Source organism: Sorex araneus, chromosome 3, assembly GCF_027595985.1.
Source record: "Sorex araneus isolate mSorAra2 chromosome 3, mSorAra2.pri, whole genome shotgun sequence".
Taxonomy (NCBI): Eukaryota; Metazoa; Chordata; class Mammalia; order Eulipotyphla; family Soricidae; genus Sorex; species Sorex araneus.
Genome location: NC_073304.1, coordinates 234,494,456 through 234,564,688, shown reverse-complemented (window position 1 = coordinate 234,564,688; position 70,233 = coordinate 234,494,456). Strand labels below are relative to the sequence as shown.

General features: G+C 51.7%; 3 protein-coding genes across 3 annotated transcripts; 1 reads left to right on the top strand and 2 right to left on the bottom strand.

Moving 5' to 3' along the window:
* Window positions 1-11,790: 11,790 nt before the first annotated feature.
* On the bottom strand, window positions 11,791-14,191 carry LOC129403264 (CMRF35-like molecule 6). The gene is made up of 3 exons (XM_055129817.1): window positions 13,941-14,191; window positions 13,434-13,533; window positions 11,791-12,147 (listed from the first exon to the last, which is right to left on the bottom strand). The coding sequence occupies exons 1-3, from the start codon at window positions 14,125-14,127 to the stop codon at window positions 12,009-12,011; spliced, it is 426 nt and encodes a 141-aa protein (XP_054985792.1). The 5' UTR covers window positions 14,128-14,191; the 3' UTR covers window positions 11,791-12,008.
* Window positions 14,192-43,045: 28,854 nt separating this feature from the next.
* Window positions 43,046-49,369, bottom strand: LOC129403544 (protein CD300H-like). The gene is made up of 4 exons (XM_055132281.1): window positions 49,306-49,369; window positions 46,464-46,820; window positions 45,079-45,160; window positions 43,046-43,175 (listed from the first exon to the last, which is right to left on the bottom strand). Exons 1-4 carry the CDS (start codon window positions 49,367-49,369, stop codon window positions 43,046-43,048), a joined length of 633 nt encoding a protein of 210 aa, XP_054988256.1.
* Window positions 49,370-54,471: 5,102 nt separating this feature from the next.
* LOC129403628 (CMRF35-like molecule 5) lies at window positions 54,472-63,203 on the top strand. The gene is made up of 4 exons (XM_055133100.1): window positions 54,472-54,556; window positions 58,559-58,888; window positions 59,861-59,975; window positions 60,887-63,203. Exons 1-4 carry the CDS (start codon window positions 54,517-54,519, stop codon window positions 61,125-61,127), a joined length of 726 nt encoding a protein of 241 aa, XP_054989075.1. The 5' UTR covers window positions 54,472-54,516; the 3' UTR covers window positions 61,128-63,203.
* Window positions 63,204-70,233: the final 7,030 nt, after the last annotated feature.

Below are 70,233 nucleotides of genomic sequence, written 5' to 3'. Positions count from 1 at the left end.
TAGTTACATCCATTTGCCAAGTTTCATTTGTCTTTATACCTTGAGGATTAGCTCCCAAAGGCATATGAGGCATTTTGATTGCCTGACAAGTAGAACATTGCCAAATAATGTCTTTGGCTTGCCTCAAGTAAGGGCATATTTGGCTTTCAACGCACAAGCGTTTTGATAATGTAAGGCATGAGATTTCTCTGCACTTATTACTAAAGCAGCCAACTAATCAGCTAGATCATTGCCTTGAACTAACAGACCAGGAAGACCCATATGAGCTCCCATATGAAAAATGTATAAAGGATGTTTATGGTCTCTCAAAACTTGCTGCAATTTTTTAAATAAAGAAATAAGCTCAGGGGCTGGAATGATAGCACAGCGGGTAGGGTGTTTGCCTTGCACCTAGCCGACCTGTGTTCAATTCCCAGCATCCCATATGGTACCCTGAGCACCGCCAGGAGTAACTCCTGAGTGCAGAGCCAGGAGTAACCCCTGTGCATCACCAGGTGTGACCCCAAAAAGCAAAAAAAATAAGCCCAGAGTCACTCAAAGGCAAAGCAACAGTAAATATATGATTGACAGTCCAAGATGCATACTGAGAGTCTGTTACAATATTTATTGGTTCAGAATGATTTTGTAAAAAAGAAATAATTGAAAACAATTCACTCCTCTGAACTGATTTATATGGAGTATGTAAAACCTTGTCATTTTGCATATCAGTATAAACAGCCTTTCCTTCTTTACTAGCATCTGTGAAGAATGTAACAGCGGACTCAGTAGGTTCAGCTTTTATAATATTAGGCCAAATCCAATTAGTAAATTTAAGAAATTGAAATGTCTTTTGCTTTGGAAAGTTGTTATGAATTTTGCCCAGGTAATTAGTGCAAGCAATTTGGCAATCTTCATCAATTTCCCATAGTGCTTGAATTTGCTCACTAGTCAATGGTACAATAATTTCAGTCGGATCGCTCCCTATTAATTGTCTAAAGTTCATTTACTTCCTGAAAGACTTTTGTGAATGACATATTACGTTTTTCAGAGGTCTCAAGATAACTCCACGCCTTTAGACAGGTCTGATTAACAGCTTCTAAAATGTTTGCCTCCAAACGGACTTGTTCTTCTGCTAAAGCCCACTTGCCAGTGCCTAAAATCTGGTTCACAGTGTTATAACTTGTTTTGGTGTTTTAATTCTAGCAAATTTCTCAGCCTTTTCTCTCCACCAAGATTTAAATTGTACATATTGAGAATTTTCTAATATTGCCTCTGCAAGAGTTTGCCAATCAAGCGGAATTACAGTATTAGCTTCTGCAAAATTTTCAAGAAGGGCCAGCACATAGTTAAAAGTAACACCAGAGGTGGTCACAGCTTGCTTAAGCGAGGAAAGAAACTTAAAAGAAACAGGCTCATATTCCCCTGCCTGTCTTTTTCTTTGCACATCAGGATTACAAACTACTGGAAAAGCCATAAGCTGATCAGGCTGTTGACTTAATTTTGCCTTATATAAAGAAGCTTCAGATTTTTGCATCAGAGAATGCAACTCAGGAGTAAGCTTAAAATGGCAACAGAGATTCCTCTTCCCTATTATTATATAAGCGAGGGGAAGGAACTGCCAAAGGGTCAGGATCAGTGATACCCTGTACAACAGGCATTATCCTTCTTTCAGAAGGGCGGTGCATCTCAAGGTACTTCATTTGACTAATTAATTTATCTAATTTTTTATTAACTTTTCTCTATTCTTGGACGCTTACAACCTATTTTGAAACTGAATTCTCTGTGTCTTACTCGAAGCTGTCAGACTCAGACTGGGCAGGTGAATCATCAATTTGATATGAATCACCAGACAATACAGATGCTGTTGGCTTAGCACAAAATTTTGGCAATATCAAAGATTCTTCCCCACTCTTCTCCTCTAACACAGGAGTTTCTCTGTAAGATGCCTGAGAATTGATAAGTTAGTGGAGAGAGCCGTATGAGAAGACAAGAGAGAAGCCTCCTCATATTCAAAGTCAAACTTTGAAAAATTCAGGGCAGCAGCAATACAATTGTACGCACTCCATTCCTTTGCTGGGATCAAATCTCCATTTTTTTGTGCATAACACAATTCTCTCCCTGCTTTTGTCCATAAATCTAAATTGAATTTTTCTATGTTTTTTGACTTAAGCCAATGACAATATTTTTGTATCTTCTCAAGGAGGCATCTTATTATCTGTCCCCTTAAAGGCAGACCAGCTGCTTTTGTCAGAGGGTTCAAGTGTCAACGTAGGCATCCTGCTGAGACATTACAGAATTGCCCATTGCCCTTTTTTCTTTTTTTCTTCCTTTATTTATTCTTTATTTCTTTCTTTCTCCCTTTCTTTCTTTCTCCCTTTCTTTCTTTCTCCCTTTCTTTCTTTCTTTCTTTCTTTGTTTCCTTTCCTTTTCTTCTTTTTCCTTGCTTTCTATCTACATTTCTTTATTCCCTTTTTTTCTCTTTTTCTTCTTCCTTCCTTTTCCTTCTATTTCTTTACTTCCTTTCTTTCTATCTATATTTCTTCTTTCTCCTTTTCTTTCTATCTATATTTCTTTATTCCCTTTCTTTCTCTTTTTCTTCTTTCTTCCTTTCTATTTTTTACTTTCTTTCTTTCTTTCTTTCTTTATTTCCTTCTTTCTCTTTCTTCTCTTTCTATCTTTATTTCTTTCTCCCTTTCTCTTTTTCTTCATTTTTCTATCTATGTTTCTTTATCTCTTTCTTTCTCTTTTTCTTCTTTTTCCTTCCTTTCTTTCCTTCTATCTATATTTCTTTATCCCCTTTCTTTATCTCTCTCTTTCTCTATTTCTTCTATACTGGGCCTTTGTCTTCGAGCCCCACGTTGGGTGCCATATGTTGCAACATATGTTGCACAAGGTTTGGTTAGACAGTCTGAGGCATTTAACATATGTACGCGAAAGAAATACTTTTCTGGGAGGATCACAAACTGTCTCCGGAGTTGCGCTGTGGGGTGCAGGAGAGCAGCCTGTTCAGCCCCCTTTTATTAACTAGCTTGATGTTCTAACCAATGATATTCAGCCACATAGGCAGAATATGCAAATTAACTTAGTCAATGGAAACAGTATCAAAGTCAGTTACATAACTGGAAGCATAGTCAGTTAAAGTAACAGTAACAGAAAAACAATGTTTACATCCAAGCCTAGCTATGCATGAGATTATGAGATATTGTACATGAACAAAATCTATAACCCATTATTGTATGCACACATGTATGTACACTCTGATACTCTACATGAATGTGGTCGCACAACCAAACACAATAAGTACACATGTGGGTAGCATGATACCATATGCACATGTATAATTTGGTCCTGTATGCACATGTATATGTATAATCTGACAATAATCATGAATGTATAACCTGACACTGTCAGCACATGTATGTATAAATATGACCCTCAGAACTTGTAGGTATACTGTGACACTTCACACACTTGTATATAACACGACAATGTGCTCACATGTACACATAAACACAACATTGTGCATACACGTATAAGTGTGTTCTGACAGTACACATACACGAATTACTGTGTTATGACAAAGCATGACAATAACAAGGCAAGGGTCCCTGTCTTCAGAGAGGAGCTCAGTATGTATTTATTCTTGGGCCGTACATGTGGTGTGAGGTCTGGGCTGGGTCTACTGCACATACAGGGTAGGGGTCTAGCTCTAGTTCCAGTGGGGGGTGGAGGGGTTCTGCTCTAGTGTGTGTGCGGAGTTGGGTGGTCTGGCTCTAGTGCGTGTGCAGGATTAGGGGTTGGGGGTCAGGCTCTCGCTCTGCAGCTTCCTTTGGGTGGGTGAGTGACGCCCACCATAAAACCAGACATCAGGAAGGATTCTGGGGCGATTGCCTGGGCTTCCCCGCGGGTCCTCACACAGGCCTCCTGGTCGTCACACGGCGCTGTCCGCCTGTCGCGGGCCCCTCCGTGGCCAGCTCGCCCAGAGCACGGCCCCCATCATCCCCAGCAGTAGGAGCAAGGACCTGAGGGGACACGGGGACATGAGCGCCGTCCTCGGGGACACCCGGAGCTCTCCACTGGGCCCTCTGCGTTGCGGCCACACAGGCCCACGGAGAGGTCAGCGCTGAGTCTCCTGTCTCTGCTTGGTGGTTGCCCCAAGAGGGGGCCAGGAAGGGCGTGGTCATTGGGACGGATTGGGGTACCCAGGCACACTTCCAATTCGGTCTTGCATATTTGTGGGAATCGGCTGGGGGAACGACACACCCAGGGCCCTTTGCTTGTTGCTTGTCTCCTGCAGTGACCCTACATCCCAGCAAGCAAGAGGCCCCCCAAGTCAATGGTGACCACTTCTTTCAAGCCCAGATGCCTGGCAGGATTTGGGCGACAGTGCAGGGTCCGAGCCCAGGGCTCCTCTGTGCTGCCTGGCTCTGGGGGTGCTGAGGGCTTGTTCCGCAGGATCTCGCGATATCTGTCCCCTCAGGGGACTGTTTCTGAGCTATTTGAGAACCGGGTCCTGCAGGCACTGCCTAGACTTGCTGTCCCTGTCGTTCGCAACTGAGCGCTGTCCTATGCCTGTTGTCCCTAGGCCCGCGTCACCCATTCCCTGAACAGCTGCCCCGAAATCTCCCTCTGGTCACCGGGGTCTGTTCATGGTGTGGACCCCTGAGACCAGGCTGTCTGTCAGGACAGGGCAGGGGACCATGAGCTGTGCAGCTGGCCCACAGGGAGGGGGGTCAGATGGAGGGACACTCACCCTCTGCCGCTGGTCCCCGGGTCATTAGTGGGGGGCAGGTCTGGGGGTTCCTTCCGGGTGTGCTCTGCTGGTTCCAGGTGGGGTCCCGGGGTGCTGGAGGCAGCATGTGGGGCTATCAGGAAGGCTGAGAGAAGCATGGGTCACACCGGGTCACGACTTATGACACATCAATGCACAGCTCCCACAAGGTCCCGAAGGCCTCTGGGCGTGATCTGAACCCCACAGCATCCCATGGCCACATCAGAGAGGAACTAAGAGAAGGACCTTGTCCCATCTGCATGTTGGGGTACAATGCGGTTGCACCCTAGGTTACCTGCTTGTGTGAACTCCTGGCCCCTCTGATCTTGGGGTTAGGCTCACTGTGACCATGACCTTCTGATGCCCCTACAGTCTGGGGGGGTTAGTAACAGCAGCCCCTTTCAGACTGGACACCCTCTCTCTCTGCCAGGTGATGGCCATGGGGCCACTGCACTTCCTCCCTGGGTGAAGGGGAGGATGAGAAGGAAATATCTAGAAGGCCAGGGAGACGGGTAGGGGGTTGGGCACAAAGAAGGATCTAGAAAGTCAGAGAGCCGTGTAGGGGTTTGGATACTTGCTTGCACATGGCTGACGGGGTTTGACCCCTTGAGTTCCTCAAGAGGTGGTCGCTGAGCAGAATCAGAGCACCTCCTAAACAGCCCTGAGTGTCCAGCGTACCCCAATAAACAAAAGCTTCTGGAGACCCCCAGCTGGATTCAGGGCCCGGCCTGGCTCAGTGTGTCGCTGGACCCAGCGTCTCCGTGGCTGAGTCTGTGTTTTCTCGGGTCACCCTCAGCAACACAGGTCCATCAGGGCCCCGCACCCCCAGAAACCAGCCTGATGGTGCTCGGGCCCCCAGGGTCACCCCGCAATGCTGGGGGACACAGAGTGTCCCTGTCCATGAGCCCTCCCTGGCTTACCTTCCCCTGCTTTAAAAACCAGGCACAGAGCAGGTGAGAGACCCCCAGGGGAGAGAACCCAGGCAGAGGGGTTGAGTACAGACAGGGGCTGCCAGCAGGGCTCTGGGGGTCCCCTCGATGCAGCAGCAGCGGCTCAAAGACGTTCTAAGGACCCCCGCGCCCCTGTCCCCACCCTCTGCATTGTGCTGGGGAGTAACTGCTGGGGCCCAAGGGGAGGGGGCAGGGGGCTCCGACGTCCCACAGTCCCACAGCAGGGCTGGGCCCCTTGGGGGCAGCTGGGGTTCCTGCAGATCAAGGATGTGACCATGACAACGGGGGGGGGGTGGACAGAGACCTCACCTGACCCTGGGGGTGTTTGAGTCCTGGCTTCCTGGCCTGGAGGGAAGGCCCAGGAGGAGGCTGCAGTCTGCACCCCACGGTGGGCTGCCCCACTGCTGCGCCCCCTCCCGCCCTCAGCAAAGGATCAGACCAAACAAGTCAGGGTGTGGTGCAAAAGGCCTATTAAGGCCTGAGTTGGCAAGTGCTTGTGGGACAGACACACTGCCACCACATGTACACATGTGTACAACACATATGCACACATGAATGTACATGTGTGTGCACCCATGCATGGACACACACGCAGACATATGTCTTCTCCTGAAGGCTGTTCTGAGGGGCTGTACCTGGGGACACGGACACCACCACCCGGGCCTGGAGATTCCTATTGAATCTAGACCTCGAGACCCCACACGTACGTGCAAGCGTCGGCTTTTGTGAGGTTCTCCAACGGCACAGTGAAGGTGAGGTTCGCTGGCTCGTCCCTGATGGTCATGCGGCCCCTTCTTGCTTCTTGCTGTGTCGCTGACGTCTTCACAACCACATCCCTTGGTATCCGACATGGACATTCGCACCAGTATTTGATGCTTTTGTGTTCCTGCTCGTATGTGCACCGCACACTCAGGGAACCCCCAGTAGTGCCAGGGGCCCCTCAGGGACAAACAGCCTGGAAAGCACAGTTGTCTAAGGGCACCCAGGCATCACGGTGTCCCCCGTGGGCTCCCATCGCACACTGACTGCCCCCATCAGCCACACCCCCTGTGGCCTCTCTAGGCTCCGCTGCAGATTCTGACCCCAGCAGCCCCCTCCTCCAGACCCCAATCTCCTCTCCCACTGCCCTCCCCGTCTGCACCAACCAGGGGCAGGACCCAAAGCCCCCCCAAACACCATCTGCCCCCCAGCTCGGACACTGGCAACACATCCCATAGCATGTATCCCAGGAGAATAAACCCCACACAGAGGGTTCCAGAAAGTTCTCAAGGGCATTAATGCACGGGCAAAGTTTGGGGTTAATGAAATCGCTCTCACCCAGGCGTGCTCAGCCCCACCTGGTGCCCCTTGCAGCCCAGCGCAGGGACCCCATTTCCCAGGAAGCGTTTTCCTTCCCAACATGACCTGCATGGCCACCAGTCAGTGGAGGCAGGAGGGAGGCATTGTCAGGGCCCCTGGGTGCCCGTCCGTCCAGGGCTTGGGGACTGGGACAGGCAGAGGCAGGGGCGAGGCCGTCCTCAGGCCTGGGGACAGTGGGAGCAGCTCCCTCCACTCTCTGGTGTGATACAGGGGGAAGTGTGTTTGTGTGTGTGTGTGTGTGAGAGAGAGATAGAGAGAGAGAAAAAGAGAGAGAGAGAAAGAGAGAGAGAGAGAGAGAGAGTGGTATTTGTGAGTGGTGTGTATGTGTCTGTGTTAGTGGTGTGTATGTGCATGTGTGTGTGTGGTTGCTGTATGTGTGTGTGTGTGTGTGTGTGTGGCTTCAGGTCACCATTTCTAAGGTCCGACTCAGTGCTCCCTTCCCTGCCCCACTAGTCTAACTCGCCTCTTCACACTGGGCCGTTGTGTTCATGTGGTGACATGAGAGCAGTTCTGGAAGATTCTCTGCCACCCCATCCCCGCGGCTGCTGTGTCCCCCCCCCAGCCCTCACTGGGATATGGGTGAGGAGCAGTGCCCAGGGGAGCCACGAGGCCCGCACCCACGGCTCACTGGGTGGTGTGGAGGTGGCTGCAGCAGCAGGCTGTGTGGGGTCCTGCGGAGGTGGGGGACAGCTCCCGCGTCCCCACTTCTCTGGCGGGTCTCAAGTCCCCACCACTCCTTCCGGCTGTCTCAGCTGCCGGGCAGGAAGCCTCTAGAGAAGGTGGCGGCTCCTCTGGGTGTCCACAGCTAGGAGCCCCTCCCTATGTCATCACGTCACTTCCTTGTGTTGTGGTCAGATGTACATGCCCGAAGACAGACCATCCCAGACTCCCTGACATTTACTTTTAGTCGTATGGTCCCAGGGCAGCTGTGTCCCTCGGGGTTGGGGACACCCACACCAGTCCCCCGAGAGGCAGAGCAGTGAGGTCAGACAGAATTTAAGGAAAAGGGGGCTGGGAAGTGGGTCTGTGGGGGACAGGGACTCCCCACTCCAGGGGGTCGTGGCTGCTGGGACTCTAGATGCTCGTTACCCGGAACCTTTCCTCAGAGACCCCCACAGTGGGGCAGGACACCCGAGCTCTGAACTGCCCAGTTCCTACTGCAGCGTGGCCTGCTAGGAACAAGGAGGCAATTCTGGGGTCCCTGTGCTGTCCCCTGCCCTATCACTGGCCCATCCGGCCTTCCTGCTCCTGCTCCAGGTCCGACCTGGGACAGGAAGGCCGCATCAGACCCCCGCACCATCCGGCCTCTCTTCCCTGTGTGCACACTCCTTTCTGTATGTTTGTTTTAGGTTTGGGGGCCGTTCCTGACAGTGCTCAGGGCTGACTCCTGGCTCTGCTCTCAGGGGTCACTCCTGGTGAGCCACAGACTTCCAGGATCGAACCCAGGTTGGCTGCATGCAAGAAAGCGCCCTGCCTGCTGTATTACTGCTATGGCCCCTGCACGCTCTTGGGGCCTGTCTGTGGTGTGTCCCCTCCTCCAAGAGGCATCATCTGGAACCAGCCCCCTCGGCGTCTCCCTCCGCGTTTTCCACGTTGCGCTCTTGCCTTGCCCGCTCTCGCCATCCCCGCATGCGGCTGTCCTGGTGGGTGCACAGTGCTTAGCCCCCGAGAGCCTATTCTTCCATCTTCCTTTTCTTAATTTCCTTTATTTTATTTAGCTTCATACTCACCCCTGGCAGTGCTCAGGGCTGACTCCTGGCTCTGTGCTCAGGGATCACTCCTGTCAAGGCTGGGGGAACCCTGTGGTTTGCTGAGGATTGACCAGGGATTGATCGCATGTCCATCAAGTGAGTGACGCTACAGAAGGGGCCCCGTGTGTGGAGCAACTGCTAGGTGTGGGTCAACAAGCCCAGCTGAGGAGCCCTCCACCACCCACAGGGCCCGTCCCCATTTCTGTGTCATCTGCACAGTGTCTTCTCTTTTGCTGACCCAGTGAGAAAAGAATCTTCCTCTTTTCTAAACCCGTGCTGAACCCAGAAGGCTGGGCTGACGGCTGGGGGACGGGTTAGAACACCCGCAAAGGGCCGGATCATAGTACAATGGGGAAGGCACTGGCCTTGCACACAACCCACCCAGGTTCGATCCCCGGCACCCCATGTGGTCGCCTGAGTCTGGCCGGGAGTGAGTGTAGAGCACCACAGATTTGGTTTCTCCCCCAAAGCTTAGTACTGCAGCCACAGCCCAGAGCCGGCAGCTCAGACGCCCCGTGGGACTCACACCCACGGTTATTACCTGGAGGGTTCCCTCTGTGTGTGAGGGGTGCAGCTTTTCTTCGGGTGCCCTCTGTGAAGCAGACCTCACCCACCCTTCGAGCAGAAAGAATTCTCCCTGTGTCCTGAGTGCTTCCTGTCCCGTGTGCCCAGCGCCCCTGGTGCTCAGATTTGAAAGTGGGAACATCATCACCCCGCTGAGATTTTGGAGACTTGGGGTCTCCTGCTGACAGATTACCTGGAGCACCCTTTCCCCAGCTTGCCCAGGAATTAATGGAAAGCTCTTTTGCTTCCGCGCCCGCCATGGAGAAGTGTGGGAGGCCACGTCCATGGCAGTGGCTGGGGCAAGAGGGACGTCTCTCTGCAAGGGGGACGACGGTGGCAAGGAGGCCTCACAGGTCAGAGGTGAGATTCAGTTGGCGCTGCCTTAGGGTTCAGAGTTGCCCCGAGACCCAGGCAAGCCTGGCCCACTTTATTTTTAAATTTATATTTCATTTTATAAGGTGGTTCAACATATTTAGTTACATTTAGCACAGCGGGTAGGGTGTTTGCCTTGTCCGCGGCCAACCCAGTTTCGATTCATCCGTCCCTCTCAGAGATACTGGCAAGCTACGGAGAGCATCCCGCTGCAAGGCAGAACCTGGCAAGCTACCCATGGCATATTTGATATGCCAAAAACAATAACAACAAGTCTTACAATGGAGACATTACTGGTACCCTCTCAAACTAATTGATGAACAATGGGACTACAGTACTATATTACTGCAGTGGTACATTTAATATTCAAACACCATTCTCATCACCATTTTACATGCCCACCACCATTTTGGGATGTTTCCATCCAAAGCCCCAATCTCTGTTCCAAAGCACAACCAAAATAATATAATTTGTAATTTTTTTATGTCTTATACTGGAAAACTGCTGAAAATACTATAAAAAAGTATCCATAGACGAGACAGTCTCAAGATTGTTCTATTTTGGAGGAGCCATTAAGACAGTCTTTAGAATATCACTAACATGTTGTTAAACGTTGAGTGATGTGAGCTTTCATCTATCTGAAACTATGTATATATGCATATATATGTATGTACATATTTCCCCCTATGATTTGTTGCCTACTATTTGAACCCCATCAAATGTGGTCTGGTACTTATGGAGAATGAGTCAGGAGTGTCTTATGATGTGTGGCCGCGAATGCGGTTTCGTGGTCCAGGAATATGTTCACTCGTACATGAGGCCTGGCCCAAAGAGTGTGGGAAACGTCCTTAAGTGTGGCGGTGGTGGGTTCTGGAAGTTTTCGGCTACCAGTGATGGGTCCCTTGGAGCGGGGAGGGCTCTCACCCACCCTGCTCTGGAGGCCCCGAGTGAAACAGCCTGATGTGGAGTTCAATGGCATGGCTATGGTGGTGTCATGTTGCTGTCTTCCAGGAGAAAAAGCCTGTGATCTGGATGGTAGGCGGGGCCACATGGCTTTTGTATTGTGTTATTTTTGGGGGGGGCTCCACACCCGGTAGTGCTCAGGACCCAGTCCTGGCTCTGTGCTCAGGGATCACTCCTAGAGGGCTCAGTGATCATATGGGGTAACGGGTATTGAACCGGGTTGGCCGTGTGCAAGGCAAGGGCCCTCCCCACTGGCTATCACTTCAGCCCCACTGCTTGGAGTATTTGAAGCTCTGGGCATCTTCACAAAGTTCAAGGACCAGAGGGATAGGCATGTGTGATAGTCCACTTGTCCAGCACTTGACCAAACCGATCCCAACACTTTATAGGAGCCCCCCAAGTCCCTCCAGGAGGGACACCTGAGCGCAGTCAGCAGTAAGCCATGAGCAACGACGGGCGTGTGGCCCTAAGCAAACAATAGCACCCAGTGTGGGGAAAAGCTGGTTTCCATAAAGGGTTTTGGGAGCCTAAGTCCCGCCCCTGCCAACACCATGCCAGGAAGTGGGATTTCTCACAGGTCAAAGTTCATCCGTGATCCAAGCCTCGGTCTCAGACCCCTTCTCAGGCTCAATCCTTCCACAGCTCCCGCCGGGCAGAGTGAAACCCCCCGAGCTCAGCGACCCCCTGGGCGGGCATCTCCTCAGCCTTGTCTGGTTGATGATTCTCACAGCAGCTTCAGGTTTCCCAGATGTTCCAGCTGCGTGTCACCCGGGGCGTGTGGGTGTCCTGAAATGCCCCTGTGTGTAGAGGTCTGGGGGAGCTCGTTGCTTGGCCCCTGCTCACTTGAGAAGCTGCCTTGGGTCCATGTGCTCAGCCTGGGCCTCTCCCTCAGAAATTCACGGTTTAGGTGTGCAGGGCAGAGCTCTCTGATTCATCCCGGAAGCACCAGAGACTTTGGCTAAGATTTTATTTATTTATTTATTTATTTATTTATTTATTTATGCTATTTGGGTCTCATCTGGTGATGCTCAGGGGTTACTCCTGGCTCTGCACTCAGGAATCACTACTGGTGGTGCTTGGGGGACCATATAGGATGCCGGGAATCAAACCTGGGTAGCCGCGTGCAAGGCAAACGCCCTACCTATTGCTCCAGCCCTGACTAACGGGTTTTAAAGTTGTGTTCACGAGTCTCTGGAAAGCCCTGGAGAGTGCTGAGGGCTGCGGCCTGGACGTCCCCTCTGGTCCCAGCGAGCATTTGTCTGCATCTCTGGATTGGGTCGGTGGCACCACGTGGGACACCTAGGCCAGGCTGCCGGAGGCGGCTCCCTGAAGGCCCCTTGGGTGCCGTCTCACCCTGAGGACAGCCCCCAGCACGCCCAGCAGCAGGGGCACCTTCGGGAGGATGAGGAGCAGGAAGGGGGCGCAGCCAAGCAGGCACCTGGAGGGACACGGACAGGAAGTGAGTCTCTTGGGGGAGCATCTTCCAACTCTGCACAGCTTTGCTTTTCTGTGGGGGGAGAGTACTGGGAGGGGCTGCCAGCAGGGCTGTGGGGGTCCCCCTTGACGCACAGCAGCAGCGGCTCAAAAACACTCCAAGGGCACATGGAGCTTCTGGGACGAGGGCCCCCCTCCCCTTCCCCACCATCTGATTTGTGCGGGTGAGCATCTGCTGGGGCCCCAGGGGAGGCAGGGAGCTCCTATGTCCCACAGTCCCACCACAGGGCTGGGCTCCGCGGGGCCCTGGGGGTTCCTCCAGATCCAGGATGTGACCAGGACGCTGGGGGTGCGGAGACCTCACCTGGCCCTGGGGGTGCTCGATCCCAGGCTTCCCGACTGAGGGCCTGAGGGAGGCCCAGGAGGAGGCTGCGGCCTGCACCCCACTTAGTGCTTCCCCACTGCTGCGCCCCCTCCCGCCCTCAGCAAAGGGTCAGACCGAGAGCGAGTCAGGGTGCGGCAGGAAAGGCCTAGAATGGCCTGAGTGGATACGCGCTTATGGGACAGGCATGCTCCCACCAGGCAAATACATGTGTATGATAAACATGCATGTACATGTGTGTGCACCCATCAGGCACGCACATATGAACATATGTCTTTTCATGACCAATGTCTTGAGGGGCTTTACTGGGGACACAGACAGCACCATGGGGCTAGGAGATCCTTGCTGAATACAGGCCATGAGACCCCACACCGGTACGTGCCCATGTTGTCTTCTGTTGGTTCTCCAGGAGGGGAGATGGCTCTGAGGGTGGGCACAACCCCCAGCATTTCTTCCTGGTACCCTGGGTGGTGCCCTGAGCACTGCTGGCCCCCAGACCACAGGTGTAGCCCCCAATAAAACCAGCAGCAGCAGATGGGGAGATAGGAGGAAGGGGCTTAGACCAGAGCTGCAGAGACTGTGCGGGGGCCCTGGCCAGGGTCCGGCTGTGGCTGAGCTTCTGACTTTGGCTTTGCGGTTCTACAGGGGGCAGGGGCCACAGTCCCCGGAACTGGGGGCAAAGGAGACTGTTCCTGTGAGGCATTTAGTGTGCGGGGGTCTCACCACATGCTGCTGCTTCCCAGCACTCCAGAAACCTGCCTTTTCCCAGGCAGGCCAGTGAGCTGTGTCCCAGGTTAGAAGGTGACATTGCAGCTTCCAACCCGCATGCGCACAGCACTGCCCAGGGACAGGGGAGGAGGTGCCACCCCAGGTCACTCCCAGAGAAGTCCGTCTCCAAGATGTCTTACCCAGCCCTTGTTGCTGGAGTGGACCACACAGAGGTCCTTTCGGTTGTCCATGGCGAGGTCTGCGTCCTTGTGTTGGATTTTTCCTGGGTTGGCTTTGGTGCTGGTGCCGGGAAAGGAAAAGATAAACAGACTGAGTATGTCCCTACCCCCTGCCCTATATGGCGGCCCCCAGACTCTGCTGGGCCATGAAGCATTTCCACAGGGGACCCCGGCAATCCTGACTCCAGCCTGCCCAACACCTATTTCCACCCCAGCCTCCAGTCCAAGAGCTCTGTCTACGCCGCAGGCTCACACCCGCTTCTCAGGCACCATCTGAGCCCAGCGACCTCACCCTCACCCTGCCACTCCATCCAGCGTCTCCCGGCCCTGAAGCCCACATTGAGGATCGCAGGGCTGACCCCTAAGGGCTCCTCTCTCCACCCATGAGACCCTCTCAGTATCCTCCTACCTTTGCTCAAGTCTCGGATCTGAGCCCTGCCCCTGCCCCTCTTCCCTGAAACTCCTCACCTGGGTACAATGACACCACGACCCGGGCCAGGGGATTCCTCTTGAGTCCAGGCCGTGAGACCCCACAGCAGTATATGCCCGCGTCGGTTTCCGTGAGGTTCTCCAAGGTCACGGTGAAGGTGAGGTTTGCTGGCTCGTCCCTGATGATCACGCGGCCCCTTCTTGCTTCTCGCTGTGTCGCTGACATCTCCACAACCTTACTCAGTCGTTTCGCACATGGAAATTCGCACCAGAATTTGCTGTTGTTTTTGTCTTCCTGCTCGTATGTGCACCGCACGCTCACGGACCCCCCAATGGTGCCATGCACGGAGCCAGGGCCCCTCAGGGACACACAGCCTGGAAAGCACAGCCGGCTCAGGGCACCGGGCACCACTGGGTCCACCTACGGCCCCATTCTCACATCAACTGCCCCCATCAGCCACACCCCCTGTGGCCTCTCCGGGCTCCGGTGAAGATTCTGACCCCGGCAGCCCCCTCCTCCGGACTCCAATTTCTTCTTTCACTGCCCTTCCCGCCTGTGCAAACCAGGACCTGAAACTCCCCCCAAACACCCACCTGCCACCCAGCTCGGACACTGGATGTCCCCCAGGAGACTGAACCCCACAGAAAGGGTGTCAGAGAGTTCTCAAGGGTATTATTGTGGGGGCGAAGTTTGGGGTTAATGAAATCACCCTCACCTGGGTGTGCTCTGCCCCCACCCGGTGCCCCCTCCAGTCCAGCACAGGGACCCCAATTCCTAGGAAGCATCTTCCTTTCCATGGAGACCTGCACGGCCACCAGTCAGTGGAGGCAGGAGGGAGGCGTTGTCAGGGCCCCTGGGTGCCCGTCCGTCCAGGACTCGGGACTGGGACTGGCAGAGGCAGGGGCGAGGCCTTCCTCAGTTCTGGGGACAGCGGGGGCAGCTCCCTCCACTCTCTGGTGTCATACAGGGGGAGTGTGTCTGAGTGGTGTGTGTGTGTGTGTGTGTGTGCCTGGTAGTGTGTGAGTGGCGGGTGTGTGTGTCTGGTGTGTGTCTATGTGTGTAAGTTTCTTTCTTTTTTTTTTTTTAATTTTTTATTGAGTCACCATGTGGAAAGTTACAAAGTTTTCAGGTTTAAATCTCAGTTTATGTGTGTAAGTTTCTTGTGTGTGAGTTTGGTACGTGAGTGTATTTAAGTGGTATGTGTGTCTGGTGGTATGTATGTATGAGTGGTGTGTGTGTGTGTTGTGTGTGCGTTGTGGGTGTCTGTGTGGCTTCAGGTCACCATTTCTACATTTCTAAGGTCCGACTCTGAGCTTCCTTCCCCGCCAGTCCAACTCGCCTCTTCACAGTGGGCCCTTGTGTCTGGGTGGTGACATGAGAGCAGTTCTGGAAGCTTCTCTACCAACTCGTCCCCACGGCTTCGCGTCCCCCTGAGCACTCACCTGGGAGGTGGGCGAGGAGCAGCGTCCAGGGAAGCCACGGCAGTCGCACCCATGGGCTCATTGGGCAGGAGGGAGGTGGCCGCAGCGGCAGGCTGTGTGGGGTCCTGCAGAGGTGGGGGACAGCTCCCGTGTCCCCACTTCTCTGGCCGGTCTGAAGCCTCCACCACTCCTTCCGGCTGACTCAGCTGGCGGGCAGGAAGCTTCTAGAGAAGGTGGTGCCTCCCCTGGGTGCCCAGGGCTGGGAGCCCCTCCCTATGTCACCACGTCACTTCCTTGTGGTCAGTGTGGGACGTGGACCATCCCAGACACCCTGACTTCTACTTTTAGTCATATTGGTCCCACCCAGGGCAGCAGCGTCCCTTGTGCTTGCGGACACCCTCACCCGTCCCCAGAGAGGCAGAGCAGTGAGGTCAGACAGATCCAAGGAAAGGGGGCCTGGGAAGCAGGTCTGTGGGGGACAGGAACTCCCCACTCCAGGGGGCCAGACTGCTTGGGGTCTAATTCCACATGACCCAGAACCACTTCTCGGAGGCCCCCAGGGTGGGGCAGGACACCCGAGCTCTGAACTGCTCGGTTCCTGCGGCAGCGTGGCCTGCTGGGGACAAGAAGGCAATTCTGGGGTCCCTGTGCTGTCCCCCGCCCTGTCACGTGTTTGTCCCGTCTTCCTGCTCTGCCCCATGTCCTAACGCAGACAGGGGCACCCATCAGGGCCCTCGCACCTTCTGGCCTCTCCTCCCTGTGTGCACACTCCTTTTTATTCGTTTGTTTTAGGTTTTGAGCCTGTTCCTGACAGTGCTCGGGGCTGACTCCTGGCTCTGTGCTCAGCGGTCACTCCTGGCGGGCCAAAGGGTTGCAGGGATCGAACCAGCTTGGCTGCGTGCAAGCAAGCGCTCTGCCTGCTATATTAGTGCTCTGACCCCTGCACGCTCTTGGGGGCCTGTCTGTGGTGTGTCTCCTCCTCCCAAGGGCCCTCATCCGGAACCAGCCCCATTGGCGACTCCCTCTCCCTCTCCACGATGCTTCTTGCCTTGCCCGCTCGCGCTCCCTCCTCCCATGCAGGTGCTCTGGTGCGTGCTCAGTGGTCACCCCCTCACCCCCACCCCAGGGCCCGACTTACCTGCATCATCTGCTTTTTGTTTCATTTCCTTTATTTGATTTAGTTTTGTAGCCAGCCCTGGCAGTGCTCACGGATCACTCCTGTCGGGCTGGGGGAACACTGGATGCAGGGGATCCACCCGGGATTGATCGCGTGTTCAGCAAGTAAGAGGCTGAAACGTGGAGCATAAACCCCTAGAGAAACTGTCTCAGGCCAGTGGTCCATGTGTTCAGCCTGGTCCTCTCCATCTGGAATTCGAAGTCAGGGTGTGCTGGGGAGAGCGTTCTAGCACTCCCAGGGAGCACCAGAGACATTATCTAAGGGTTTTTTTCTTCTTCTTTTTTTGGGTCACATCTGGTGATGCTCAGGGGTTCCTCCAGTATCTTTCCAGAGAGCTTACCAAGAAGGTACTAGAATGATCCCGCAGATGTAATTGAAAGAGTTTCTTATAAGAATACAGTTTAATCAGTTTCTTTCCTTAAAGCACAACCTCAAACCCTCTACACATTCCTTAACATTCATTGTGTCCTGTAACTTTCTTCATCCCTATTCTAAGCCTACTTTGCTTTAAGAGGATTCCTTCTCTTTTTCCCACCGATGGTGTCTCCATCCATTATCTTTCTGACTTAAGAGTTACATCTGTGAGAGTTTAGCCGGATAAAGTATTCTTGGTGAGGCGTTCATTTCGTTCAGTTTTTTCACTATGTTCCACCATTGTCTTCGGGCTCGAAGAGTTTCCTCTGACAGGTCTGCTGCAAATCTGAGGGGTGCTCCTTTGTATGTGATTTCCTTCTTTGACCTTGCTGCTTGTAGAATTGTGTCTCTATCCACAGCATCCGCCATTCTGACTATGATATGCCTCGGAGTCTTTTTATTTGGGTCTCTTTTTGCTGGCACTCTTTGGACTCCTTGTATCTGGATGCCTGCCTTCTCCAGCTCTGGGAATTTCTTAGTAATGATGTCTTTGACTGTGTTTTTTTTCGTTGGGGTTACTTCCCTGTGGTTCTGGTACTCCAATGATTCTTATGTTCTTCCTCTTGAAGTCAATCCCAAGGACTCTGATTCGCTCTATAGCCATTTTGAGGTCTTTCACCATCATTTGTTGTTGTCTGTAAACTTTCTGCAGCTCATCCTCTAGGTCGCTGATTCTCTCTTCGGCTGTAGTCATTCTACGGTTGAGGGGATCTACTGAGATTTTTAATTCATCTACTGATTCCTTTATTTGCGTGACTTCCGTTCGTAGGTTCCGGTGATAGACCGGTTGGGGAAGAGAGCATGGAGAGGAGTTTACAGATAAACGCAGTGGAATAGAAGTGCCTCGGGAGCACTGTAATAAACCTAAGCTTCCTGTGTCAAGGGGAACAGGACATACTAATGTTGTCTTAAAATGTTGAGAGATTATTACCAGATAAACCTAAACTCTTTGTGGCAAGGGAGAAAGGACAAACAAATGATATCCTACAAGGAGACATCTTTAGAATTCTGATCTCTAGGAAATCACAGACATAAGAAGATTAAAACAGTCCTAGATTACCATGAAACAGTAAAGATTCCACACTTGTCTGAAAGTTAGGAATAGGTTATTACCCGATGACAAAGCTTTGCATGAAATAAAGTTATCAAAAATAGCATGCGAGATAGAAGAGACGGGGATAGGAGAAAGAAGACAAGGGAGACAGAGGAAGAAGGAGACAGAAGAAGAAGACAGAGGAAGAAGACAGAAGACACAGAGAGTCAGAGGCAGAGAGGCAGAGGCAGAGAGGCAGAGGCAGAGAGGCAGAGAGGCAGAGGCAGAGAGACAGGCGCAGAGAGACAGGCTCAGAGAGACAGACGCAGAGAGACAGACACAGAGAGACAGACACAGAGAGCACAGTGGCACACACATAAGCAGAGCACAAGGTGAAAGAAGTGAGAGTGAGCGGGGCTGAAAGGGAATTAGAGGAAGATCCAGAGAGAGATCGAGAACCGGAAGAGAAGCAGAGAGAGAGAACGAAATAAACTGATCAAGCAACCAGTTTGGCCTTCTTCCTTCCTTCGCCTGCCTCATCATCGCCATCAAATCCCCGGGGTGGGGGAAGCGGCTGGAGACTACCAAACTCGGGCAGCGGGAGAGAAAGAGCCCCGCTGGGCCCCCTCTTCTCTTTTTGTGTTTTTACACAGATACTTTCTGGAGAATATGGCTTATAGAATGAAGAATGATACCTGCACACAGATCCAGCAGTTTAGAAACAGAAAACTGTTACCCATTCCCACAAGAAAAGAAGTGGGGGCAGAAAAGGTGGATGTGGAGAAGTCCTGCATGGCATTGCCCTGAGGGGCCATCTAGAGAGATCGGTCACTAATACAGCCGTAGAAGCAGAAATCAGACAAAATTGGTACCAAGATCAAATGACGAAAAGATGAAGAAAATATATTCCTTCACTGCCAACATGGTCTCAGCGACCTTCTCTTTACACATAAGTGATGCTCAAGAACAAACATCTGCGTTATCTGAAATCCACAACTGAATTCATATTTGCTTGATACAGGCAATATCAATCTCATCTTTGCTTCTAAAAGCTTCGTGAAAGTCCTTCACTCAAAACACCCTTTTTATACTGAAAATGTTTTACTTCTGGAAGGAGTTGGGCTTTGGGTTATAAGGTTTTAATCCTAGAAGAGACTAAGAGGTGAATGCCCCATTTTTTTTCCTTCAAATTAATGTTCTTATATTTGTTAGATAAAATGCCTAGGAGTGGTGCTGCTTGAAAAAAAAATAGCATGCATTTTCATATACTGGACAGAGTAACAATATAGTTAGGAAAAGTTGACTATTTTCTCACATTTCCATGACATTCTCCATCTTCAGAAATTATTAAACCCAAAGACACTGTTCTTAGCCGCTTGGGTTTTTTGTCTTTTATGAAGGCACAATGCTCTGTCTTCAGGCTATCGGGCTGATATCTGAGATTAATCCATTTTATAACTCTTTGCTTAGTAGTTCTAGAAAGGTACCAAAAGTCTCAGCGGTCAAATCAAACATTGGTAGGATAAGTTTTGCAACCAATTTTATAACTCTAGAAACTCATGTTTTAAACAAAACGATTAATTTTTGAACCTGTTTTCATGTATCATAAATATTTGAACTCACAAGATTTTCTAGGTCAAATATTCTAATCTAATATAGATCCAAACATGTATATTGACGTAACTGCATAAGAACTTTGAGCCATAAATTGTTATGAAACTTGAGAAAACATTTTTGTTTTTGACTTAATTTCAATAGTTCTTGTATCTTAATTATTCAAAATCATGAGCTTTCTATACCAGATACTTTTTTTTGCTCTTTTGGGCCACACCAGCAATGCTCAGGGGTTACTCCTCGCTCTGCACTCAGGAATTACTCTTGGAGGTGCTCGGAGGACCATATGGGATGCTGGGAATCAAACCCGGGTCGGCCGCATGCAAGGCAAACGCCCTATCCTCTGTGCGATCGCTCCAGCCCAATACACCAAATACTTTTCACAATTCCACAAGAATACAAACATGCTTTCAGACACAGAAAGAGGCCCTTAGTTTTTAACAAACTTTGATATGAGCATAAGAAAACACTTGAATGGCAAATGTTTATAAAAACATGAGAAAACTTTATTTTGAGGTCTCCTATGCCCCCGTTATTGGTAAAGCAACCCTAAATTCTTCTTTTTAAAAAAATTTTTATTCTTTTATTGAATCACTATGGAAAAAAGTTACAAAACTTTCAGGTTTAAGTCTCAGTCATACAATGATCAAACCCCCATCCCTTCACCAGTGCACGTGTTCCACCACAACCAACCCCAGTATACCCCCCTCCCACCCCCCCCACCCCCCCACCCCCACCTCTGTCCCTCTCAGAGAGCCCAGCAAGCTACCGAGAGTATCCTGCCAACACGGCAGAGCCTAGCAAGCTACCCGTCGTGTATTCAATATGCCAACAACAGTAACAACAATTGACCTCATTCACCTGACACCGAAAGAGCCCCAATATGGCAGCATTAAGAAAGATGAGAAGAAGAGGCTGAAAAAATCTCGGGGATTAACTAGACTGCCAAAACGAAGAAAGACTAAAATGATTGTCTGTACTTTCACCGCACGTACGCTGGCATCAGAAGCATCCATCGAGGACCTGATGGTGCAAGCGCAGAAGATCAAGTACAACATCATTGGTCTGACCGAAATGAGAAGACATCAATCAAGAAAGATACAAAACTGAAACCTAAATCTTTCTGGGGGTACAATTATCTGGGTTTGCATCCCAAAGGTGAGCTGGGCAAGCCTCTGGAATCTCCGTCGCAAAGACTAGGCAGGGATAGCACCTGGAATCTTCATGACAAAGACCAGCCAGGCTTCTGTGAGAAAAGGAATACTGACTCCATAAACTGAAATTTATGAAATTATTTACTGAGGGCAGCTGAAAGGAAAAGATGTTCAGATTCACCCAAACCAGTCAGGACGCACGAGAAATCTCGCCATTTTCATGGGTCCCTCTGTTCCTGCCCGTGTGCGGTGCAGTCTACATGGGCTCATTCTGAGGGTAGGTCCAGCCCCAACACTCCTCCTCCTCTTCTCCAATTTCTCTTCCACTGACTCCTCCTCCTCCACTTACTCCTCCTTCATCTTCCCTCTGCCCAACCCCTGGGGGGAATGGGGAAAACAAGTCATGATCTCCCTGTGTTGGGCGAAGTTCCAGAACCTCCAGGTCACAGCCTGCTCTGCAGAGTCGCGCCACCGGAGGGCGTGAGATGCTGGACCGCGAGCGTCTTACTCTCTGGGTTGGCCTGCTGTGGGATCTCTGATACAGACATGGGGGTCCCAGGGGTCTCTGTATAGTTCTGGTTGCTGGAGGCTGAGAGTGAAAAGCTGAGCCCGAGGCCCAGTCTGTGACTGTCCCCAGCTCAACCGTGTCTCCCCTGGGGCCTGACCACAGAGGTAGGAAGAAGGTACCTAGGAAAAGGGCTGGTGGGTGTTTGGGACCACCACACCCCTAGGATGAGTTCCATAGGGTGAGCAGTGGGGAACCGAATCCCCCATCCTGCTCTCATCTGGGCCCTGGTGGTGTGAGCTCAATCATCTGTGAATGAGTCAAGGAATCCCACATGCCATGAAGATTGCAGTGACCCTCCCTGGCTCCAACCAGGCATATGAAGGTCATCACCGGCCAGGCGCAGGTCCCACCCCGCCCTTCTCGCCCACGCGGCTGTCTTGGTGGGTGCTCAGTGCTCGCCCCCCGAAAGGCTATGCTTCCGTCTTCCTTTTGTTTTATTTCCTTTATTTTATTTAGTTTCAGAGCCACCCCTGGCAGTGCTCAGGGCTGACTCCTGGCTCTGTGCTCAGAGATCACTCCTGTCTGGACTGGGGGAACTCTGTGAGTACAGGGGATCCACCCGGGATTGATCGCGTGTCCGGCAAGTGAGTGAGGCTGCAGAAGTGTCTGCGTGGAGCAACTGCATGGTGTGGGGCAACAAGCCCAGCTGAGGAACCCCCCCAACCCCGGCAGGGCCCGTCCCCACTTCTGTGTCATCTGCATAATCTCTTCTCTCTTACTGATCCAGTGAGAAAAGAATCTTCCTCTTTTCAAAACCCGTGCTGGACCCACGGGGCTGGGCTGACGGCTGGGGACAGGTAAGAACATCCTTAAAGAGGCCGGAGCCATAGTACGGTGAGGAAGGCACTGGCTTTGCACACAACCCACCCAGGTTCGATTCCCAGCATCCCATGTGGTCCCCTGAGTCCCATCAGGAGTGAGAGCAGAGCACCTCAGATTTGGCTTCTCCACACAGCTAGCACTGCAGCCATAGCCCAGAGCCCGCAGCTCAGACGCCCCGTGGGAATCACACCCACGGTCATTTCCTGGAGGGTTCCCTCTGTGTGTGTGAGGGGTGCAGCTATTCTGCGGGTGCCCTCTGTGAGGCAGACCCCACCTACTCTCTGAGCAGGAAGAATTCTCCCTGTGTCCTGAGTGCTTCCTGTCCCGTGTCCCCAGGCCCCCTGGTGATCAGACTTGAAAATTGGGAATGTCATCACCCCGCTGAGATTTTGGAGACTTGGGGGTCTCCTGCTGCCAGAGAGCCTGGAGCATCCTTTCCCCAGCTTGTCCAGGAATTAATGGAAAGTTATTTTGTTTCAGGGCATGCCATGGAGAAGTGTGAGAGGCCACGTCCACAGCAGTGGCTGGAGCAATAGGGACGTGTCTCCACAAGGGGGACGAGGGTGACGAGGACACCTCACAGGTCAGAGGTGAGACTCAGTTGCGCTGCCTTAGGGTTCAGAGTTGCTCCAAGACCCAGGCAGGCCGGGGACACTTTATTTTTATTTTTTTTCTTTTATAAGGTGGTTTAAAATATTTGGTTACATTTAGCACAGCGGGTAGGGGGTTTGCCTTGAACGCGGCCAACCTAGGTTTGACTCTTTGTCCCTCTCAGAGAGCCTGGCCAGCTACCCAGAGTATCCCAAGTGCACGGCAAAGCCTAGTAAGCTACCCATGGCATATTCGATATGCCAAAACAGTAACAACAAGCTACCCATGGCATATTCGATATGTCAAAACAGTAACAACAAGTCTCACATTGGAGACGTTACTGGTACCCTCTCAAGCTAACTGATGGACAAGGCGACGACAGTGCTATAGTACTACAGTGGTACATTTAATATTCAAATACCATTCTCATCACCATTTCACCTTCCCACCACCAAATTTGGGATGTTTTCCATCCAAAGTCCCCATCCCTGTTCCAAAGCACAAACAAAATAATCTATGTTGCATTGTCTGTTATGGAAACCGCTGAAAATCCTATAAAAAAGTATCCATAGACAAGATTTTGTGAAGATTGTTCCATTTTGGCAGGAGCCATTAAGACAGTCTTTAGAATATCCTAACGTGTTGTTAAAGGTTGAGTGATGTGAGCTTTTATATATATATGTATATATATATGTATGTGTGAAACTATGTATATATGCATATATATGTATGTACATACTTCCCTCTATGATTTGTTGCCTACTATTTGAACCTGATCAAATGTGGTCTGGTACTTATGGAGAATGGGTCGGGAGTGTCTTATGATGTGTCATGTGGCCGCGAATGCGGTTGCGTGTTCCAAGAATATGTTCAGTCGTACGTGAGGCTTGGCCCAAGTGTGGTAAATGGCATTGAGCGTGGTGGTGGTGGGTTCTGGAAGTTTTCGGCTGCCAGGGATGGGTCCCTTGGAGCGGGGAGGGCTCTCATCCATCCCGCTCTGGAGCATCCCATGAGAAACAGCCGACGAGGAGTCTGATGGCATGGCTATGGTGGGCGTCATGTTGCTCTCTTCTAGGAGAAAAAGCAACAGAGACTTTGCCTAAGGAATTTTCCTTTCCATTTGTGTCACATCTGGTGATGCTCAGAGGTTACTCCTGTCTCTGCACTCAGGAATCACTACTGGTGGTGCTTGGGGGACCACATGGGATGCTGAGAACCGAACCTGGGTCAGCCGCGTGCAAGGCAAATGCCCGACCTATCACTCCAGCCCCAACTAAAGGGTTTTTTTTGGTTTGTTTGTTTGTAAAACTTTCTTTTTTTAATCTTTTTAAAATTTTATTTATTTTTTAATAAGTTGATCACTGTGAGGGTACAGTTACAGGTTTATACATTTTTGTGCTCATGTTTCCCTCATACAAAGTTCGAGAACCCATTCCTTCACCAGTGCCCATTCTCCACCACAAATAAACCCAGTATCCCTCCCACCCTCCCCAATACCATCTCCCCCCACCCCACCCTGTCACTGGGCAGGATATTCCCTTTTGTTCTTTCTCTCTAATTAGGTGTTGTGGTTTGCAATAAAGATGTTGAGTGACCATTGTGTTCAGTCTCTAGTCTACATTCAACATGCATTACCCTTCCTCCGCATGGCTTCCAACCACATTTTACTTGGTGTTCCCTTCTTTATCTGAGTTGCCCTCTCCTCAGAATGTGAGGCCAGTTTCCAAGCCATGGAGTCAAACTCCTGGTACTTATATTCCTACACACAATCCTAAATGTATGATTATCTAATCTTTGATAAGGGAGCAAGAGATGTGAAGTGGAGCAAGGAAAGCCTCTTTAGCAAATGATGCTGGAACAACTGGACAACCACATGCAAAAGAATAGGCTTAGACCTCGACCCGACACCATGCACAAAAGTCAGATCAAAATGGATTAAAGACCTCAACTTCAGACCACAAACCATAAGATAGATAGAAGACAAGGTCGGCAAAACCCTCCACGATATTGAAGATAAAGGTATCTTCAAAGATTACATGCAACTGGCCAACCAAGTGGAAACAGAGATAAACAAATGGGACTACATTAAACTAAAAAGCTTCTGCACTGCAAAAGATACAGTGAGCAGAATACAAAGGCAATATACAGAATGGGAAAAGATAGTTACACAATACCCATCTGATAAGGGGTTGATATCAAGGGTATATAAAATACTGGTTGAACTCTACAAGAAGAAAACATCCAACCCCATCAGAAAATGGGGCGAAGAAAAGAACAGAAACTTTCCCAAGGAAGAGATACGAATGGCCAAAAGGCACATAAAAAGTGCTCTACATCACTAATCATCAGGGAGATGCAGATCAAAACAACCATGAGATACCACCTCACACCACAGAGACTGGCACACATCCAAAAGAACAAAAGCAACCGCTGTTGGAGAGGATGTGGGGAGAAAGGGACCCTTCTACACTACTGTTGGGAATGCAGACTGGTTCAGCCCTTTTAGAAAGCAATATGGACGATTCTCAAAAAAATTAGAAATTGAGCTCTCATTTGACCCAGCAATACCACTGCTGGGAATATATCCCAGAGAAGCAAAAAAGTATAGTTGAAATGACATCTGCACTTTTATGTTCATTGCAGCACTGTTTACAATAGCCAGAATCTGGAAAAAAACCCGAGTGCCCTAGAACAGATGACTAGTTGAAGAAACTTTGGTACATCTATACAATGGAATACTATGCAGGTGTTAGAAAAAATGAGGTCATGAACTTTGCATATAAGTGGATCAACGTGGAAAGTATCATGCTAAGTGAAATGAGTCAGAAAGAGAGAGACAGACATAGAAAGATGGCACTCATCTGTAGAATATAGAATAACAGAGTAGGAGACTAACACCCAAGAATAGTAGAAATAAGTACCAACTAAACGGTTTTAAAGTTGTGTTCACGAGTCTCTGGAAAGCCCTGGAGAGTGCTAAGGGCTGTGGCCCGGACGTCCCCTCTGGTCCCAGCGAGCATTTGTCTGCGTCTCTGGATAAGGTCAGTGGCACCATGTGGAACATCTAGGCCAGGCTGCTGGGGGCGGCTCCCTGAAGGCCCCTTGGGCACCGTCTCACCCAGAGGACAGCCCCCAGCACCCCCAGCAACAGGGGCACCTTCAGGAGGATGAGGAGCAGGAAGGGGGCGCAGCCGAGCAGGCACCTGGAGGGACACGGACAGGAAGTGAGTCTCCTGGGGGAGCATCTTCCAACTCTGCACAGCTTTGTTTTTTTGTCGGGGGAAAAGTATGGCAGGGGCTCCCAGCAGGGCTGTGGGGGTCCCCCTAGACGCACAGCAGCAGCGGCTCAAAACAACTCCAAGGGCACATGGAGCTTCTGGGATGAAGGCCGCCCTCCCCTTCCCCACCCTCTGATTTGTACCAGTGAGCATCTGCCGGGCCCCAGGGGAGGGGCAGGGGGCTCCTATGTTCCATAGTCCCACAGCAGGGCTGAGCTCCGCGGGGGCCCCGGGGTTCCTGCAGATCCAGGATGTGACCAGGACGCTGGGGTGCGGAGACCTCACCTGGCCCTGGGGGTGCTCGATCCCAGGCTTCCCGACTGAGGGCCTGAGGGAGGCCCAGGAGGAGGCTGCGGCCTGCACCCCACTTAGTGCTTCCCCACTGCTGCGCCCCCTCCCGCCCTCAGCAAAGGGTCAGACCGAGAGCGAGTCAGGGTGCTGCGGGAAAGGCCTAGAATGGCCTGAGTGGATACGTGCTTGTGGGACAGACATGCCCCCACCACACATATGCCTGTGTATGAAACACATGCATGTACATGTGTGCACCCATCATTCACACACATACAGACATATGTCATTTCCTGACGGCTGTTCTGAACAGATGTATCTGGGGACAGGGACACCCCCACGGGGCTAGGAGATCCTTGCTGAATACAGGCTACAAGACCCCACACCGGGACGTGCCCGTGTCGGCTTCTGTGAGGTTCTCCACGAGGGAGATGTCTCTGAGGGTAGGTACGACCCCCAGCTTTTATTCCTGGTACTCTTGGTGGTGCCCTGAGCACTGCTGGCCTCCAGACCACCAGGTGAAGCCCCCACTCAAAACCACAGCAGCAGATGGGGAGTCTAGGAGGAAGGGCTCAGACCAGTGCTGCAGAGACCATGCGGGGGCTCTGGCAAGGGTCCGGCTGTGGCCGAGCTTTTGTCCCTGGCTTTGCGGTTCTGCGGGGGACATGTGCCATGGTGCCCGGAGGTGGGTGCAGAGGAGACTGTTCCTGTGAGGCATTTAGTGTGCGGGGGTCTCGCCACATGCTGCTGCTTCCCAGCACCCCAGAAACCTGCCTTTGCCCAGGCAGGGCCAGTGAGCTGTGTCCCAGGTTAGAAGGTGACATTGCAGCTTCCAACCCGCATGCGCATGGCACTGTCCGGGGACAGGGGAGGAGGTGCCACCCCAGGTCACCCCCAGAGAAGGTCACCTGCAGGATGTCGTACCCAGTGCTCAGGGCCAGCTGGGTCCCACCCTGGCCATGGGCACTGTGAGGGATGCTCTCTGCGCCCAGCGTAGTGGACAGTGCGGAGGTCCTTTCAGTGGCCCGTGGCAAGGTCTGGGTCCTTGTGTCGGATGTACGCGGGGTTGACTTTGGCGCTGGTGACGGGAAAGGAAAAGATAAAAAGGCTGAGTGTGTCCCGGCCCCCTGCCCTGTACAGCTCACCCGGGAAGGGCACAGGATGGCGGCCCCCGGACTCTGCTGGGTCACAGAGCACTTCCAGAGGGGACCCTGAAATCCTGATTCCAGCCTGCCCAACACCCGTTTCCACCCCAGCCTCCTGCCCGAGAGCTCTGTCTACACCGCAGGCTCACACCCGTTTCTCAGGGCACCAGCTGAGCCCAGCGCCTTCAACCCCCAGCCTGCTCCCTCCACCCAGCGTCTCCCGGCCCTGAAGCCCAGCATGGAGGTCACAGGGCTGACCCCTGGGACTCCCCTTTCCACACACGTGAACCTCTCAGTTTTCCACCCCGTCCTTTGCTCAGGTCTTGAATCTGAGCCCTGCCCCTGCCCCTCTTCCATGAAACTCCTTACCTGGGGACACAGATAACTCCACTGGAGTTAAGACAATGAGATCTTTGTAGTAGCAGAGTGTAGACCAGTACAAGACTCCACACCAGTATATGCCCGCGTCGGCTTCCGTGAGGTTCTCCAAGGTCACGGTGAAGGTGAGGTTTGCTGGCTCATCCCTGATGGCCACGCGGACCCTTCTTGCTTCTCGCTGTGTCGCTGACGTCTCTACAACCTCATTCCATTGGTTCCAACATGGAGCTTCACACCAGTATTTGCTGTTGTTTTCGTATTCCTGCTCATACATGCACTGCATGCTCAGGGACCCCCCGACGGTGCCATCCACGAAGCTGGGGCCCCTCTGGGACACACAGCCTGGAAAGCACAGCCGGCTCAGGGCAGCTGGGCATCATGGGGTCCCCCTGCGGGACCTGTGTGTGTGTTTGAGTGCTGTGTGTATGTGTGTGAGTTTGGTGTATGTGTATCTGAGTGGTGTGTGTGTGTTTGTGGTTTGTGAGTGGTGTGTGTATGAATGGTGTGTTTGTGTGTCTGGTGTGTGTGTGAGTGGTGTGTATGCGTTTGGTGTATGTGTGTGTGTGGCTTCAGGTCGCCATTTCTAAGGTCCGACTCTGGGCTCCCGTCCCCGCCAGCACACTGGGCCCTTGTTTCTGGGTGGTGACAGGAGAGAAATTCTGGAAGCTTCTCTCCACCCTGTCCCACCGGCTGCTGTGTTCTCCGGAGCACTCACCTGGGACGTGGATGAGGAGCAGCGCCCAGGGCAGCCACGGGACCCGCTCCCACGGGCTCATGGGCGGCAGGGAGGTGGCCGCAGAGGCAGGCTGTGTGGGGTCCCGCCAAGGTGGGGGACAGCTCCTGCGTCCCCACTTCTCTGGCCGGTCTCAAGCCTCCACCACTCCCTCCGGCTGTCTCAGCTGTCGGGCAGGAAGCTTCCAGAGAAAGTGGTGGCTCCTCTGGGTGCCCACAGCTGGGAGGAGCCCCCCACCACGTCACTTCATTGTGGTCAGCTTGTACATGCCTGAAGACGGACCATCCCACACACCCCAAAAGACTTCCTCTTTTAGTCGTATGGACCCAGGAGAACTGCATCCCCTGGGCTTGGGGACACCCACACCCGTCCCCAGAGAGGCAGAGCAGTGAAGTCATAGTTCAAGGAAAGGGGGACTGAGTACGGGTCTATGGGAGACAGGGACTCCCCACTGCAGGGGGTTTTGGGCTGCTAGGGGTCCGGATCCACATAACCCGGAACCTTTCCTCGGAGACCCCCACAGGGTGGGGCGGGGCAGGACACCTGAGCTCTGAACTGCTTGCCTCCTACTGCGGCGTGGCCTGCTGGGGACAAGGAGGCAATTCTGGGGTCCCTGTGCTGTCCCCCACCCTGTCATGTTCCCATCCTTCCTTTCTACTCCTGCTCCAGGTCCTAACTGGGACAGAGGGGGTCCCATCAGGGCCCCTGCACCTGCTGGTTTCTCCTCCCTGGGTACACGCTGTTTTATCTTTGTTTGTTTTAGGTTTTGATGCCATTCCTGACAGTGCTCAGGGCTGACTCCTGGCTCTGTGCTCAGGGGTCATTCCTGGTGGGCCGCAGGCTTCCAGGAATCAAACCCAGGTTGACTGCGTGCAATCAAGTGCCCTGCCTGCTGTATTATTACTCTGCTCCCTTTGAAATTCTTTTGGGTCAACTGCCAGTCACCACCAGCCTTTACAGGTATCAAGTTCCAGCTCCATGCAGGACTTGGGGCACACTGCCAGACTGAATTCCTCACCCATACCCATTGGTGGATCTGGTCTGAACAAGGTGACATAAGACTGCCACCTGCGAGGTCCTTACATCACGATCCTGACCAGACCAACTGCTCTGAAGGTGGATTGAATCAAGACTTGGGTCCATGCTTCACAGGTAAAAGCTGCCTCCCCCTCTGGAGACAAAATGACGCTGACCAATGGCATATCCAGATGATGTCAGACAATCCCACTCCAGATAAGACCGAAGAAAGTGATTTAAAGGAACCATGGGAAGGGTGTGGGTCATTCTCTGTTTCTGTATGTTCATAGTGAAAGCTGTAGAGCGAGCTCCTTACCTGCCCGAGTTTTTGGCGCTGGGTGCCTTCTGTTACTGAGACAGGTAGAAGTAACCCTGATCTGTGCCAGTTATGACCCACACTGGGACGTGTGTTTTGTTCAGGAACTTACTGAGCCTGTAGTAACCAAATATGGAGTGGCCACCCAGTGATTATACCACAGGTTAGCTAGAAGAGCCGCTATGCTGGGGACCCTACAACACTTAGCTTGCTTGCATGTAACCCCTTGTGTGCTCCCCTCCTTCTTTGCCAATTCCAATATTCCTGAATTGTGTTTAGTAGTGACAGTACACTGTAGCACTGTCATCCCGTTGTTCATCAATTTGCTCAAGCAGGCACCAGTAACGTCTCCACTGTGAGACTTGTTACTGTTTTTGGCATAACAAATACGCCATGGTAGCTTGCCAGTTTTTACACTGAGGGCGGGGCTCAGGCTTACTCATTGCAGATTTCCAGTTTCCTCATTTTCCATGGCACAGATGATGTCCAATCCTTCCTTGAGCCAGCCTGCCTTTAGGGTCTCCCTCTGAGGTCTGTAGGGTACTTAAAACAGTAGCTATTAAATACCTGCTCCTGTCATTTAGACCAATCCCCTTACTCTTTCCCTGGAAGAGGGCTTTTGGGGTTCATAGCTGGTTTTCCTGTCTGCACCAGGGGTAGACCCTATTGCAGAGAGAAAAGGCGTTTGTCTGGGTTCATGCAAACAAACATAGTGCCTTAATTCTTCATGGCACTGAGGAGAGAAAAGCAAATATACCAACCTTACTCATTTCATTCCATGTTGAAAACCTTGATTTCCAGTTATCTAAGAGCACTGTAACATGAGTCTGGATACTAGGACAAGTCTGCCTATATTTAAAGAATTTCTTATAACAATATAGTTTGAGCATAGTTTTCTTTCTTAAAACACAACCTCAAACCTAAACACACATTTCTTCACATACTGAAGCCTTCTACACATTCCTTTATATTCATTCTGTCCTGTTCCTCAAGCCAGTTTCACTTTAGCAGGGTTCCTTTCCCTTTATCCACTCATGATATCTCCATCCATCATCCTTTTTACTTAAAATACACACATATTCCCTTCTTATAGTCATATCTCACAGGTTTCAACCTCCTTATTTTACTGCACTTAATATAGCTTGATCTACCAAGAAATTTGGAAAGAAGCTGCTAATCATTAACTTATTTACATGGCTAAACTATACTCTGCAGTACTCTTTCAAAAGCATTACCTCGGAATATATATATTCAGAAGGTTTACAATGCTCACCATTAAAGATCTTATACATATATCTACTCGGCAAAAGTTCACTTTACATTAGAAACTTTATCTTTAGAATTTCAATCTTTAGGGAAACAGATATAAAAAATTAAAACACTCACAGAAAACGGGATAGTTGTTTCATTTGGGCATCACGCGCAGGTGCTGGGGCAGCTCAGGACATTGCACCTCACTCATGCACTTCCGCATTTTCAGAAACCGCTAAAGCCAAATGGGCTGCCTGTGTTCGCTTGAACTTTAAAAGTGAAACTTTATCCTTTTTTTTTTTTAAATAAAAAGAAAGGTGGTCTGGAGCTTCAGCAGGAGAGCTCCACATCTCTAACCTCCATCAAGGCACAATTCTGTGGTTTCGGTAGCTCCTGAAATTTAGGCTACCAACAATCTCAGAAATCAAATCACTGGTAGGGTATGAATTTTGCAACTCATTCTATAACTTTAGAAACTCACATTTTAACACATTACTTTTTTTAAAAAAGAAATTGAAACATGTGAGAGCAGTTACAGAGTTTTCAATTTAAGTCTGTCATACAATGATGAAACACCTGACCCTTCACCAGTGCACATTTCCACCACACCAAAAGCCCCAGTCTACCCCCCCTCCCACACTCACCGGTAATTGTGTGGCAGACGATTTCCACGTCACTCTCTCTCAACTTTGATTACATTTAATATTTCAACGCCAAACCCACCATCATTATTTGGGATTTTACCCCAACACTCAGATCTGCCGAAAAGGCAACATTAGACAAATTTTTTCTATTGCTGATTATGAATTACATATGATGATGTGCGGCCCCTATTGCGGCTGCGCAATTTTGGAATTCTGAAGCTTTAATAATTAAATCTAGAGGGATTTCTGCCAAAAGTCTCTGTGTTCTGAGCTTTTATTCTGAGTCTCTGGGATCATGGCCAAAAAACAGCTCAATCAGCAGCCAGAGGGCTTTTTCGTGGGTGGCAACTTGGGGTCTCGTAGGGGCTAGGGGAAGGGCCAGCTTCGCCCCCATCCTATGAGGCCCCGCATTCCTCATCACTGCGGACCCCTGTCTGGCTGTTTCTAGGCCTCTGGAAGATGGTGGTTGCGACCAATCAACCAGGGGAAATAGGCCAAGGCACGAAATCCATTCCCACCTGGGGTGTTCTGATGCCAGATACCTAATGGGTATTCTGGACGCATTTCTGCCAAAAGCCGCATGTTTGATATTCAGTAATACAATGATCAATCACCCATCCCTCCACCAGTGCAAACTTTCCACCACCAATATCCCCATTATCCCCTCCTTTTCTATTTAAGTCCTTAACCTGCCTCTACGGCAGACAATTGTTCAGATACTTTCTCTATAGTTTTGGGCATTATATTTTGCTTGGATATTCCCACCACCATTCAAGCCTGCCTTCTAGGGGCAGATGCTAGGTCATCTATTTTCCATTGCTCACTTTGTATACCAGGAAACATTACTCGGCTACAGTGTTCTGAGAAATAGTCCTGGTCCCCAAATACCGGAGCCATGTTTGTAGAAGCTCATGGTTGCTGGGATTCCATCTGGAGAAGGCAGGGAGACTGCACCTGCTCCATATGGGGCACCCCGGTGATATCGACTCGGTTTGGAGCTGGACCATTCTCTGGTGTTGTGGTGCCCACTGGCCAGGATTCTTCACTGCTGAGTGCGGCAAGATGGCCTAACCCATTACTCTTTAAACTTATTTTCATGTACCACATTAATTTCAACTCACATTCTAATAATCCAGTGCAAATACAAATATACATCAACATACTAGCATGAAGAAAACCCTCAAACCATCAATTTTATGAGACATAGGAAAACCTTCTTTGACTTAATTTTAATATTCTTAATTATCTCAAATCATACGATTTTTACACCAGATACTTTAACAAAATTAACAATTTCAGGGGCTGGAGTAATAGCACAGCGGGTAGGGCGTTTGCCTTGCACGCGGCCGACCCGGGTTTGATTCCCAGCATCCCATATGGTCCCCTGAGCACCGCCAGGGGTGATTCCTGAGAGCAGAGCCAGGAGTAACCCCTGTGAATCGCCAGGTGTGACCCAAAAAGCAAAAAAAAATTAACAATTTCATAGTTCATACATGCTTTCAAACACAGAAAGAGGCCATTGGTACTCATCAAACTTTTAAATAGCAGCATGAGAAAACAGTTGGACTGTCAATGTTTATGAAAGCACAAGAAAACTTTGTTTTGATGTGGCTTATTTTTAAATCTCTGCACGGTCTCACAAAGTTCTTGTTTTTAACCAGGCAAGGGTCTTTCAACCAGTTCCTGCCAAACCAGGATGTAAGGGGTCTAGTCCGGTGTCTTCCAGGCCCTGGAAAGAAAACATTACCTTTAACTTTTCAAAATGGTCTCCAGATCAAAAGCAGTTTCTACTAGCCAGCTAAAGATAAAGACTGGCCATTCTTCAGAACAAAGAGTTATCAGTTTACCTCTCTTCACCTCTACCGAGAGGTTGCTGCCCCTGAAATCACTGAAATAGTCACAAGGAAAAGTGGAGTTCACTGATTCTGACCCATGATCAGATGGTGAATTAGGGGGCCATGTTAGGGCACGGATCGAGATCTCCCTTTACCGACAAAGAGACTCCAGAGACTGCAAACAGCCAGCAGGGTTTATTGTAAGACTGGCTAGCCAGGGTCCTGTATACGCACACAGCGACACGACACGCAGGTCCCGTGTGCGAGGCAAGGCCCCAAGCTTCTTCAAAGGAGATCTTATATAGGCCTTCACCGGCCGTTACAGCAGAGCCCGCGCATTTCATAGCCAACAGGTTTGTAATGATACATATTTTCCTAACCAATCCATTTAGAAGGACAGCACTCCTTAGCCTATAGTTTTAGAGATAAGCATTTGTGTCAATGTTCGGGAATGTCCTGGGCTTTAGGGCAGTCATGGGTCTAATGGCATGGGTTTTGTAGGAGGCATCTAAGAGGCATCTGGTTATCTGGTCTGACTTGCAACCTGGGGTGTCTGTATCCGAATTCCTTGCTCAGGGGCAGAAAAAACAAGTTATTCTGCAATGCGGGCTCCTGTAAAAAGAATCTTGAGGAAGCTAAACTAATTCCTACGGTCTGTTCTGGGCCAATTACTCACAGGCCAAAGACATAAAGACTTACTAGAAACAGGACAAACAACAACACAAAAGTACAACACTCAGACGACAGACACACAACTGCTGTCAAAAACTTCCTGACAATGCATGCTCCAGATTCAGATTCAGGTGCCTTGGAAGTCTCGGGGCATTTCAGGGGTAGTGGGGAAATCTCCCACACTACTGACCAGTGATCAGTCCTCCTAGATCCTCTGTTGGTCTTTCATATCGGTCCCTTCCATGCCGTTTTTTCACAGAAGAAAGGTCTGGCTCAGTCTGAAAATTTCACTTTACTTTCACTTTACTTTGATTACATTCAATATTTCAACAAAACACTCACTATTATTGTTTGGAGTTTCTCCCCCCTAAAGTCGGACCTGCTGAAAAGGAGGCATTTGATAATTTGTTTTCCATTGCTGAGAATGAAGAGATATGAGGTCGAGTGTCTGCACTAGCAACCGCAAGGTTTTGCATTTCTGTATTTTAGTATTTTAGTAACTAAGTCCAGAGAAATATCTGCCAGAAACTGCATCATTGCAAGCTTGTACCTCTCAGCTACTTTATATTCCACAGATGAGTGCAAGCTTTCTATGTCTGTCTCTTTCTTTCTGACTCATTTCACTCAACATACTTTCCGTGTTGATCCACTTACCTGCAAATTTCATGACTTCATGTTTTCTGACAGCTACATAGTATTCCATTGTGTGGATGTACCAGAGTTTCTTTAACCACTCATCTGTTTTGGGGCACTCTGGTTTTTTCCAGATTATGGGTATTGTAAATAGTGCTGTAATGAACATAGAAATGCAGATGTCATTTCTACTATACTTTTTTGCCTCTCTGGGATATATTCCCAGGAGTGGTATTGCTGGGTCAAATGGAAGCTCAATTTCTAATTTTTTGAGAATCGTCCATATTGTTTTCCAAAAGGGCTGAACCAGTCGGCATTCCCACCAGCAGTGAAGGAGAGCCCCTTTCTCCCCACATCCACGCCAACACCGGTTGCTTTTGTTTTTTTTTTGGGATGTGGGCCAGTCTCTGTGGTGTGAGATGATATCTCATTGTTGCTTTGATCTGCATTTCCCGGATGATTAGTGATGTTGAATATTTTCTCATGTGCCTCTCAGCCATTCGGATTTCTTCTTTGGGAAAGTTTCTGTTCATTTCATCACCCCATTTTTTGATCGGGTCTGCAGTTTTCTTCTTGTGGAGTTCAACCAGTGCATTGTATATCCTTGATATCAAGCCTTTATCGTATGGGTACTGTGTAAATATCCTTTCCCATTCTGTAGATTGTCTTTGTATTTTGGTCACTTTCTTTTGAGGTGCAGAAACTTCTTAGTTTGAGATAGTCCCATTAATTTATCTCTGTTTTCTCTTGCTTGGCCAGTGGCATAGACACCACTCTTTGATGCAAAATTTCCTCACCTTTTTCTGGTTCAAAACCATGAAAGTCTGATGTGCTGCTTGTAAGGTTCACTTGAACAAACTCCCTTTCTACCTGGGGGTTCAAATCTCATCCCCTTACACCAGAATTTAATCTGTAGGGACTCTGGGTGGGAGAAATGGTAACTGTATCAGGGCAGGGAATATCCAAGGCAGCGCTCCCTGCAGTGGTCGGTTGCGTGAATCTACTGACTGGAGCTCTGAAACTCCACACTGGGGAGAAGGGCTGCAGCTGGGAATGTCCTCTGATTTTACGGGGCCTGGGGCTGGCCCCACTGCAAGTTTCCCAAAATGGGGTCACCAGCCTCACCAAGATTGGAGGGACAATCTCTGGCCCGGTGGTTTTCCTTACAGCAACGTGGACAAGGTCTAGGTGCTGTTCTAACAGTGGCAGGGTTTGGAGCTGCCCTGCAGTCCTGGTGGAAGTGGCCTGATCTCCCACAATTAAAACATCTGCCCTTATCTTGCCTCTGTATGGCATAGGCTTCAACAGCATTAACATGTGCTTGATGTTTGATAGAACCAACATTCCTACATGCCTTCAGGTACCCCATTATATCCTCCTTCACCTTAATGGGGTGCAGAATGGCCTGACAATCCTCATTAGCACTTTCAAAGGTCAATTGTTTGGACAAAAGCTCCTGAGTTTCCTTACCCTTCGCCTGCTTTTCTATGGCTTCCATCAACCTCCCTATGAAGTCTGCATAAGGTTCTGAGGCTCCCTGAACAATCTTTGTGTAGCTTCCCTTAAATTCAGCATCTGCATCAATCTTCTCTTAGGCCCACAAGGCGGTGTCACGGGCATGAGCAAACACAGTACAAGGCAAGGTGACTTGCTTTTTAGGGTCGTGCCATTTACCTTCACCTATTAACATCTCATAAATCAATTTAATCCCTGAAATTTTTCGTCTAGCGTGGCATAAGCCTTGTAGTTTTGCCTTGGCCTCATCACTGAACCACATTTTCCACTGCATATACTGAGAAGGGCTTAAGCACGTCTTAGCAACCACGTGAAAATCTTGAGGTATCCAATGGGCCTTTTTGCTCCAGCCTGTAACATACTCCTTACAGTACGGAGATGTAGGTCTGTACAAGGCACAAGCCTTTTTAAAATTACTGAGTGAATCCATTCTTAACCCTTCATAAGACGGAGACTGATTTTCCTCCAGCTGGATGGGAAAAAAGAGACGGAGCTCATGGGATCTTGGTGGGATTGACCATTTGTGGTCGAGAGGTCTCAGCTGTAAGCTTCTATCAGGAGCATGTCCCGAGCGGCCTGGAGGCCGCTTGGCTGAAGAGCGGCGGCTGCTTTGAGAAGCCTCCTCTACCGAGCCTTTCTCAGACTCAGAATCTGAGGAAGTGGTAACTGGCTCATCATACCCATCACTTTCCTCCAATGCACTAGAAATGGAATCAGACAGAGGAGATGGTGGTCTCTGTGGCTTAACATCAGTAGGGAACGTTAATTCATCAGTGGCAGAGAGATGTTTGCTCTGAGAACATGTTTGCACTGGAAATGCCTAGAGCTGATTTTGGAGCTTGGGTATGGGAATAGCCAAGCATTGAGCATTGGGCTTCTTTCTAGGTTTGGGTATGGGAGGAGCCGAGGGTAAGGCTCTCTCAGTAGTAGGAACTTTCTTTACTTCATCCTTATATTTAATATCCTTCCTCTCTGTTTAATTCCTGAGGAAAGCCTCCCATAGTATATCTAACATCCTCCTCCTTGGAGGTACCTTCCAAAGCCTTGAGAATGGAGTTAACAATTTCCCAAATTATCCAGAATAGTTTGGGGATCTGAGCCCCTTCTTTAAATTCCCTGAAGACATTACCCTTAATTTTTTCCCAAACCTTAGCCTCCAAAGTACCCTTATCTGGAAACCAAGGATGAAATGTGTAGACAATTTTTAGGCAGGACCAGAGTTGGTCCCGAGTAACACGATGTCCAGTTCTCTGCAAAATACTTAATCAATTCAATAAAAAATTTGCTACGTTCAGTTTGGCGCGAAAGATTTTGAAAGGGCTTGGTGCGGCATTGTTTTTGTCCCATCTTAGCGGGGGAGTACGGTTAGTATTTTAATTCACCGCACCACAAAATCCTGTTTTCCCACTAAACTTTTCTAGAGTGGGGTTCTACCAAAACGCTATTCTTACCTTTAGTTGCACACCGGTTGAAGGCTTGAACCCACCCAGGCACACCAGTTGTATATTCACAAAAAGGGACACATGGCAGCAGTGCTCCATGTATCCTGCCACTGTGTTTGGTGGTCTCAGCTGCTTCCCCTACCCCAGGGAGGTCGATGGTGTTGGGCAGGCGAAGGAACGAAGACCAAGCTGGTTGCTGATTAGTTACCGTTTATTCAATCTTTCGTCTCTCTCATCTCTTGTACTCTTCCTTCCTAGCTCCTCATTCCTCCATCCCCGTTCCTCTCGCTCTCTGGGTTCTGCTCTTCTTCACTACTCTCTTCTCCCTACTTGTCTGTTGGATATCATTGGTTTGTCCTTTCTCCCTTGCCACAGAGTTTGGGTTTATCTGGTAATAATCTCTAAACAATTCTAGACTACATTGGTATGTCCTGCTCCCCTTGCCACTAAGAGCTTAGTATATCAGTCATGCCCATCAAAGTGCTCCCGAGTCACTCCCATTCCTTTGTTTATCTGTAACCACTTCTACCAGTTTATCTGCTCTTCCTCTAATCAAACTCTGTTAATTTGTAAGGTCAGACCTTGCTAGGACAAGTGTACTTGTATTGTAAGTTAATATTGTCTTTCTCCTCTCTTATGTCTTTTGAATAGTTTACTTTAAAACAATATCCTTTTTATATGGACAAATAAAGAAATTTATTAATATGCTTTGGTAATATGGGATTTAATTGGCTTCAAATATTATTCATTCCCGGGCATCTGCTTTCTTGACTTAAGCCTGAGCTGGCCTTACTTCCTAGCACCCTCAAAAGCAGGGTCCCAACGAGGGACGGGACGGACCTAGGGCAAGCGGTGAGTTGTGTGCTACCCTGGCATCGAGATGGGCCTGGCCAAAGCGCCTAATGCTTAACTATATGTTAAGAGCTTGGTCATGGACATGTCATGTCATGATCCAAAAGCAACGACAAGACTAGGACCCTGCTAGGGCTAGGAAAGACTAATCTGGCCTGAGCGCTGTAGTCTGAGATCGAGATGACCCCAGGAGAGCAATTCTATAAGCTTAATGCATCTCTTGCTATGTTCATACAAAATGATTTATAATATGAATACTTATACCTTAGTTGGACAAAGAGAGAAGAAACACACCCATGGGATTCTGCTCTTGGGCGGATGTCCTGCTGAAAGAGATTCTGTCCTAGTGAAAGCACCCCCTAAGGGATAGAACTTTACCCCCTATTGACTATAACCACACCTATCGTGTAAGCCTAGGCCCTGGAGGTGGAGGGATTTAATGAGGCTGATGAGGAGGCTGGGGGCAGGTTCCAGTGGAAGCAGGGAGAGTGAATGAAGTAGGATGGGAGAGGAAGAAGCAGAAGGAGAATCAGAGGAGAATGGAGATGGAAATGGAATAAACTGCGATTAAGACCAACCAGCCTGGCTCCGTTCCTTCCTTCACCGGCCTCGTCATCACCATCAACCTCCCCGGGGTGGGGAAGCGGCTGGAGACTACTGAACACGGGTGGCGGGAGAGATAGCACCATTGCTCTGTGCCCAGTGCCCGGCTCGGTGCGGTGAGGTGCTCGCCGCCACTTTTTTCTTTTTCTTTTTGTGTTTTACACACTTGTCCTTCTCCACTTTGCCCTCTAGGCCACACCGGGTCTGGTAGCAAAATCAACATAAGAAAGCCCTTCCTGAGGGCCCCCCAGGCTCACAGGAAAACACCACCTAGAGGTATTCCAAAGCCCTTCCTGACCACCTGCAGGCAAAATACCTCTTAAGGTGTTTTTCTCCTTTCCTCAGTCCAAGAACTCCATCAACATCTTAATACTAGTTATTTTGTATGGACACAGTAAGAGATACATTGAGGCTTGTAGGGCAGCTCTCCTGGCAACATCTTGCCACAGACTCAGACTGCAGCACTGAGGCCAGATGAAACATTCCTCACCCTAGCAGGGTCCAAATCTAGTTATTACTTTTTGGGTCATGACAGTATTTGTCCATGACTAAACTCTTAGCTTATAGTTAAGAATTAGGCACTTTGGCCAGGCCCATCTCGATGCCAGGGTAGCACACAACTCACCGCTTGCCCTGGGTCCGTCTCATCCCTTGTCGGAACCCTGATTTTGGGGGTGCTAGGAAGTAAGGGCAGCTGAGGCTTAGGTCGAGAGAACAGATGCCTAAGAGGAAAATATCATGTAGAGTCAAATGACTCCCAGGTTACAAAACATAGCATTTGCTACAAGTCTTCCTGTGCCCATACAAAAGGACTTGGCTCTGAATAAACTATGCAAAGGACTCAAGGAGAAGAGAAAAACAATATTTACAAGTCAACAGAACACAAAGAAAGAAGTTACAAATAAACACAGAGGAATGGGAACACTGTGATGGGAACAACCCACATAAACCTAAACTACCTGAGGCTATGTTATCCTACAGTTTATATCAGGTTCAGAGTTAAGAAGCAATTTATATACTGGTCTAGTTTTAGCATTGGCCCCATCAAATGGTGGTCAGCAATTAGGCAATGGTTAGCAATAGTTTCTAAGGAGGGTACAGTGACCGTTCATGACTTGCCAGACCAAACTGCCCAACTCTTGGCAAATTACTCAACTGGGAGTCTTCCAGAAACTTCAAGTTCTGCTTTTGGGAAACAGAAACTGAGGCCTAGCAGAGACTTAAGGTTAGCTGCAGTTTGTCATGGCATCAGTGTCACCCTCACAACAGCTGGGGGACGGGTAAAAACACTGCAAAGAGGCCGGGGCGATAGTACAAGTTCGGTGGGGAAGGCACTGGCCTTGCACACGACTGACCCAGGTTTGATCCCCGGCACCCCACGTGGTCCCCCAAGCCCATTCCAGGAGTGCGAGCAGAGCACCACAGACTTGGTCTGTTCCCCAAAGTGTAGTGCTGCCGCCACAGCCCAGAGCCGGGCAGCTCAGAAGCCCCGTGGGAGTCACACCCATGGTTATTTCCTGGAGGGTTCCCTCTGTGTGTGTGAGGGGTGCAGCTTTTCTGTGGGTGCCCTCCATAAAACAGGTTGCCCACCCACCCTCCGAGCAGGAAGAATTCTCCCTGTGGCCTGATTGCTTCCTGTCCCCTGTCCCAGCATCCCTGGTTCTCAGACTGGAAAGTGGGAATGTCATCACCCCGCTGAGATTTTGGAGATTTGGGGTCTCCTGCTGCCAGAGTGCCTGGAGCATCCTTTCCAGGCGTGTCCAGGAATCGATGGAAAGTTCTTTTGTTTCCGGGCATGGCCGTGAAGTGTGTGAGGGCCATGCCCACTGCAGTGACTGGGGCAGGACTCCGGAGCAGATGGGACGCGCCTCCTCAAGGGGACGAGGGTGGCGAGGAGGCCTCACAGGTCAAAGGTCAGAGGTGAGACTTAGCCGGTGCTGTCTTAGGGATCAGAGTTGCCCCAAGACCCAGGGAGGCCGGGACCACTTATTTTAATTTTTTTTTAATTTTATAAGGTGTTTCAAAATATTTGATTACTTTTAATATTCAAACACCATTTCCACCACCATTACACATTCCCACCACCAAATTTGGGATTTTGCAACCAAAGCCCCAATCCCTGTCTCAAAGCACAACTGAAATAATATATTTTGTATTGTCTGTTATGGAAAACCGCTGAAAAATGCTACAAAAAAGTATCCATAGAGGAGACAATGTGAAGATCGTTCTATTTTGGCAGGTGTCATTAAGACATTCTTTAGAATATCACTAAGATGTTGTTAAGGGTTGAGTGATTTGAGCTTTCACATATATATCTGAAACTATGTAGATATGCATACACACACACACACATATATATACATATATATATATTTCCCTGTATGATTTGTTGCCTACTATTTGAACCTCATCAAATGTGGTGTAGTACTTATGGAGAATGGATAGGGAGTGTCTTATGATGTGTTGCGTGGCTGAGAATGTGGCCGCGTGGTCCAGGAATACGTTCACTCATACATGAGGCTCAGCCCGAGAGTGTGGGAAACGGCCTTGAGCATGGCACGGCCATGACCATTGGGTTGTGGAGGGTTTTGGCTGCCAGGGCTGGACACCTTGGAGCGGGGAGGGCTCTCACTCACCCCGCTCTGGGGCACCCTGTGTGAAACAGCCTAGCGAGGGTTCCGATGGCACGGCTATGGTGGGCGTCATGTTGCTCTCTTCCAGGAGAAAAAGCCGTGTGATCTGGATGGTAGGCCGGGACCAATGGGATTTTGTTTTGTTTTGTTTTGGGGGGCCACACCTGGCAATGCTCAGGACTCACCCCTGGCTCTGTGCTCAGGGATCACTCCTAGAGGGTTCGGGACCATATGGGGTAGTGGGGGTCGAACCTGGGTTGGCTGTGTGCAAGGCAAATGCCCTCCCTGATGAACTATCACTCTGGTCCCACCACTGGGAACTTTTGAAGCTCTGGGCATCTTTACAAATGGAAAGGACCAAAGAATAGGCCAGGAGGATAGTCCACTTGCCCAGCACTTACCCAAACCAATCCCCAACATTTCATAGGACCCCCCCCCCCAGCCCGCCAGGAGGGATCCCTGAGCGCAGTCAGGAGTGAGCCCTGAGCACCGCTGGGCATGTGGCTCTAAACAAACAGTGTGGGGAGGAAGCTAGTTTCCAGAAAGGGTTTTAGTAGCCTAAGCCCCGCCCCTGCCAATGGGATTTCTTACAGGTCAAAGGTCATTTGCACTCAGTGAGCCCCTGGGCGGGCATCCCCCCAGCCTTGTCTGGGAGCTGCTTCTCACACCAGCTTCTGCTTTCCCAGATGTTCCAGCTGCGCGTCACCCAGGGTGTGGTGTGGGTATCCAGAAACTGCCCCTGAGCGCAGAGTCCCATGGGGAGCTCGCTGCTCGGCCCCCTGAACCCACGCCCGCCCAGTCCTCAGCAGGTTCTGATGCTTGGGGGCGCTGTGGGGTCACTGATGAGGACACCCCCAGCCGGGGCTGGCATGTGGAGGATGAAACCCCCAGAGAAGCTGTCTTGGGCTGCCCATCCGTACACTGGGCTTGGTCTTCGCCATCCACTGGAATTCAAAGTTGGGGTGTGCCTGGGAGAGCTCTCTGTCTCTTCCTGGAGACACCAGGCACAGAGACGCTGGCTGAGGGGTTTTAAAGTCTTGTTCATGAGTCTCTGGAAAGCCCTGGAGAGCGCTGAAGGTGCAGCCCGGGTGCTCCTCTGGTCCTCTGGATAGGGTCAGTGGCACCACACGGGACGCCTAGGCCTCAGGGCCCGGCTCCTCCAGAGGACAGCCCCCAGCACGCCCAGCAGCAGGGTCACCTTCAGGAGGATGAGGAGCAGGAAGGGGGCGGAGCAGAGCAGGGACCTGGAGGGACAAGGACAGGAAGTGAGTCTCCTGGGGGAGCATCTTCCAACTCTGCACGGCTTTGCTTTCTTGGGGGGGGTCACACAGGCAGTGCTGGGGGGGGCGCTGGCCCTGTGCTTGGGGGGACACACAGTACCGTGATGAGCACAGGCCTCCGTGCAAGGGAAGTGTGGTGCCTCTGACACCTCCTGGCCCAATAGCCTTCCCTGGAGCCAAGCCCCGGGATCTCACAATCCTGTCAAGATCTCAAAACTGGGGTCGCCCTGGGCAAGACTGCACCATAGGGTGGGCACCGGGCACAGAGTCCTGCTGGCATCTGGGGAATCGGCCGGGAAGGCCAGGCCATAGAGGTGTGGGGGAAGGAATGGTGAGGGGATGGGGAGCAGGGGTGTGGGGCAGGGGTGTATGAGGGGAGTTGGAGACAGGGGTGCATGGGGGATTTGGGGCAGGGGTGCGTGAGGGGGTGTGGGGCAGGGGTGCGTGAAGGAGTGTGGGGTAGGGGTGCGTGAGGGGTTGTGGGGGTATTGGGAGGGGTGTGTGAGGGGGTGTGAGGCAGGGGTGCGTGAAGGAGTGTGGGGTAGGGGTGCGTGAGGGGTTGTGAAGGTATTGGGAGGGGTGTGTGAGGGGGTGTGGGGCAGGGGTGCGTGAAGGAGTGAGGAGTAGGGGTGCAGAGCAGCCCAGGCACAGCATTCCAACCTCACGGCAAAGGCCTCCACCATCAGCACTCACAGGAACTGGCCTTGGCTGAGCCCCCTTAGAGCACAGACACCCCCACATGTCTCTGTCCACTTAGCATGAACCTTCATTCATTCCTCACTTGGGCACCCCCCCTGTGTAACCGGCCCATCCACCTCAGCCCCCAAGGAACGACTCTGGGCTCAGCTCCTGACCAGCCCCCCTCATGCCAGGGTGCCAGGACACTGCAGCTCCCCGCAGGACGAGGGTCACACGCCAGTCTCTTGGCACCTGGCCAGTATCCCCTGGTGCCCTGTCCTGTCCCTGCGCTAGGACTGTCCTTCAGGGAGTGTCTCGGGTTCCAGCTCCCTCTGCTCAGGTGGTACTTGTGAACCCCACATTTGCAGTGTGGACCCCAACCCTGCAGGGGGCCTGAGCTGTCCCTCGAGGGATCCCCCAAAGGCTGACTTGCTCCTGAACCCCCCAAAGCCCACTGCCCGGGCTCCACTACCAGCCCCCCGCTATTCCTGGGATTCCCGCTCTGTAAACAGACTGCTCTTTTGGGGGGCACACTCAGCAGGGCCACTCCTGGCAGTGCTGGGGGTCCTATGGGGTATCGTGGATCGAACCCTCCCCACTGTGCTATGGGTGCAGCCCTCAACCGGCTCCTCTTGGTTTTTCGTCTGGAGGTGAGTTTGGAGGAAACCTGGGCTCACGCAGCCCTAGTGTGCCCCCACTCCCACCCGGACTCCGTCCTCAATCCCACATCTCCTGCAGGCAGCATCACTGACAGATGTCACTGTCCCTGTTTATCATGTAACTGCCACCCGAGTTATTACCCTGAGTGCTGGCTGCCCCCTAACCCTGCTACTGGTCTATCACTATGGCCTCTCAACCCAGCCAGTGTCCTTCCTCCTCCTCCTCCTCCTCCTCCTCCACTTCCTTCTCCTCCTCTTTTTCCTCTTCCTCCTCCTTCTTCTCCTCCTTCTTCTCCTCCCTTCTCTCCTCCTCTCTTCCTCCTCCTCCTCCTCCTCCTCCTCCTCCTCCTCCTCCTCCTCCTCCACCTACTCTTCCTCCTTCACCTCTGCTCAACCCCTCGGAGGAATGGGGAAAACTCCAAGTCAGAATCGCCTTATCTTGGGTTAAGTTTGAGAGCCTCCAGGTCACAAGCAGCTCTGCACAGTCGCACCACCAGGGGCCGTGAGATGCTGGAATGCGAGCGTCTTACCCTCCTTGTTGGTCAGGCATGGGGGTCTCTGATGCAGACATGGGGGTTCCAGGGGTCTCTGTGCAGTTCTGGTTGCTGGAGGCTGAGGGTGAAAACCAAAGCCTGAGGTCCAGTCTGTGACTGCCCCAGCTCAATCAGGGCCTGACCAGGAAAAGGGCTGGCGGGTGTTTGGGATCAGCACATTCCCAGAGTGAGTCCTCTGGACTGACCAGCGGGGAGCAGCATCCACCCATCTCACTCTCATCTGTGTCCCAGTGGCGTGAGCACTTTGTGAATGAGCCCAAGGAATCCCACCTGGCCATCAAGATTGCAGTGACCCTCCCAAACTCCAACTAGGCATTTGAAGGTCAACCCAGGCCAGGCCCAGGTCCCAAGTGATCCCGCCCTCCTCATCCACCTAGTAGCCAGGCCACCTCCACGCCCAGGGCTGGAGGCAGCCACAGAGGGGACACTGCATCTGAGAAGTGGGTTTCTGCCTCTGTCTGGACGCCCTCAGGGAGGAGACCAGAGCGCCCTCACTTGGACCAGGGCAAAGGGGCTCTCTGGACATCACTAACGAGGGTTCCCCCCACCCCCGCCAACACACAACCCGAGTCTTGTTCTCATGATGAAACATCAGAGCAGAGGATGCTGCCAGGGTCCGCAAGGGGAAGCCACAGCTCGCGGGAGTCTGGGTCAGAGCAGGGTCTCGAAGATGGGAGGATCCTCAGAAAGAACTTTGAGGGGGGACCACTGCCCTCCCCCTGCATCTCAGGGCCTCTCCCCAGAACCCAGATCCCACAGATGCTGCCACGACTCAGGATGATGCTAGAATTGAGGCCCTCTCTTCCTCTCTCTCTCATGCACACACATATAAGGGTTCTATGCCCTTTCACACTCATGTACACGCTCACACTCACATTTGCACACTCACGTCACTTGTATACTCTCAGATCATGTACACACTCACATATACATGCTCATCTACACACTCATTTACACACTGATATCCACGTTCACAGTCTCACACTCATGTACACATCCATGTATAAGCTCACACACAAGTACACACCACTCACATACACACACACTCTTCTACACTCTCACACAAACACACTCATCTATACACTCATTTACATACATTGTGCTCTCACACAAATACATTCACACACACTCAACTACATCCTCACAGTCACACACATGCACACACTCCTGTACACACACATCTGCACACTCATTTACATGCTCACATACACACTCACACACTCATGCACCTACTTTGACTCACACTTTTGTTCCCACACACAGACACACTCACATTCTCTCTTTCCTTCCAGTCCCTGTCCCTGGAGCTGAGCCTTCTGGGACCCTGAGAACTGAGGGGGCTAAGGGTGGGAGGGTCTCACCTGGGGACACGAGCACCTGGACCTGCACGAAGGGCTGAAACTGGAAGAACCAGGGGTCTTCTTCCTGCAGCGTCGTCGCAACCCCACACCGGTACTTGCCCGTGTCGGCGACAGTGAGGTTCTCCAGGGTCACAGTGAAGCTGAGCTCCTCAGAGTGGTCCGTGATGGACACCCGTCCACTCCTCACCACGCCCCCAGCCCCCCGGGTCTCCACGGTCTCCTGCCAAAAAGGCAGGCAGGGCTGTCGGCACCAGTACTTGTTGAATGCCTTGAATGCCTCCTCGTACTGGTACTGCAGGCTCAGGGAGCCCCCCGCGGTGCCCGTCACCCTGCTGGGGCCGCTCAGGGACACACAGCCTGGAAGATATTATCAGTTGCATCTTAGCTCTGAAGAGCTCCAAGGGCTTGGGGTTAGGTCCTGTGCAGGCATAGAAGGCCCACTGAGGCAGGGGGTGGTGCCCAGAAAGCAGGGGGTGTATTTGGTTTGCTGACACAAGGGAGAAGTCGAAGGATATGTCTGGGTGGGATTCTAGGACTTTGGAGGGGGTGCTCAATCCTGTGTGCTCAACTAGGTAAGAATGGAGGGTGACAAGAAAGACTTTGAGGGTGCCAGGAAGGTTCTGTGGTCCTCTGAAGTATTGTTTCCGAGAGGCTATATCTGCCCCGTCAATACCCGAATACTGAATGAAACCAAATAAGATGGTTGCGTGGGTGGGTAAATGGAAGGAAGAGTGAGTGGATGGTGGATGGAAGGGTGAGTGGATGGGTGGGTGGGTAAATGCCTGAAGAGATGGGTGGATGGATGGGTGGATGGATGATGAGTGAATATATGAATTGATGGGTGGATGAGTTGGTAGGACATAGATTGTTGGGTAAGTGGACGGATGGGTAGGTGGGTGGATAGGGTGATAAAAGAACTTCTGGGTGGGTGAATGTGAGTATGATGTGTATAAGGAGGAAGGAAGGAAGGAAGGAAGGAAGGAAGGAAGGAAGGAAGGAAGGAAGGAAGGAAGGAAGGAAGGGAGGGAGGGAGGAAGGAAAGAAGGGAGGGAGGGAGGGAGGGACGGAAGGAATGAGAGTGAACTAGAACCAGGACAAACTCTGTGAAGCTCGTGCTGAGGTCAGGAGGAAGCTTCCGGCCTCTATTCCACTTCCCTTCCCAAATGATCTCTCTAGGGTCCCAGTTACAATCTCTGCTTGTGCAGGAGGAGCCTCTTGCTCCGGGACCTGAGTCGCTCAGAAGAGAGTTAGTCATGGGCATAGAAGGGTCCTCTAAGCGTCTTCCTGGACATGATTCAAGGACAGTCACACCTTTGATTTCCCGAAGCCAGTGCTCTCACCCGTCATCCTCAGGGACTCCCTGCTCCACACCTGTGACCTGTGACCCCGAGCAGCCACTGTCGGCAGCACCATGTCCTGGGCATCTCCTCAGCTCTGCAGCCCCCCAACCATCACAGGACCCTTTCTTCTCTAGCTCCCCAGGGGTACCAGCTCCAAGTGATCAGTCTTGGGCCCCACTGCCGGCTTCCTGCCAGGACAGTCATGCGGCCCTGGGTCCCATGATGTCCTCATCATTCCAATGAGCATTTTTGTCTGATCTGCGCTAAACAGGAAGAGTTAACTTTAGCCAAAGGGATACTGAGAAATCATTTTAACAAAATACCAAATGTCAGAAAAAGATTTCTGAATAAATGTGATTTAACTCTCTCTTATGTTTGTCTCTCTGTTGATTCTTCTGCCCACCCACCACGCATCGAACCTTTAATCCATTCTGTTGTTTGTCTATCCTTCCATCCATCCATCCATGCACTCATTCACTCACCCATCTATACTTCCTTCAGTTCATCCATCCATCCACCCATCCATTCATCCACCCACACACCCATCCATCCATCCACCCATCCATCATTCCATCCACCCACCCATCCATTCATCCATCCATCCACCCACACACCCGTCCACCCACCCATCCATCCATCCATCCATCAATGCATCCATCCATCCATCAATCTATGCATCATCCATCCATCCATCCACCATGCATCCACCCACCCATCCATCCATTCATCCACCCATCCATCCATATACACACCCACACACCCATTCATCCATCCATCCACCTATCCACCCACACACTCATCCATCCATCTATCCATCCATTGATCCATCCACCTACCCATCTATCCACCCATCCATATGTCCATCCATTCATCCCTACATCTTTCCTTATCTTCTTCTATCCATCCAATCACGCAATAAATTTTTCCTTACAAATTAGGGGTGGGGCTTGCTATTATTTTGTTCTAAAATTCAAACAAAGTCCCCGTTTGTCTCTAAATTTTATTATTATTTTAAGGGCTGGAAAGATTATACACAGGAAGTGCTCTTTCTTTGTGCTTGACTGACCCGAGTTCAATCCCCAACATCCCATATGGTCCCCTGAGCCCCATCAAGAGTGATCCCTGAATGAAGAGCCAGGAATAAGCCTTGAGCACTGTTGGGTGTGGCCCCAAATCAAAACAGAACAAGATAATGGTCAAGTTCTAAATCGTTCCTTGATGAGCCCCTAGAGAATTATTCTAGATGACCCTCTCTGTGCTCTTGGGTTAGTGTTCTCACTTTGAGCAGGACCAGCAGTGTGAATAAAGAGAATAAAGTGACCAGGTATGCACCGACGCACCCCTGCTAACAGCATCTCACCCGGATGCCTGTGTGGTTCCCAGGAGCAAATATGACCAGGGCGGGTTTGGCTGTGCGGCCTCACCCGCTTTCCCGTAGCTTCCTTTCACGCCTTGCCCAGCCCCTCTGCTGTGCCGCTGCCCCGTGGCCCAGCCCTACTCACCTGGGACGCAGACCAGCAGCAGCAGCAGCGAGGGGGGCCCCATGGCCTTGGCCCTGACTGCCATCTCCCCGGCCTGCTTTCACGGGTGACTGCCTCCCGCTCTGTCCCTCACTTCCTCAGAGCCCGAGGCCTGAGTCAGGAGGTGTGGGCTTCGGAAGGTGGTCGGGGCTTGGCACTTACAGTTCCCCTTTCGCCCCATGTGACTTGACACCGCTTCTGTTCTCACCATGGCACACAGCCTGCTGGTCCTTCTCGAAACTGAAACTCAAACCCAAAGGCCATGGGGTCAAGTTCCAGCTGGATTTCCCAGCAAGCTCTCCCTCCCCCCTCCTCCCCTCCCTCTCCTTCCCTCCCTCCCCCCTCTCCTGTCCCATTCCTTCCCATCTTCTCCCCTCCCCTCCACTCCCCTTCCTTTCCCTTCCCCTTCCTTCTGTTCCCTTCCCTTCTCCCTCCCCTCTCCTCCCTTCCCCTCCCCTCCCCTCCCTTCCCCTTCCCTCCTGCTCTCTTCCTTCCCCTTCCCTTCCCTGGGGCCAGTGTGGGGCTGACTCTATTTTCTCCGGACAAGACCGGCTGCTTGAACGTCTGTCCAGGATGAACCAATGTGCCCTGCTCCAGGGCGGATGAATGGTCCCTGGCGGGCGTCTTGGAGCAAGAGCCTGAGCTGGCCTCCTTAGTGCGGGGGTGTGATGGCTGTAAGTTACCCGCAGGAAACAGGCTTCATCTCTGGCCCTAAGAAGTCCAGTGACCAGTTCTGCCTTGGAGTGGCCAGCAATCCTGACGTCCCAGGTCCGGGTCTGGCCAACGTGGAACGAGAGCCCTGCAGGTGTCTCCTGTCCCCGTCACATGCTGCTTAGCCTCACCTCTCAGCTGGGGCCACCCGGGACCCCTGGGTTAGATACACAAGGGAAGATAGGGTGCGGCCATTGTGGGGACCAAGGCGGACCCAGGGCGGGAAAGCCTCAGCCCAGAACTTTGTTCCTTGGATGGTACGGGGCTAACATCCACATCATTTTGGTTTGGGTTGGGTTGGAGGTCACACTGGCTGTGCTCAGGCCTGACTCCTGGCTCTGTGCTCAGGGATCACCCTGGGCAGTGCTCGGAGGAGCATGTGAGGTGTTGGGGGTTTGAACCCGGGTCGGCTCCCTATCATGCTATGGCTCCTGCATGCTGTCATCCCTCTCGCTGGACTATTTTTGTGACTGTGACTCAGTTTCTCCTCATTTCCTCTTTGCTGTGCTGGGAGGACTCACAGTTTCTGGAGGGAGAGTGTGCACAGGCGTGGGCGCTTCTCTGTGTGTGGTTTCCGGACGCCGCGGAAACAACCAGAGCTGGCAGCCTTGGGCAGCCAGAATCTCGTGAGAAGCAGCGGGTTTGCTCCATCAGCTTCATTTCTTTAACTGGCACCCGGGGTTTCAGCCCAGGAAACGGCACCAAAGCTCCCTTAGCTGCTCTGTGCCTCTCGCTGCTTAGTCGTTGCGCCGTTGGGGCTGAAAACTATTTTATCTTCAATGACCTTCCCAGGTACTCGCTCCCCCCCAGATATAGTTTTGGAGGGGCTGTTAGAAGCTTCCGCTGGTCTCTTATCAGCTACATGCCCATCAGTGTGTCACGAGTGTTGGGGAACAGTTTTCCCCCAACGGACCCGGACATGTTGTGCACCAGGTCCGGACAGATGTGGGGCGAAGGATGATGGGCGCGCAGAGAAACCCCCTCCGGGAGCAGCCGATGGCTGTTCACTTTCTTGCCAAATACACACATATTTTACAGAGGGTCTCAGCTTACAGGAAGGCCCAATCACAGGAAGTTCAGCATCATGGGCCGATCACCTTTTCTTCTCCGCTTTGCCCTGGTCCAACCCCAGGCAAGGCTAGATGCTGAGGTTAGGATGACTTGCTAAGTGTACATGGCAGTGTCTGTGTCTTGGGCTCGTGTGACTAGGAGGTCAGGCGAAGCTCGGGGCCGAACACCTGGTGCTGGCTGATGCCCTGTTCTCGCCAACTTGGCCCAGATACTCCCTTCTAAGCTGCTTTGCAAGCTTGGTCTTATCTGCTCCGGCGCCTGCAGTCATGCTCCACACACGAGAATCTCATCCTCTCTGTCCCAGATTTCCCTGGTGGGGTGCTGTCAGTTGTCATTTTTTACATGCGTGCATGTGTGTGTATGCAGTGAGAGTGTGAACGCATGTGTATTTGCACAAGGCACCAGTGCACAGGCTGCAGGTGTATTGTATGAGGGTGAGCATGTGTTGTATGAGTGTGTTGCACACATGTGTGTGGTGAGAGTGTGGACACATCTGTGAGCCGCTATGCATGGCATACGTCTGTGTACCTGTGTGTCAGTGCATATGAGTTTGTGTGTGTGTATGTTGGTGTGTTAGTGGGTAAGGGTGAGTAAGTGCGAGTGTTATTGGTGTGTGAGAGAAAGTGTGTATGTGAGAGTGTGTGTGTGTGGGTATGAGTGTATTGGTGTGTATGAATCTATGTGGGCATGTGAGTGTGGGAATGCACATGTTGTTGTGTCGGTCTGTGAGCGTATGAATGTGTGTGTTGGTGTGTATTGGTGTATTTGAGTATGTATGGGTGTGTGAGTATGTGTGTGCAAGTGTGTGTATTGGTGTGTATGAGAGTATGTGTATGTTGGTGTATGAATATGTGTTGGTGTGTGTAAGGGTATTTTGTGTTGGTGCAGGAATATGTGTTGGTGTGTGGTATATTGATGTGTGTGATATGTGTGGGTGTGAATGGGTATGTTGTTGTGTGAGTATGCTTTTGTATGAGTGTGTATTGGTGTCATGTTGTTTTGTGAGTGAGTGTGAGAATATATGTGTGTTGGTGAATGAGTGTGTTGGTATGTTTGAGTGTGTTGGTGTGGTGTGTGTTAGTGGGTGTTGGTGTGTCAGTGTGTTTTTGTGTATGTGAGTGTGTGTTGGTGTGTGTGTTTGTGTATGTGTGTGTTTGTGTATGTGAGTGTTTGTTGGTATGTGTGAGTGTGTTGGGGTATGTGTGAGTGTGAGTGTGTGTTGGTGTGTGTGAGTGTGTTAGGGCATGTGTGAGTGTATGTGAGTGTGTTGGTGTGTGTGAGTGTGTTGGGGTATGTGTGAATGTATGTGAGTGTGTGTGAGTGTATGTGAGTATGTGTGAGTGTGTGTTGGTGTGTGTGTTGGTGTGTGTTGGTATATGTGAGTATGTTGGTGTGTGTGTGAGTGTGTTGGGGTGTGTGTAGTGTATGTGAGTGTGTGAGTGTGTGTTGGGGTGTGTGTTGGTGTATGTGTGAGTGTGTGTTGGTGCGTGTGTTGGTGTATGTGTGTGTGTGAGTGTGTGAGGGCACATGTAGGGAGGCAGGCTCTGGGGCAGGCCAGGTTCTTTCTCTTTTAACCTCCGAGTGGGAACACTACAATGGTCCTGGGCCACTCGGGCAGCCCCCTGGGGACAGGCTTGTCCTTTGGGGACTGTCCCCGGCCTGGAGGACCAGCTCGCCCCTCTAAGGGGCTGCTCAGACAGGGGGTGGCCTCCGCTCCACCCCAGGAGGGGCCCCTGTGCTGCTGTCCCGGCAGGCGTCAAATGCTGGGGTCCTCTGTGAGGGGGTGGGAGCACAGTCTGCCACGGTCGGGGTCCCACACTGAGTGCTCAGGGCTGTCGGGGCGGTGCCCGCTCTGTCCCAGCAGCCGCAGCTCTGTGGGTGCGTGAGGCACTTTCCCGCTGAGCCCGTGGAGCCTTCCTCCCCAGCCCCCCGCGCACAGCACTGCCTGCTTCTCCCGTTCCCAAGAAGAGTTTGTGAAGAAGAGGCACAATTAGCGGGCGTTCCTGCTGCTTCTCCTGAGGCTCTCAGGCTGCTCAACCTTCTCGCTCGGCTGCTAGAACAGCGTCTCGCCCCCCGGGTAGGCCCCCTGACTGCTTTGCCCACCGTCCCCCACGGAGAGTCTGGGGTCTTGCCTACTTGGCTCTGAAGCATGCGGGGCTGCTAGAAAGGATCAAGAGGACAGCCTGGATCTGCTGAGAGAAGGAGCCCGAGAGCTGGTGGGAGTGACGTCAGCGTCCCACCAGCCCCACGCGGTGATCGTCAGACCACTCCTGATGTCCACTTGGTCTCCTCAGCACGGAAGTTAATCCCCCTTCACCCGTTTCTCTCGGAGCCGCAGCCTCAGGCTGGAGCGAGGAGCTGCTCTCTGCAGGAAAGGAGAGCCAGCCCTGGGCTTACCCAGGGGTCCCGGGCCCTTGTCTTTCCTCACAGAAAGGAATTTCAGCAGATGAGCAGTGAAGAAAACAGATTTTATGGAGAGGGTTTGAGAAAGGGGAAGGAGAGAGAGCAAAGGGAGAGTGGGTAATGCGCTCAAGGGAGAAGAGGGCTTCTCCAAACGTGGAGCGAGCCCCAGGCCACAGCTCCAGAGGGGAGAAGTGGGCGACACACGTGCTCAGCCATGTGGCACAAGCAGCACATGGGCTCAGGCAGCATAAGTGAGCCCTGTCTTTGTTCAAGATGGCTTTCATAGGGTTTCTCCAACCTACCTAATGTGGGGCTTTCTAGCAAGGTAAGAGTCCGTTGCTAGGGTTATGGCCAAGGGGGTAGAGTTGGGGATAGTTGATGGTCCTCTTTGAAATTCCGTGCCTGGCCTTTGTTCCTGCTGGAGTTTCTCTCAGAGCAGCGTTCAGCCTTCTCTGGTCTGTTGCTGGCACCAGGTGAAGCCTTGTCAGGCCTGAGCTCCTGTGCTCACAAGGTGGGCCCTGACGGCCTTCGGTGGTTTTACTACATCCTAGGAACCCCACTGCCATGGGGACCCTTCCCTGCCTACTGGCCTGCCTGCAGCAGACAGGCTCCCCTTGGGGCAGGATCCTTCTCATGTTCGAAATGTTCTCACCTTCCGGCCAGCAGCTTCATCCTGGAGGAAGGCGTCAGGCAGAGATGGCAGAGCCACAAATAGAAGGGGCAGGGCCGAGGGGTGCTGGGCGCCCCAGCCCTAGGAACTGGATGCTAAGCTTTAGTTTGGTAAAGGACTTGAACTTCCGGTGGGGGCTCCCTTCTGGGTCTCCAGGCCTCCTTCCTCTTTTTGTGTGTTGCAGGATTGGGGAGTGGTTGCAGGAGGAAGTGAGAGAGAGGGGGAGAGGGAGAGGAGAGACAGACATAGGGAGAGAGATAGAGAGAGAGGGGAAGGAGGGACGGTGAGGGGCTCCGTCTGTCCACTGGCTGTGCTACACCCCGGCCCTGGGTGAGAGGATGCGGCCGCTCGCACTCCTCTTCCTCTGCAGCCTCTCAGGTGAGTCAGGCCTGTCCTGGGAGAAGGGGCCCTGCCCGGGTCCTGCTGGGCCCACCCCAGTTCACCAGGAGTCCGCAAGGCCTGAGCTGGAGTTTCAGCCACCGGTGCCCTGGGTGGGGTTGTCCATGGCAGGTGGGGACTGTCCCCAATGCAGTGGGCTCAGCAAGGGTCAACTGTGGGGATGGGGGTGGGCAGTAGAAGGACTTGCTCAGGGCAGAGCTCCTGACCCCTGCAGGTGGCCCCAGTGGGCAGTGAGGCCTCGGGTCGGGTGTGGGGGAGCAGTGGAGACAGCGCAGAGACCAGCAGTCACTCCTCCCACTGCTCTGTCCCCAGGGGTGGCAGGGACCCTGGAAGGAGGGAAAGAGGTGCAGGAAGGAAAGCGGGGAGTGTGCTGGACAGCTTAGGAACATGGTGTGGGCACTAGGCACTGGGAGAAAGAGAGGGCGGAAGGGCTGAGGGCTTGGGAACAGCTACGATGGGTCTGAGTGGTCCTGAGGGTGGGTCCCTCTGATGAGCTCAGGGACTTCTGGTTCTTCTCCGTATCTCCCCGTGGTGGTGGAGAGGGAGCCCGGGCTCAGCAGGCAGGTGGGCGCCAGCTCTTGAGCTGTCTCTAGGGTGTGGTCCTGACCCAGAAGTACTCGGGCATCAGTCCTTGACCTTCCCCCACCTCCAGGCAACCCTGTACATCTTCTCTGCTCTCTACTTAGAAACCTGTCTCCATGCAGGAAACTCCTAATTTTAATATTGCTTTAGCCTTCTCTCTTTATCAAGAGAAATGTTTTTTCTTCTCTCTTTTTGTTCTTGCATTTGGCTCACACTTGGCGATGCTCAGGGGTCCCTCTTGACACTCAGAAATTACTGCTGGCAATGCTGGGGGGAAGCGAGTCTGGGACGCCAGCGGGGTCAGGGGCGTGCGTGCACCGCAAGGGCCTCAAGTGCTGTCCATCTCTCCAGCTCTCTCCCTTTCTACCCTATTCATCCCACTTATTTTCCTCACTCTTTAACCTTTCCATTTTTTGCAATATTTTATACTTCATTTTCATAAAAGTAGTTCACAATAATTTATTACAAATAATATTCAAACCCCAATCCCACCGCCGAGCACCTTTCCACCACAATAAGAGGGAAGTATCTGAAGGTTGTTGTATTTTATCCTGGAGCCATTTAAGCCCAAATATAAGAGAATACAAGCAAGTATGTTAAAACCAAACAAATGTGTGCCACTTTAGGTACATCAGTGGGCTAGAGTATAAGAGATTGTGTGGCTGTAAATGCGGCCGCGTGCTCAAGGAAATGCTGCATGGTTCTCTTCTGGAGCTCTGTTTTATAGTCTCTGGATCTTGGCTGTTGAGATCACATGGCGCAGGGGGCAGTTTGTGGGTGTGACTGCCAAGCTGCTGGAAAACTGGGGAGCTGTGGAGAGGAGGCCCGGTCCTGATGCAAGCGGGCTTGGAGATCTCAGTCACGGGTTCCTGCATACCTGGGTTTTTCTGCCAGTTCCCTCTTGGGTAAGGCTCATACGAGCGCGAGGGGAGTGGCCCCTTTTTTTTTTATTGGCATATTCAGCTGTTGTTTGCTTTTTTATTTATTTTAATTAATCCATTTTAAAATTTTATTTTTATAGTTCTTCACATAATTTTTTGCATTCAATATTTCAACACCAATCGCCCCACCATTATACCTGCCACCCCATTATTTTGAATTTTCCCACCACCACCCAAGCCAGCTCCAAAGGCAGATACTAAATAATTTATTTCGTATTTTTGTTATGAATATTTCACTAAAAATGATCCAAAAAGGTTTCTTTAGTGTAAAATGTGTGAAAATTGTTGTATCTTACCTTGGAGTCATTAAGAGATATATGAGATATATAAGATGTATAAGAGATCACTAACATGTTGTTACAGGTTGAGACTTGTGTTGTGTTACAGGTTGAGATAGATAGATAGAAAGATAGATAGATAGATAGATAGATAGATAGATAGATAGATAGATAGATAGATAGATAGATAGATAGATAGATAGATAGATAGATAGATAAATATTGGTTGCCTTCTACTTCAAACTCCATCAAATGTGGTGTGCTACTCTTGGTATATTAATGGCATAAAGAATGAGATATCCAGGAATTCTAAAATTTTAAATAGGGGATAATGCTGGAGTTAAATTTTTGACTGGATGGTGATTTTGGGGTCCAGAGGCATCTCTGCAGTGTGTTGCTCTCTTCCAAGATTTATTTGTGAGTCTTTGGATCATGGCTGCTAATGAGATTACATGGCTCCAGAGACAGTTTGTGGGTGTGACTGCCAGGCTCCCAGAAGCGCAGGGAGATGGGGGCAGGATGCCCATACCCGACTCCATGTGAGCCTGAAGATTTCAGCCACACAGACAATACCTGGTTTTTTCAGCAGATTCATTCTCAAGGATGAGGCTCGTTCCAGGCCTGCGGAGAAGTGCTGTGAGCATGGTGGCGATTGGGTTCTGTTGGGGCAGGTTGAGGAACTCACCCATCCCCACAAGTGTTATATTTGTACCTTGTCAAATTTTATGAAACTCTTTTGCTAAATATTAAAAAGATGAATGCATCTGAAAATCTTTCACAGGAAATAAATATGACCTGAAATGATTTTGGTTTGATATCCCTGAAACATCCTGATATAATTGGATAATATAAAATATAAATAATAGAAAAGTATAAAGACTCTTTGTATTTAAATAAAATAAAAACAAGGTGGCTTAGGTATAGAGGGTTGAATGCATGATGTATTGGGTGTAATACTTGGCTCAGAGAAAAGAGAGGGACTGGAGTGAAGGTACAGTGGATAAGGCACTTGCCTTGCGTGGGTCCGACCAAGGTTCATTCACCCCATAGGATCCCCTGAGCCTACCATAAGTGATTCCTGAGTGCAGAGCTAGGAGTAACCCCTAAGCACCACTGTGAGTGTCCAAATAAAATGAGTGATAAAAAAAGAGGAAGGAAGGAAGGAAGGAAGGAAGGAAGGAAGGAAGGAAGGAAGGAAGGAAGGAAGGAAGGAAGGAAGGGAGGAAGGAAGGAAAAAAGAAAGTAATAAGGAAATAAGAAAAAAGGAAGGAAAGAAGGGAGGGAGGGATGGAGAGAGGAAGAGAAAAAGGCTTCCATCTGAGGTGATTCAAAGATTCTAGAATCAGCTTGTAACATCCTGATAGTTACCAAAATATACATTTAAAATATTAAAATTTTTGAATTTATTTTCTGTTGTGGTGCTAGGAATGGAATCCAGAACCTCACAAATACAAGGTGCTCTCCTACTGACCCCATCTGCAGTGCCAAAATATGCTTTAAAAGAGAAAATTTTTATGCTATGTGAAACATATCTCTTTTAAAAGTGAAAAAAAGCCAAAAAAATTTTTTGTTGTTTTTGGACCCACCCCACAGTGTCAGGGCTCAAGCTCAGGGGTCACTCCTGGCAAGAAATTAATAACTTAGATAATAAAAAATGACCCCCCATAATAATACTCTACAAAATAGATAACATTCTGAGTAATTGACTCAGAAGCAACAAAAATTTCTTCTTTTAAAAATTATTAATAAAATAGAATAAAATATTAATATTCATGGGTAAATGTTGACATAATCAAGGAATTTTCCCTAGCGAAGAATTTGTTGTTTTGTTTTGTTCTGTTTGGGGGCCACACCAGGTGATGCTTAGGGAAACTACTGGCCCTGCCCTCAGGAATCACCACTGGCAGTGCTGGGGTTTGAGCCCAGTCCCGCAGGGCTGCTAAGGGACAGGCTGAAGCGTCCATGTGCAGCGGGTCTGCGCCGCCGGGCAGGGGCCATCACTGCTCAGGGTCCCGGTCTTGAGTCTCTGAGGCCTGAATGGGGTCCTGGGGGTTCCAGGGAGACAGAGGGGGGACAGGGGAGGTGGGTTTCCCTGGGTGGGGAGGGATGGGGTGAGTCCCCATGCCCGGTGGTGGCGCTGCCCAGGCTGGGAGGTGACAGGCTCATGCGTTTGTCTCCAGGCTCTACTGCTCTCAGGGGACCCAGAGAAGTTGTCGGTCAAGCTGGAAGCTCCTTGAATGTGACCTGTCAGTATGAGGCCCAGTATAAGAGTTCCCGGAAGTGGTGGTGCCGAGAGGCAGACCTCGGTGCCTGTCAGAACAGTGTAGAAATCTCTAAAGAAAAGCTGGTGGTGAGGAAGGACCGGGTGACCATCAGGGAAGACCGCAGTGGGGGCAGGTTCACAGTGACCATGGAGCAGCTCAGGGATGATGATGACGACACGTACTGGTGCGGGATTGACAGACCAGGACCTGACTTGAGGTTCCCAGTCACTGTGACCATCAGCCCAGGTAGGTGACCGTGTCTGTGTCACGAGTCCCCCAGGCCCTGCTCTGGTTTCTCCTAGGTTCTTGTCCTCATCGGTCATTCTAAGGGACTGTCCTGGGGCTGAGTCCTGGCCATGTGGGCACTGGAGTGGGGGGCTTGACTTTGATGCTCAGGGGCTCCCCCAACCCCGGGTGCCCCGGCCTTCTCTGGGTTCAGCTCTCTCTGCCCAGCTCAGGGCTGGCTGGCCCCAGAGCCGGGGAATCTCAGAAGGACACAGGGACACAGGGACCCTCCTCCAGTGATGGGGCCCAGGGCCTGCCAGTGCTGCTGAGACCTCGGTTCCGGGTTCCTTGCCTGGGACTTCGGTGATTCCCTCTTGGAGCCCTGCACTGGGGCTACAGGGGGGCGTCCCACAGAGTCAGGGGGCTGGAATTCCTGGGGTCTGCAGGAGGAATTGCGGGTACTGAGTTGGGGGCTGATGAGTGTCAGTCAGCACAAGCTGTCTCGTCCCAGGGCCTCCCAGGGTGCGGACCCCTGTGTGGGCAGCAGAACCCCACGATCTGGGGTAGCCAGGGACCTGGGGTAGGGGCTGGAGCAAAGGGGGCTTCCTGGGGTGTCTGGGCTCTGACCCTACGCTTAGCCTTCCCTGCAGCAGACAATAGTGTCCTCGAGGAAGGCCCTGACCAGCATGGGGACCCCGGTTGAGTCTCAGGGGATGAGGCACAGCCTGGGGCTGAGGAGTCTGGGAAGTGTCAGCCAGAGGCAGCAGCAGTAGGAGGGCGGGACACTCGAGGGGTCCGCCTAGCCCGGCCGGAGCCCCCTGTGCACCTCGAAGTTTCTAGTCCTGAGTCCAGCAAACCTGTCTGCTGAAGGGTCAACAGGTGGGGGTGAGGCTGGTCACCCCTTCCAGCCTCAGGCCTGAGCCCACAGCTCCTGGGGCCACGGGCTGGGTAGAGACCAAGCCTGTCTGTGCCAGCTGGTCTGTCTGTCCACAGCAAACACAGGACCTACCAGCATGGCTACTTTCTCCAGGAATGTCCCCCCAGGACTCGACTCCCCTGAAGAGAACGCAGACTCCCCCAACAAGACCCATCACCCCAGTAAGGCCCGGTAAGCCCCTCAGATGCTTCAGCTCACACACCCGACTGCCCATTGGAGCCGCTTTGCAGCCGGAACAGGTCAGAGTTTATCCCTCCTGAGCCTCCCACAGAGGCTGGGCGGACCCCCACTTCCTGTTGCTCAGTGTCTCGGGGCCCACAGACACCCCCTGTGTGTTCGTGGGTGTCTGGATGCTGTGATCGCACCTTTCCTGAGATCTGTGTCCCGCCCAGCTCTGGAGGGAGCATGAGACAGACTGGGGACCACCAGAGATGCACCTGGAGAGGGGCCGGTTACTCAGGATCCTGGGGTCACTGGGACAGACCTGGTCCCCAACAGGAAGACTGTGGAGATTCGAGTGTCCTGGTCACATGGCCTGGTAGTCAGCTGCCAGCTGTCCAGTTTCTAGTATTCTGTCCTTGGCCGACTCTACTGCCCCCCATTCCCAAGACTGGGCATAGAGTCCAGGCTTGGTGCCCCCAGCCTCTGCCACTCTGAGGCTGCTAGAAGCAGGGAGGCCCGGTCCGTCCTGCTCAGACTCTGGACATGGTGACTCCATGAGGAGACCCCAGTCCCCCTCAGAATTCTCAGGTTCCCTTTCCACATGTTCTTGTTCTGAGGTTTCCTTCTTCCAATCGCTCAGAAAAGGTGAGCTGAGACCTGTTTCCTCTTCCGGGTCAGCCCTGGAGGCTCCATGAGGGTCTCTGGCCACGAGGGGAGCATCTGGCCAGACACGGGATTCTGGGACTCAGAGGTCATCAGTGCTCCCACCCTGATGGGCTCCTTGACTGAGCGGGGTCCGGGTGGCTGAGGCCCAGGGGCTGTCCTGGGGGAAACTCAGGTGCCCTCACACAGGTGATGGGGTCAGGGGCTTGGGAGAGGGGCCTGGGAGGTGCCTCATTTTGTGTCACTGTCTCCCCTAGGGCCCTGCTCAGCAGCGTCCACTTTCTGCTCCTGGTCTTCCTGAAGGTGCCCCTGTTTCTGGTCATGATGGGGGCTGTTGTCTGGGCAAGCTGGCCTCAGAGGGGCCCTAGGAAACGGACAGAGAACCGCCAATCACAGAGCATTGAGGGGCCGCAGAAATTGGGGTGCCAGGAAGAACCGGGGTCACCATCCTGCAGTGCCCAGTCCCCACTTCCTGAAACACTGCCCATACACAGCTGAACGTTTCCAGGTCCTGCTTGAGGGGGGACGCTGTGGCCAGAGATGGGGTGAAGGAGCAGGAGGCCCCCACGCAGGATGTAGTGAAGAGAACGTCTGGCCTCTTCTCCTGGAACAAGTCCACAGCTTCCAGCGGAAACAGCACCCTGGAGAACCTGCCTCTGTGGAAATGGTCAGGGGAGGGGTTTCAAATACTCACTGCAGGGAAAAAGGGTCCAGGAAGGGAGTCCCGGCTGTGACACTGGTTATGGGTGTGGGTGTTTTTGCCGGGAATATGCCCAACAGTCCCATTTCAGGGCAGCGGACTTCTGGATTCTGCTTTTCACTAATATCCTCCCTTATTTGTCCCTCTCCACCTCGCCCTCTGGGCCACAAGCAGTCTGGTAGCAAAATTAATATAAGAAAGCCCTTCCTGAGGGCCCCCCAGGTTCACAGAAAAACACCACCTAGAGGTATTCCAAAGTCCTTCCTGACTGTCAGCAGGCAAAATACCTCTTAAGGTATTTTTCTCTTTTCCTCAGTCCAAGAACTCCATCAACAGCTTAATACTAGTCATTTTGTATGGACATAGAAAGAGATACATCGAGGCTTGTAAGGCAGCTCTCCTAGCAACATCTTGCCACAGACTCAGACTACAGCACTCAGGCAAGATTAATCATTGCTAACCCTAGTAGGGCAGAGTGTCTCTTGCCCGCACCTGGCTGTCTTCCCCGGGAACCCTTGGAGGAGATGGGCTCCAGCTTCCCTCCCTGACCCAAGCAGAGCTCCCGGGGGCCGAAGACCTCCAGAGCCTAACCACAGCCATGCTCAAGGACCCTCTCCACATGTTCGGACGAGCCTCATGTATGAAGGAACCAGCAGAGGAACCCAGGAGTGTGGGACCCGGGGCTGAGACCCCCAAGGCTGCTCGGATCGGGACTGGGCCTGCCCCTCCCAGATTTCTCATTTCCCAGTAGATAGGCGTTTACACCCAGGGACTGTCCCCAGTGCCCTGTAATCTCATCCATAGCCACCATCCAGAGACTTAAGAGCAAGCTCCTGGAAGCGCGTGGCTGCAAAGCGGCCACACGATATCTTATAGCCTACTTCTCCCTCTGGGAGATCCTGACAAACTATTGGAGTTTCCTGCCCACATGAGAGAGCCTTGCAAGGTCCCCATGGTGTATTAATATGCCAAAACCAGTAACAAGCTGGGTCCCATTCCCCCGACCCTGTAAGAGCCTCCAGTAAGGCATTGTTGGGAGGACGAGCAGAAAGAGGCTTCTAAAATCTCAGGGCTTGGACGAATGGAGACGTTACTGAGACTGCTCAAGAAATTTGATGATCAGCCCTCTTCTCCTAAAGACTTTGATTCCAGAGACCAAACACATTTGAGCATCCAGCTCAGCTTCTTATAGCAATGCACTGGGACTGTGAACTGGGCTACAACTCCGTGCTGCCCGGGGGTGGATCTTTCCTCCCCACCCTGTCTTCCTGCATGGAAAATGGCGGCGGAAGCAACATCCACATGGCAGGAGCCATCTTCTTAGACTCCTAACCCAGAGGTATACGATTTTTACATTTGGAGCTTCTAGGGAATCATGGGAAGTGGGTGTAACCGGCATGCCCTCGGCCCAGATAAATTTGGAGCTGTGAGAGTGAAGCGGACACTCTGCGCCCAAAGACTTTGATTCCAGAGACTTCTTACAGCAATGCACTGGGACTGTGAGTTGGCCTATGCAATTTCTGGCAGAAGTTTCCTTGGATTTTATACAGAAATCCAAAATTATAGACTTAACATCTATAATTGTCAGCAATGTGAAACGATTCCTTTTTAACAGGTCTGACTTGGGGGGGAACTCCAAATACAACAAAAACAGTGAGTTTTTGTTGAAATATTGAAGGTTATTAAAGTAGCAGCCATTTCTTTGGACCATGAACTAAGCAACAACCCCATGCTGGCTGAGAAGAGGAAATATCCTTCTTTCCCGGTTGTTTCACATTTTCAGGGAGAAGCGTGGCGTGGCGTTCACCATACTATGAGGCGCAGGAAGGGGGATGATGGGGGAAAAAAAGGAAAAGGGAAAAAAAGAGTTATGTATTTGGGACTACATATCTCTTCATTCTCAGCAATGGAAAACTAATTATCAAATGCTTCCTTAGTAGTAGGGCTGTCATTCTTGGGGGGAAACTCCAACAACAACAGTGAGTTTTGTGTTGAAATATGGAACGTAATCAAGGTAAAGAGAAAATGAAGTGAAATTCATCAGTTATACAGTTGGGAGTGGGGGGCGGGGGTATACTGGGGTTTTTGGTGATGGAATATGGGCACTGGTGAAGGGATGGGTGTTTGAGTATTGTATAACTGAGACACAAACCTGAGAACTTTGTAACTTTCCACATGGTGATTCAATAAAAATTAAAAAAAAAAGAAATTTGACAATCAACGGGATGATGAACCATAGCAGGGTCCAAATCTAGTTATTACTTTTTGGATCATGACAGCATTTGTCCATGACCAAGCTCTTAACTTATAGTTAAGCAACAGGCACTTTGGCCAGGCCCATCTCGATGCCAAGGTAGCACAGAACTCACCGTTTGCCCTGGGTATGTCCCGTCCCTCGTCGGGGCCCTGATTTTGGGAGTAATAGGAAGTAAGGGCAGCTGAGGCTTAGCTTGAGAGAAAGATGCCCAGGAGGAAAACATCATGTAGAGTCAAATGACTCCCAGGTTACAAAAGCATAGCATTTGCTACAGTCTTCCTGTGCCCATGCAAAAGGACATGGCTCTGAATAAACTATGCAAAGGACGCAAGGAGAAGAGAAAAACAACATTTATAAGTCAACAGAACACAAAGAAAGGAGTTACAAATAAACACAGAGGAATGGGAGCACTGTAATGGGAACAACCCAAATAAACCTAAACTACCTGAGGCTATGTTATCCTACAACAAATCTTACAGCATTAAGAAAAATACACAATGAATTCACATCACACACATACATGCCTCACGCCACACTTGAACCTGAAATCATAGCACAAATATAATGTCGTGTCGTGTGACAATCACACAGACCTCATGGCACAGCAAAGTGCAAACTCAAGTGATCATGCCCAGGGACACAGTTCACTGACGAACACAGACACACCACACACACAATAGTACCTCAGACACTCTCCACACATGCGTCCCCCTCAGACACTCTCTTCACATGCATCCCCCTCAGACACTCTCCTCACATGCATCCCCCTCAGATACACGCTCCTCACACACATTCCCCTCAGACATATCCCCCGACCTCGCCTCACCTAGTCCAGATGCCCCAATCTTCAGGCCCTGAGACCCCGCTGTACTGGGCCCCCCGACACCAAAGCTTCCCTTGCAGGGGCCTGTGAGAGATTGGGGAGGTGTGGGGGGCTCCCCATGGTGGGAAGGAACCTCAGAGCAGGGGCGCCAGAAAGGGCAGGTGGGGTATGGAAGGGCGATTGCAAAAGGGGGTGAGGGAGCGTCTGAACCTAAAGCGCCTGTTTCCCAAACTGTGGTCCAGGACTGATTCCTGTGGAGACGCAGACCCGGCCCTCAGCATCTGCCCCTCAGCCCAGCTTCCCGGGGCTGGATGTGCCTTCCTGAGTGGGGGACCCGCCCCACACCTGTGTCAGCAGCACAAGGCATTGGGGAGGAGGTGACAGAGCACCTGGAGAGGTGACAGAGTGTGGGACAGAGGCATTGACCCGGGTTCTTTGCACCCTTCAGGAGCGAGACCTGGGGAAAGCGAGGCAGGAAGCCACAGGGAGACCTGAGGGGGGAGAGGCTGACCGGCCCAGTGACTGTGTGAGCCCCGGGGTGCCGGCACCCAGCAAACTCCTCCACCCACACAGCGGCCAGGGTGAGGGAGCGGCTGAGGGGCGCTGGGAGCCCTGGGCTGGAAGCGCTTCTACAAGAAGGCTGGGCCGGAGGCTGCTGGGTGAGGGGGTTCCGGAGGCCAGAGGGTGACCCTCCCCTCAGCCTCCTCAGCCTGTGAGCTGAGACCGCAGGAGTCACAGTCCAGGCTCAGGGCCCACCCCAGGGTTGGTGCCCAGCCAGGTCGGCCTGATGGCTCTGGGGACAGGCCAGCATGGATATGGGGCCCCACCCCCACCTGTGCACTGTGAGCCTGAGGGTTACACCTAAACTAAACCACACCGCACTCGGCACCTCTGACAGGCTAGGGGTGTGAGGAGAGCTTCACTTAGGGCTGTGGGTGGGGGGCTGGGCTGAGACCCTGAGCCACACTCCCCCCAAAGCCCACCTGCTCCTGCCTGGGGCCTCAGGGATCAGCTCTGGGGGCCCTACTCCAGGCCCCGCCTTCGCCCTGACAGGATCCCTTCCCTGCTTCCCGGGGACCCCATCATCCTGAGCCCTCGCCTTCCTTGCTGGGTCCCAATGGGCACGTCCAGATCCTGGGGGTCCCTCACCTGTCTCCCCCATCAGGGACTGCCGTGTTCCCGAGTGGGGCCTCACAAACTTGTGCTTGATGGGACCCGGCTGTGACTTGGCCCTTGCTCAACCCCCAGTCTTAGGAGGCCCCAATGGATGGTCCTGGAAGGCCCCGGGAGAGATGGGTCCCTCCCCAGGGTCACTCTACAGGGGGAAGAGACAGGTTGGGGCAGGGTCTGAGTCCTGGGCTGTGTCTGCAGGCAGGGAATATCCTGCCAGGAGCCGCCTCTCCGCTGGGTCTGGGTCATGGCCTTAAAGTGAAGCTGGGCCCTGCCCAGCCCTGACGGTACAACCAAACGGTGTGTCTAGAATGTACTGATAGCCCTGGCCTCTAGGATTCCTCCCCTGGACACGGTCCTGAGCAGCCTTGTGTGGACACGGCTCTGATATCCAGGAGGTTTCAGTCGTGTTCAGCCAGGGGGAGCCCCAAGAGACAGGGGAGCAGGAGGAGAGCCAGGGTGGGGGTGACTGTCCCCAGTGTGGGTGCCCTGAGGGCACAGCTCCTGCCACCAGCCTGCCCACAGCACCTTCTTTATCCTGAGTAATCATGGCCTTGGTTTACCTGCTAACTCAGGCTTTGCATGAAGGTTCTGGAAGCCTCAGTCCCTTTTCCCTTCCTCACAGCCCACTCCACTGTCCTGGCAGGTAGCCTTTGTCCCCAAGTCCCTGAAGGACCCCAGGGGCCCAGACCCATTTCCTGTCTGCACCTGGCAGAGTCCCTGGGCCCACGCGGCCTGGCTGGCAGCACTTATCCTGAAGCTGATGCCACAGAGGCCGAGAAGGAGCCGGGGAGGAACTTGCCCTTGTTGAACAGCACCAGCAGAGATGTCTTCTCCACACCCCTTTACCCACCAGGATGGTCTGCGCGGGAGCAGAGAGAGGGTGAGGGGTGCACGGGAGGGGGAACTGGGAGGGAGAGAGGGGTTCCAGCAGAGCACGCAGATGCGAGTGCACATACTCAGGCACATGATCCTACACCACACACACCTGAACACATTTACACATACCTGCACACACACACCTGCAAACATACCTGCACGCACACTTCTTTTTGCACACACACCTGCACACACCTGCACACACACCTACACATGTGAACATACCCGTTCACACACCTGTACACACACCTGCACACACACCTTCATGCACATGTACACATATGCCTGCACACACATATATATACACATGTACATACACCTGCTCACACACATCTGCACACAACTATCTACAAAATACACACCTGCACACTCACAGATTTGTACACACATACCTACACACAGCTAGACACATACCAGCAGGCAGAAACACATCTACATATACATGCACCTGCATCACACACCTGAGTATATACAACAGGATACACACATGCACCTCCACACATACATGCAGACACACACCTGCATTTGCACGCCTTGACGCACACACTCACCTGCACATACATAATGCATATGCCCACTCATGCGTACACATCACACAGGTGCAGACACATGTGCATGCATACACCAAATCCTTCGTTTTCTGTCATGGCCCTTATACAAAACAAAAACAGGGTGGGCGCTGGGGATAAGCTCCCTTGGACTGAGCTGAACATGTGAGGTGACCGTGAGCTCACCCTCTTTGGCTACACCCCCAGGTCCAGGCTGTTCTCATGTATCGGCAGTGGGAGCATATTCCAAGGACTTGCATCGTTCACACACACACACATATGCGTGAACACTAAGCAAACTCACACAACTGCACACACTAAACACGGGCTCACAGCCCTGCACTAAGACAAGCAACACACTCTGCACATGTGTGCACACAATCCCACACATGCCCACATACAACACATAGCACAAGACTTCATAGGCACACACCAGCACACACACTCACATACACGTAAACATGCACACTCACAGAACACTTACACACAGCACACTCTCACGCACACAGACACATACACACTCACATACACACTCACACATATTCGCACTCAAATATGAAAAAAAAAAACCCGCACCAGGGCATGAGAGCAGATGGTGCTCAGAGGATCCATCCAACCCCATCTTTCCCGGTGTAGGCAGAAGCCCCGGGGGGGACCCTGCCTGGGCAGAATCATATCAAATAGCGTCCCGTGGTATAAGGATTCCTGTGAGCATGCGGTTCCTGAAACAGGCCCCCGGCTCTGGGAAGGTCTAACCACCCCAGCCCTGCGGTCATTCTGTTTTTGGGCCAATCCTGGGCTGGGGCTAGAAGGGGATCTGAGCAGCGCGGATGAGGGCAGAACCCTATCTGGTGGAATAAGAGCAGAAGCGGACCCTGCACCCCCAGCCCTGCTTCTCTCTTCCCCAGCCCCTCCCCCATGTGAGAGGCCACTGACTCTGGGGACTGGACAGGGCCTCACTGTGACATGAGTCAAGTGCAGACGTGATGACCACATCCTGTGGGCGGCCCACGGCCACTCTGCGGGTCTCTACAACCCACCACAGACTGAGCTACTCTTGCTGAAGCCTGAAGGGTCATGACTCTCTGGGGTCTCTGTCTCCCAACAGAAAACAGGCTGTGGAGCTCATGCTTGGGACCAAACAGGAGAAAACCCCATTCCTAACATCCCGCTGTGCCCCACCAGAGTGGGGGGACAGTTACCGGGCATTGGAAGGGCAGCCGCCTCACCAGGAAGGACACGAACTAGTATTGGGGGATTCAGAACACAGAGCACGGGCTCACCCTGAAAAGGGACTGTTGGGCATGTTCCCAGCACAAGCACCCTCCCACGGACAGTGCCCTGGCCAGAGAAGGGACCCCCTTGTCTGCAGTAAGTATTTGACACCGGACCTCTTCCTTCACTCATGGGCAGGTACCCCGGCTTTTGCACTGTGACTGCCTGGACCCCAAACATTGACTCCCATGAGCCAGAGCGATAGTACAGCAGGTGGGGTACTTGCCTTGCAAGTGGTTGTCCCATAGTCCATCCCTAGTAAACCGTAAGCTTTACTTACTTGGTCCCCCAAGCTTCAGGAGTGATCCCGGGCTCAGAGCCAGGAATAAGCCTGAGCACTGCCAGGTGTGGCCAGAAGCACACAAAATACAAAAACCAAAACCAAACTTGGGCTCCCCTGGAACCCGGGTGTTGGGCACTGTGTCAGGGCCCACCATGCCGGGATCCCCGACCCCCAGCAGGAACTGAACAGAAATTAGGGCCTGCGAATCCCCCATCCCCAGGACGAGTCCCACGTTCTCACACCGAGATCCCTCAAGGCTCCATAGGGGCCATTTCTGAAAAGTGGGTCCTGCTCTGGCCTTGCTCCTTCCCCACCCCCGCCCCAGACACCTGCTCTGACACTTCAGGGGCGGGGAGCGTTTGAGGAGGAGGCACGAGTGAGCGAGCGAAGAGCGGAAGGAGGGAAGGTGAGGGGCTCTGTCTGTCCACAGGCTGTGTCCACACCGCGGCCCCGGGTGAGAGGATGTGGCTGGTCGCGTTCCTACTCCTCCTCTGTGGCCTCTCAGGTGAGTGGGGCCTGCCCTGGGAAAAGGGACCCTGCCCAGTGTCCCACTGGGCTCACCTGCATTTCCACGAAGTGTCTAGGTCTTGTGGAGGGTGGGACATTCTGAGTGCAGTGGACCCAGAAGGGGTGAGCTGCGGGGGCTGCACAGGGATCCACCTGGGGCAGAACTCCTGACCCCCAGCAGGTGATCAGGTGGACAGTGAGCCCCCCGATCATGTTGGGGGGAGCAGTGGAGACAGAGACCAATGACTACTCCTCCATCCCCTCTGTCCCTGGAGGGTGGTGGGGGCCCAGGAAGGAGGGGATGGTGTAGAGGATGGAAAGGGGGAAAGTGCTGGACAGTCAGGGAGCTTGCACTGGGCACTGGGAGCAGGTGGGGAAGGAGGAAGGGCTGGAAACCTGGGAATTGATAAGGTGGCTCCAGTAACTGTGCTAACATGGCAGCTGAGATGGTTCATGAGTGTGGCTGTCCTGGCTTCTGGAACGACATGGGGTGGGAGGGTCCCCCATCCAGGTTCAGAGAAGGCCTGAGATATCAGCACCAGGGACCTCTGTTTCTGAGTATTTGGGCAGGTTGATACTCTATGAGGTGACCTTCATCCGGAAGAAGTCTCGGGTTCTCAGGCCCCTGTGGCTGAGAGCTCTGGGTATTCTCACAGTCGGGATGGGCGACACCCCCCAACACACACACCTCCCTATTCTTCCAGAAGTCCTGGCAGCTGAGCCCAAGAACCACTCCCACCGCCAGGTGAGCTCAGCAGTCAAAAATTTAACTCTGGATAGATTGACCAGTTTATAACTGGATTTTCTGGGTGAGTGGCCACATTTGAGGCCACATGGCATCTTCCAACTCTACCACACTGAAAATCCAACAGGAGCCCACAGATGGTATGGGAGGGCATGAGAACCCAACCAATCTCTACTAGCAAAAGCATTAACGCCAGAGCCTAATTTCTAAAACCATTTTAGTAGAACCTCAGACTAGGAATTAATATTCTCATGATGAGAAACAAAATAATTTTACTAATTTCCTTCTAAGGGAGTATTTTTTCATTCTGTTAGACATTAATGGATAAGTGATATAAAGTAAATTTTGTGAGGACAGGCATGGGAGTTGGTTGGGAAAATGGAGACAAAATGGTGGAGGGAAGTTGCCAGTGTTTGT

Bases quoted from the DNA above. Each gene is read 5' to 3' on its own strand.
- LOC129403264 (XM_055129817.1), bottom strand. From the start codon at position 14,127: ATGTCAGCGACACAGCGAGAAGCAAGAAGGGGCCGCGTGATCATCAGG. The intron at 13,534-13,940 runs GTGAGGAGTTTC...TCCCGGCACCAG, and splicing joins CGTGGTGTCATTGTACCCAG to CACCAAAGCCAACCCAGGAA. The intron at 12,148-13,433 runs GTAAGACATCTT...GTGTCCCTCCAG, and splicing joins ACTCCAGCAACAAGGGCTGG to GTGCCTGCTTGGCTGCGCCC.
- LOC129403544 (XM_055132281.1), bottom strand. From the start codon at position 49,369: ATGGCAGTCAGGGCCAAGGCCATGGGGCCCCCCTCGCTGCTGCTGCTG. The intron at 46,821-49,305 runs GTGAGTAGGGCT...AATATCTTCCAG, and splicing joins GCTGCTGGTCTGCGTCCCAG to GCTGTGTGTCCCTGAGCGGC. The intron at 43,176-45,078 runs GTAAGACGCTCG...TTGTCCCTCCAG, and splicing joins ATGCCTGACCAACAAGGAGG to GTCCCTGCTCTGCTCCGCCC.
- LOC129403628 (XM_055133100.1), top strand. From the start codon at position 54,517: ATGCGGCCGCTCGCACTCCTCTTCCTCTGCAGCCTCTCAG. The intron at 58,889-59,860 runs GTAGGTGACCGT...GTCTGTCCACAG, and splicing joins CACTGTGACCATCAGCCCAG to CAAACACAGGACCTACCAGC. The intron at 59,976-60,886 runs GTAAGCCCCTCA...TGTCTCCCCTAG, and splicing joins CATCACCCCAGTAAGGCCCG to GGCCCTGCTCAGCAGCGTCC.